At 36.6% G+C, this 72,089-nt stretch overlaps 2 protein-coding genes and 1 long non-coding RNA gene across 3 annotated transcripts; 1 reads left to right on the forward strand and 2 right to left on the reverse strand.

Annotated features, from left to right (window-relative positions):
• Positions 1-29,598: 29,598 nt before the first annotated feature.
• Positions 29,599-34,604, forward strand: LOC125498370 (uncharacterized). Its single transcript, XR_007275354.2, has 4 exons — positions 29,599-29,909; positions 30,023-30,202; positions 30,642-30,733; positions 34,273-34,604. It is a non-coding gene; the product is annotated as an uncharacterized LOC125498370 (long non-coding RNA).
• Positions 34,605-38,813: 4,209 nt separating this feature from the next.
• LOC125498668 (uncharacterized) lies at positions 38,814-39,518 on the reverse strand. The gene has a single exon (XM_048646920.1). The coding sequence runs from the start codon at positions 39,516-39,518 to the stop codon at positions 38,814-38,816; it is 705 nt and encodes a 234-aa protein (XP_048502877.1).
• A 26,912-nt stretch (positions 39,519-66,430) lies between these two features.
• Positions 66,431-71,113, reverse strand: LOC104896607 (heavy metal-associated isoprenylated plant protein 21-like). Its single transcript, XM_048646513.2, has 3 exons — positions 70,723-71,113; positions 69,855-69,934; positions 66,431-66,917 (listed from the first exon to the last, which is right to left on the reverse strand). Exons 1-3 carry the CDS (start codon positions 71,058-71,060, stop codon positions 66,616-66,618), a joined length of 720 nt encoding a protein of 239 aa, XP_048502470.2. The 5' UTR covers positions 71,061-71,113; the 3' UTR covers positions 66,431-66,615.
• Between the last annotated feature and the right edge of the window lie 976 nt (positions 71,114-72,089).

Below are 72,089 nucleotides of genomic sequence, written 5' to 3' on the forward strand. Positions count from 1 at the left end.
TCAAATCTCGTCGCCTTCGACGAGGTTAGGTTGTCGAGGCGTGCGAGAGGGTTGTGCTATAACACCCCCAAAATCCATACACGTCTACGAGTACGTCACATCGACTTTGGGAGTGTTACCGCCGTGATGAAAACGCAAGGCATAATAAGAAACTAAAGACTATCCCCCGTATGCTCGGTATCATGCAGCAGCACCAGTACACCTAGTATGCTCCCCATTGTAACATCAATAGTTCATCACAGGTCAACAAACACATGATAACACACAATCAGCTATGCTGAGTATATAATGAACCATTGAATGCATATAAACATGAACAAAGCAATAATGAACAATCCTAAACATGATAATACAATACGTTACATCCTTTACTCTTTATTTAGTTGGCATCGAACGGGCACCGTCATCTTACTAGAATCATACGAGCTACTTAATCCTTAATAGATAACTTGGTCTATTAAATGAAATGCAAATACGGCTTCATTCCTTCTCACACCCATCACCTTAGTATGCATACCCCCAAGATCTTACGCAACCTTCCGCCTACTTTAGTTATCAAAATTATAAGGACACTGCTATCGTCACAGTAGGCCTGCGTAGGAGTGTAGAACAATTCCCACACTCCCCCCATTGTTCATCACTTGTAGGGGGTCCAACTACAAGTTAATGCCATAATTCACTTTTAATATTGTCCATTCATTTCATAACATAGAATCAATTATATGTTCTCTTAGTTACAGTACTCAAATCGTTTCTCTTGCAACACTCTTGTTACACTATGGATCAGATTAATATGAATTCAATGCTCATGTTCATAATACGATAGAATTACGCATTCCAATGCAACATATTGACTTCCAATCATAAACATGTTACTAAACGATCTCACAATCTTAACGTTCCCTATTATGATTCTAGGTTCAATAGAATAAATCGCAACCTTATCATGATACTAGTACTTGCAAGTAAACTGGTATGCGTACGTACCTTGTAACGGAAAATTTTCGCTGTTTTTAGTGAAACGTTCCGCTTATGAAATTGGGATCTAAACGGTTAAGTAAATACTTTAGTGCTACGTAGTAATTCGAAATAAATGATAGCTAAACTAATTGTTCATGAACTTCCTTTTAATGAGTTTAGCGTCTTTTAGTAGTCAATGTTAGTGAGCAAATTGATTTTAGTTCATGTAATGGTCCACTACCTTTACCAAATCCAATCAAGTCATACGTACAACCTAGTCTTATGTCCGACCAAGTCTTATGTCCAATCAGGTCTTATGTCTGACCAAGTCTTATGTCCAAAAATCAGGTTCGCATAATAAGATTATACTTTCAACTAATAACAATAATATAACTTATCTACTTCCCATCTTACTTAATTACAATCCTAAACCAGATTCACAACTTTAAATCAGCTTAATAAATTAAACTAATTATACAGCCTAATTAGTTACTAATTAATTCGAATTACAAATTTATTACTTACAACTTAACTTAATTATAAAAACATAATATAATATTAAACAAATATAATATCATATACATATTAGGTTTTGTTTATACCGCTGGACTCGCCGGCGTCAAACTCCGGCAGCCCTCGCTCGCCACACAGCCACCCTCGTTTGCGATGCTGCTTCGCACGCCACCCTCAAGGCCTCGCCCTCGTACACATCGACGCCCAGCACTCACGTCGCTGTCTTTCGCTCGACCCGCCACGACCATAGCACAGCAGCGTCGCACAACCCTTGTCGTGAACGCTCGCACCACACTCCGCTTGCTCACCTTCGGATCATCGCACAACAACGACGCTCACCACACTTCGCGCACCTCGCTTGCGCTCGCCCAGCAGAACCACTCGCACCCTCGAACACCCACACACGAACTCGAGCACTCACTGGTTGCTCGCACGTCTCACACACCCCTCGCGCACAGCACGCACACTCGCCCTCACACTTCGCACCCTCGAACCGACCTTCGAACGCGACCTTGTCGCAGCACTAGAATACGACCACCGGACTTCGCACTCGCTCGCACCGAACACACACACGCTTCGCACTTCGCTCGCACGCCAACCTCGTCGAATGAGATGAAGGAGGCGACGAGAGAGAGAAGGAGAGAGAACAACGAGAGAGAGGAGAGAGAAATTGAGAGAAGAAAAACGGCTGAGGAATGGATAGGAGAGAACTAGGGTTTTTCTGATTTATTTTATTTTATTTCTTCTATTTATAGTGTGGCATATTTAGGTCTAACTAAACTCGGTTTAGTCTTTTAAAATTCCGAAATTAACTAAACCGAACCATATTATTATTATTCTATTATTATATTATGTAAATAATACAAAAATACCTTTTTAATTATATTCTTTATATTTTCTTAATTCTAAGGAATTAACTCCAAAAATACGGAGTATTACAAGCTTCCCCCCTTAAAGGAAGTTTCTTCCCGAAACATTGAGGTAGCCAGTCTTAACGATGATCTTTTGCACTTCTAAGTCCCAAATTTCACAAGCGTTTTCTAACGTTCGCACATCAGATAAGAAATCATTACACATAACTAACATAATTAACATACTTTAGGGTGAAAGCGTGAAATTCTATCGTATTCTCCCCCCTTAAATGAAAAGTTACGTCCCCGTAACTGACCTACCTCTTGAAAAAACTCAGGGTACTTAAGACGCATCGCATCTTCGGCTTCCCAGGTGGCTTCCTCGATATTTTGATTTCTCCACAACACTTTGACAATTTTGACGTCCTTATTCCTCGTATTACGCACCTGGCACTTTAGGATCTGGACAGGTTTCTCCTCATAGGACAAGGTTTCGTCTAACTCGACTGTTATTTCCCTAGGAACACTACAAGAGGGGGGGTGAATTGTAGGTGTAGAAATAAACGTAACTTTTTGCGGAAATTAAAACTTAAACGAATAAACAAGCTAAAGGAACACAAGGGATTTTTACGAGGAAAAACTTCTTGGGCCCAACAAGAAGAAACAACCTCGACCACTAGGGATTTTAAACTCAACACTTTCACTAATTAGGCCAAACAACTTGTTACAACCTAATTCTAACTCGAGCCACACCTTGAGTTCCTAAACTCAAGTTCCTGAACCACTGTTCCCTTAACAGCAGTTCCTCTCAACTTCACTCGAAGTTTTCTCACACATACAAGCTTCACTCAAAGCCTTCTCTTACAGAACTTCACTCAAAGTTCCCTTACCCCAAAAACCAAAATACAATTGATCGAAATAAGCTTAGTGGAATTAGAGTAAGAAGGCAAAGAACAAATGGCTATTATGAGAGAATGAAGGCACTGACACTTAATAAGTTAAACTCACTTAATTACTTAGTCAGACACATTTGGAACTTATCTAGACTTCTATATTTATAGTGTTAATCATGAAGAACGTGGGATTAATTAGAGTACATGTTTAATCCATTACCCATGATGTTCCTTCCCCTAAGGAACACGTTTACATCATGTCCCATGATCCCATGAACTAAAATGAACGTGGATTAAGCCATTACTCCTAAATAATAGGAGTTCCTTGAGCTTATCCGAAAATCAGTTTTATAAAACTCTTTTTATCTTTAAATCTGAATTTCTAATCTTTAAGAAAATAATATCTTTAAAAAATCTTTCTAACAACCGGATATTTATTTTCTTATTTTCCGAAAAATAAAATCTTTTCAAAACAGATTTTCTTTTTAAAACTGATTTTATCATTTGAAATTAGAAATAACTAATTTCCTATAATTAGGCATGACTTACTCATATTTTTTAACCTTAAAGTTACACGCCTAAGTCTAGTTCCTTTTATTACTAGTTCCTTTAACATATTGTATAGTGCCACTTAGTTTGTTCCTTGCAAAGGAACAAACTCTCATTCTCAAATAGTCTGCCACAGTTCCTTACCATTCTTTCTTTGTTCCTTTACATTGGAACTAGAAAATAAAACGCATAGCTTCTATTTTCTTGATCCAATGCTTGCTCCAGTATCAACATAGAAACTTCTTTACTTAGCCTTTGAAATCCTCTCTTGACTTCTTCATTGACTTCGTATTCTCCCAGTTCCTTGCATTGATACCTTAAACACCATACACTTAAATAATTCATTAGTTCACTACTTAGTTTGTTCCTTTGTTTCTTTGTCATTATCAAAACTAGGGTTCAACAATTTCCCCCTTTTTGATGATGACAACAAAGGTACAAACTAAGGAAAATAACAAATAATATAAGTGAATGAAATTAAAAACATAAAGAAGAAAATGAAAAATAAAACACAATTATGAGTAACTGAATTTTTGATTTTTCATTTACCTTAACCTATTTTTGATTTTTCATTTACCTTATCTTTTTATTTAATTTTTTCAAGTTTATGTACAGTTTGTTCCTTAAATCTTTTCCCCCTTTGTCATCCTCAAAAAGAATAGACTCTGCATGAATTGATGAATTGATTTAACACCTTAAGACCAATATGCAAGCACCATTAGTGGTTAAGTTAGAAAATCAAAGAGTAAACTTGCTCAAACATCAATCACATAATACTAGCCATTCCAAGGAAGAAATTATGCAAAACATTTAGAAACATAGACAATATAGCAAAAGTCATTGATTATATAGCACTTGTTCCATAACAAAACAAAGAAAGAAAAGAAAAAGGAAAACAAAAGTTGTGTTCCTTGATAAAGAAACAGGAACAACAAAACAACAAAAAAAACTAAGAAAGGGAAGGGGAATGGTGTTCCTCTACAACTTCTTCTTAACCACATCCTCCAATTTTTCATCACCACCCCATGTTAGTCAACCTGTTCCTTCAGCTCCTCCAAGTACGAGCCATAGAGTCCATCTTCTTTTGCTGCGCAACCAGTATCACTCAATTCTTCATAAGACTTACATTAGTATCAGTTTTGGCATCCAAAGTCCAATGAAGATGATTGTAAATTTTATCATATGTTGGCAGGAAGGCAGATTCATTAACCCAGTTAGATCATCCGGATTTCCTGTTCCTTACCCTTGGAACTGAGGCAGATGGGGGATTGTGGAAGGAACTGGGGGGTTTGAGTGGAAGGCTCATCTGTTCCAGGAATGGAAACAGAAGGTGAAGGGTGATAAATGGGAGGAAGAAATGGTGGTGTGGGTGGAAGAGTTGTGGAGGTGGAAGCAAAAGGATTTGGCCTTTTATTTCATCCTTCAACTGCTCAAAACTGAAGGAACAGAGAAGGAGAAGGTGAAATGGAGGGTATTTTGTGAAAGGAACAGAGAGTTTGGGAGATGGTGTGGAGTAGGTTCCTTGAGAGTGAGGGTCCTGTTCCTCATTATCCGAAAGGACTAAAGGAGAGTCCTCGTTGGAAGGAACAGAACAGGAGCAATTTTTACGAGTGCTCTTCTCACTCTCAGGAACAGAGGGTTTAGGCTTATGGCAATGTGTTTGCGCCTCTTAGGTTTTGGTTCCTCGGTTAGGAACAGGGTTATCCAAGATTACATCATTTCTTCTTCTAAGTCAGTTGAGGCAGTTTTCTTTTCCTGAGGAACTGGAACCATTCTCCTTGAATGAGACACCTTCTTGGACAGACAACCAAGTCCATTTAGGGTCTTCTCATTCAAGATGTTCCCTTGTTTGACTCCTATGTGGTCCAACCCGTAAGTCTTACTTCAAAGATGATGAAGTAAAGAAGTTATCAAGGCACCGTACCAATACACAATTGTTCTCAATACAGTGAGGTTAAGTGTTGAATGAAGAGGGAAGGGAAATTGATTTGTATGTGTGGTCCAAGCAAAACATGTAACACATATCCAAGAGACCCACTTCATTCCTCTTTTCAGTTCGAGGAATGAGTGCTCTCCAAACCAATTAAAAGTACTTTGTGAAGGGGAGAGAGTAGGTTATGGTTAAGTTTGTTTTGGCCAGCTGTTCCTCCAAAATATTCTAAGATTTTGTCTTGAGGAAAATTCGGAAAGGAAACAGTTCCTTTCCTTTTAAAATACAAATCAGTTCCTTTGCAAGGAACTTCCCATACTTTGCTTAAAGTTGCTTGATTAAACCTTATTTTCTTCCTCTAACTCAGTTGTGCAAGTTCCATTAGTATTAACAAATTTGCACAAAATCATCCATAGCTAGAGGAACAAGAGCATTATTAAAGGCGAATTCAAACAAGAATTCCATGCCTTGTTCCTTTAGAATGGAGGTTAATTCTGAAATTCAATTTTATTGCCCATTCTAAATCGACGCAAAACCCAAACATACCTAGATTCACTTCGTTCGACCCTTTTCTTGGAAGACGAAGAAACAGTTCCTTTGGAAGGAACAGGTGATTTCTTCTTCTTCCCCCTGAGATTGTTCCGGGGTTTCTTCTTCATGTCTTCCCCAATAATTTTCTTCTCGCATGCTCCTTCTAGGAGATTCTAATTGCTGTTCCTCTATGGGGTTTTCTTGAATTATGTCGGTTTCAAGGGTTTTAGTTGGTGATGAAGAAATTTCCATTTTTGAAGTGTCGGTTGTTTTTGATGTTGGAAAAGGGAGTTTCTTGAATTTTTGCCATGATTTTGAAGGTTTGGAGGTTTTTATGGAGTATCAAAGGGTGTGATGAGGTTTCGGATTTGGTGAAGATGAAGGTTTGAGAGGAACACGGTTTCTTTAGATGAATTAAGAAGGAAGTTTTGCATGTAATAGTAATTATGACACGCGGGAAAGAAATAAAGCAAAAAAATAAAATATAAAAGAAGAAAACAAAAAGATAAAAAGAACCAAGATTTAATTAAACTGGTTCCCCTTATTTTTGGGATTTTTCGGATTTTTCGGATTTTTATGAATTTTAATTTTTGAAAGAAAATAGATGCTAAGGAACTTGTGCTATAGGAACAACTAATGCTACATATCAATTCCTTCATACATGCATGTTTCTTGACCTTAGGAACAGTAAGGGGAGTATTATGTGACATTTGTGAGTTGTTTATTTCTTTGATTCATGTTTATGTTTTGCAACATTCCAATTTGCAATGGTCTTAGGCAATTAAACACAATTATTTTTAGCACACAAAGTCACTCAAATTGATTCAAACATGGGGGAATGACATAGGAACAATCACTTAATTTTTATTAACCTAACTCAAGCCTTAATTTTCATATCTATCTCTTTGCAAAGGCTTAGTTAGGATATCAGCAATCTGATAATCAGTTTGACAAAACTCAAGTTTAATCAAACCTTTTTCAACATTTTCTCTTAAAAAGTGATGTCTAATATGTATATGCTTTACTCTAGAATGATGCACTGGATCTTTAGATATACTTATAGCACTTGTATTGTCACAATAAATAGGAACACATTCAAAGTTTATTCCATAGTCACTAAGTTGTTGTTTTATCCAAAGCATTTGAGAGCAACATGCAGCAGCAGCTACATATTCTGCTTCAGCAGTGGATAAAGCAACTGTGTTTTGTTTCTTGGTACTCCAAGAAACTAAACTATGACCAAGGAATTGTGCCATACCTGAGGTTCTTTTCCTATTTACAAGATCTCCAGCATAATCTGCATCTGCATATCCTTTTAGTTCGAATGTATCACTTCTTGGATAGTAGAGTCCAAGATCATCTGTTCCTTTAAGATATCTAAGAATTCTCTTCACAGCAGTGAGGTGAGACTCCTTTGGATTTGCTTGAAATCTAGCACACAAACCAACACTGAAAGCTATGTCTGGACGACTAGCAGTTAGATACAAAAGTGAACCAATCATTCCTCTATATTTGTTTGATCAACACTTGTTCCTATGGAGTCTTCATCTAATCTAGTTGAAGTTCCCATAGGAGTGTGATTTATCTTTGAATTTTCGAGGCCATATTTCTTTAATAGTTCCTTTATGTATTTTTGTTGGTGAACAATTATACCTTTTTCAGTTTGTTTGATTTGTAGTCCAAGAAAGAAATTTAACTCACCCATCATACTCATTTCAAATTCATTGCTCATGAGACTTGAGAATTCTTTGCACAATGTTTCATTAGTAGCTCCGAATATGATGTCATCAACATATATTTGAACAAGCAAAATATCAGTTCCTTTAGATTTTAGGAACAAGGTTTTATCAACCTTTCCTCTTTTAAATTGTTTCTAAAAGGAACTTGATAATCTCTCATACCATGATCTAGGTGCTTGTTTTAACCCATAAAGAGCTTTATCAAGCTTGTAGACATGATTTGGGAGATTATTATTTTCAAACCAGGGGGTTGTTCAACATATACATCTTCGTTTAGATAGCCATTTAAAAATGCACACTTAACATCCATTTGATATATTTAAATCCCATGTAAGCAGCAAATGCAATTAAATTCTAATGGCTTCTAATCTAGCTACAGGAGCAAAGGTTTCTTCATAATCAATTCCTTCTTGTTGTTATAACCTTTTACTACAAGTCTAGCTTTGTTTCTTACAATGGTTCCATATTCATCTAGTTTGTTTCTAAACACCCATTTTAAGCCAATTACTTTTTGTTGTTTAGATGAAGGAACTAGATGCCATACCTTGTTTCTTTCAAACTCATTTAATTCAGCTTGCATTGCATAATCCAATCAGAGTCAGTTAAGGCTTCTTCATGATTTCTTGGTTCCATCATTGATAGGAACGCATGAAATGCACAAAAGTTCCTTAACTGAGATCTAGTTTGCGTACCTTTGGATATGTCGCTGATTATGAGTTCCACAGGATGTGATTTTGTAATCTCCAAGGTTTTGGTTGAAACTCTCTTATAGGAACATGTTGTTCCTCATGAGTTCCTTGAGTGATGAGGAACTCTGCTCAGTTGTTCCTCTGTTAGCCTCGGTGGACTCAGTTCCTTCATTTGAGGAACAGGAGCATCTTCTCCTCCTTGAGGAACAGGAACATCATTGATTCATTATTTTCAATTCCTCGTTCCTTTCCTCTTTCACTTCTTCTTCTTCTTGTGAATCTGGTTCCTTTACTGGTTGTGCTAACCCTATCTCATAGTCATCAACCTGTATGCTTGGATTATTTTGTCAGATTCATCAAAGATTACATGAATGCTTTCTTCAACACACATAGTTCTTTGTTATATACTCTATAAGCTTTACTATGTGAGGAGTATCCTAAAAATGTTGCTTCATCACTCCTTGCATCAAATTTTCCAAGATTATCTTTTCCATTATTATGCACATAACATTTGCACCAAATGTTCTAAAATAGGTGATATTTGGTTTCTTTCCAAAGTAAAGTTCATAAGGAGTTTTATTAATGATAGGTCTCATCATGGCACGATTAATTATGTGACAAGCAGTATTAACAGCTTCAGCCCAAAAGTTCCTTGGAAGTTCACTAGCAATTAACATGGTTCTAGACATTTCCTCCAAAGTTCTATTTTTCCTTTCTACAACACCATTTTGTTGTGGTGTTCTAGGGGCAGAAAAATTATGATCTAGGCCATTATCTCTGCTTAGGTCATCAAATTTATAATTTTCGAATTCCTTGCCATGATCTGATCTAATGTGCATTATTTTATGTCCACTTAGGTTTTGAACTCTTTTAGCAAAGACAAGGAACTCATCATAAGTTTCATCTTTACTAGGAGAAAAATAACCCAAGTGTACCTAGAGTAGTCATCTACAATCAAAGTACATACCTCTTTCCACTTCTGCTTTGAATTCTCATGGGTCCACATAAGTCCACATGGATTAACTCTAATGGTTTTGTGGTACTTACAATCGTTTTAGATTTGAAAGAGGATCTTACTTGTTTACCTCGTGCACATGCATCACAAACTTGATCAATATGAAATTTTATGGATGGTAATCCTAAAACAAGTCTTTTGATCTAAGTTTCTCAAGTAATGAAAAGCTAGCATGTCCTAGACGCTTGTGCCAAGAAGTGAATCATCTTCAATAACACTAAGACAAGTTAAATTGATTTGAGGAACAAGGTCTAGATCCACAATGTATGTGTTCCCTTTCCTTGTTCCTTCCAAATAACCTTCTTAGTTTTAATGTTGATGATTAAGCATTTTTCTTTATCAAATTTTACAGTATTTCCTTTGTCACAGAATTGAGAAATGCTTAATAGATTATGTTTTAGACCTTCAACTAAAAATACATTTTCAATGGAGTGTAATGGTGACTTACCGACCTTACCCATAGCAACATGTTACCTTTCTTATTATCACCAAATGTTACACTCCACCTTCATAGGTTGTGAGTGAGAGAAACTTCGTTTTGTCTCCTGTCATGTGCTTGGAACAACCACTATCGAGATACCAAGTGTTGTTCCCCCTCACTCCAACCTGCAAAAATCAACTAGTTGTTAGTTGAAGGAACCCCATCTTTCGTGGGTTCCTGTTCTTGACTAGGATTTGTTTTGACAACCCATTTTTCTTACTTATTGTCACTTTTTCCCAATCATCTCAGATTTTATTGACATTGATTTATGTAATGACCTACCTTGCCACAATACATACAGAACTTATCACTAGGTAGATCAACATATTTCTTTGTCTTGTTCCTTTTCTTGTAGTTTTCAAAACCAAGACCTTCCTTCCTTTGGTCTGTGGTTTCTCAATCCACTTAGGAACTTTCATGATTTTGCCTCTGTTCCTTGCGACAACCAGTTCCTTTTTAAGATTACAGATCTGTTCCTTTAAAATAATTTTTCTCTTTATTATTTTTTCAATCTCAGATCTGTATCCTTTCAAAGGGGTTGATCTTATATCAAAGGAACTCAGAACAGGGACAAATTCCTTCAAGTGTGAAATCTCTAAATTAATTAGATAATTTTCTTTTTCAAACTTCATAACATTCTTTGATTTTTAAGTTTTTATCAAAAAATCAAAAATCTTAGTTTCGACATCTGTTCTCATTTTCTTAAGCCATTCTATGTGTTCCTTGCAAACCTTTAAGGCTTGTTCCGTTTGTTCACTTCACGTTCATCTCTACATTCAAGAATTGCATCATAAAGAAGATCATATATTTCAGTCCTAGTTTTACCATCTAGTTCTGACTCAAGTCCATGTTGACTTACCTCAATTTTTCTTCATCTTCTTTTTCGTCAGTGTTTGCCATGAGGCAAAGGTTTGCTGTTTCTTCAGTTGGTTGTTCCTCTTCTTCTTCCGTCTCTGAATCTCCCCAAGCAGCTATCATAGCTTTGCGCACATTTGCCTTAGAGAAAGGTGCTTTTGATTCTTTGTTCCTTTCAGCAAAGCGTTCCTTGTTCCTTTCTTTGGTTTTGTATTTTCCCAAAGAGGACATTCCTTGATGAAGTGATCTGTACTCCACATTTATGACAAGCAGCTTTGTTAGAAAATTTCTTAGTTTTACCTTTGAAGTTTCCATTCTTCATGTTCCTGTACATCTTTCGAAATTTTCGAACCATGAGGGCTGCTTCTTCTTCTTCAGAGTCCGAATCATCTTCATCATCTGCTTTGAGAGCAATTGATTTTGATTTGGAGCTTTCACCATATTCAGTATCAAGGTGAAGCTCATGAGTCATAAGTGACCCTGCCAGCTGTTCTAAGTTGAACTTAGTGAAGTCTTTTGTTTCTTGAAGAGCGTGACTTTAGCCATCCATCTGTCCTTAGGAAGACTCCTAAGAACCTTTCGAACCTGTTCCTCAGATGAAATAAACTTTCCAAGAGAAGCCAACTCATTTATAATGTTAGTAAAACGAGTAAACATGTCTCGGATGCTTTCTTTGGATTTCATGCAGAACAGTTCATATTGATTCATAAGTAAATCAATTTTCGATCTTTTAACTTCATTGATTCCTTCGTGGGTTACTTCTAGTAAATCCCATATTTGCTTTGCGGATTTGCATCCCATGATCCTATTATGCTCATGGGGTCCAAGTCCACAATGCAACAATTTAATAGCCATGACATTTACTTCCATTTTTTCAAAATCAGATTTGTCATAATCAGAGAGGGGTTTTAGAGTTACCTCATTTTTGTCATTTGTAGTTGTACTTCGAAATCACCAACTTCAATGACTCTCCATACCTGATAGTTTTCAGCTTTGATGAATATCTCCATGCGGTTCTTCCAATAGTTGTAGTACTTCCCATTGAACATAAGAGGCCTTTGAGTGGAATAACCTTCTTCAAGTTTCTCGGTGGTATTCATTGTTCCTTGGATCTTTTTCTCAATAGGGTTTCCTATCTTACGTGAGTTCTAGCTCTGATACCAATTGTTATTTCCCTAGGAACACTACAAGAGGGGGGTGAATTGTAGGTGTAGAAATAAACGTAACTTTTTGCGGAAATTAAAACTTAAACGAATAAACAAGCTAAAGGAACACAAGGGATTTTTACGAGGAAAAACTTCTTGGGCCCAACAAGAAGAAACAACCTCGACCACTAGGGATTTTAAACTCAACACTTTCACTAATTAGGCTAAACAACTTTGTTACAACCTAATTTTAACTCGAGCCACACCTTGAGTTCCTAAACTCAAGCTCCTGAGCCACTTTCCCTTAACAGCAGTTCCTCTCAACTTCACTCGAAGTTTTCTCACACATACAAGCTTCACTCAAGCCTCTCTCTTACAGAACTTCACTCAAAGTTCCCTTACCCCAAAAACCAAAATACAATTGATCAAAATAAGCTTAGTGGAATTAGAGTAAGAAGGCAAAGAACAAATGGCTATTATGAGAGAATGAAGGCACTGACACTTAATTAGTTAAACTCACTTAATTACTTAGTCAGACACACTTTTGGAACTTATCTAGACTTCTATATTTATAGTGTTAATCATGAAGAACGTGGGATTAAAACTAGAGTACATGTTTAGTCCATTAACCCATGATGTTCCTTCCCCTAAGGAACACGTTTCACATTATGTCCCATGATCCCATGAACTACAAATGAACGTGGATATTTTTCAGCCATTACTCCTAAGTAATAGGAGTTCCTTGAGCTTTATCCGAAAATCAGTTTTTATAAAAACTCTTTTTTTATCTTTAAAACTGAATTTTTAATCTTTAAGAAAATAATATCTTTTAAACAAAATCTTTCTAACAACCGGATATTTATTTTCTTAATTTTCCGAAAAATAAAATCTTTTTCTTAAACAGATTTCTTTTTAAAACTGATTTTATCATTTGAAATTAGATATAACTAATTTCCTATAATTTAGGCATGACTTACTCAAATATCTTTTTAACCGTTATAATGTTGCATGCCTAAGTCTAGTTCCTTTAATTAACTAAGTTCCTTTAACATATTCGTTTAGTGCCACTTAGTTTGTTCCTTACAAAGGAACAAACTCTCATTCTCAAATAGACTGCCACAGTTCCTTACCATTCTTTCTTTGTTCCTTTACATTGGAACTAGAAAATAAAACGCCTAGCTTCTATTCTTCTTGATCCAATGCTTGCTCCAGTATCAACATAGAAACTTCTTTACTTAGCCTTTGAAATCCTCTCTTGACTTCTTCATTGACTTCGTATTCTCCCAGTTCCTTGCATTGATACCTTAAACACCATACACTTAAATAACTCATTAGTTCACTACTTAGTTTGTTCCTTTGTTTCTTTGTCATTATCAAAACTAGGGTTCAACATCGACGTTTTCCGGTTCAAGGACATGTGACTCATCAAGTACGTATCTCCGAAGTTGGGATACGAGAAATACGTTATAGACCCTTTCTAAGTCGTTGGGCAATTCCAGGTGATAAGCAACTTTGCCTACTCTCACCAGAATCTCATATGGTCTTATGAATTTAGGGCTTAACTTCCCATTTTTCCCGAATCGCATCACTCCTTTCATTGGAGACATCTTAAGCTATACGTTTTCCCCGACTTCGTAATTCTCATCTCTTCGCTTCTAATCCGCATAGGATTTTTGCCAGTCCTGTGCAACCTTAATCATTTCTTGAATGACTACCACCTGATCCACTGTCTCCTGAATCATCTCAGGTCTTAGCACCATATTCTCACTAATGTCGTTGCAACATAAAGGGCTACGACACTTTCTCCCATACAGTGCTTCGAATGGTGCCATTAATACTAGCATGGTCGTTGTTGTTGTATGAGAATTCTATGAGGTCCAAATGGTCTTCCCATGATCCCTGATATTCTAAGGCACAAGCTCGCAACATGTCCTCTAAGGTGTGAATAGTTCTTTCATGTTGACCGTCTGTAGCTGGGTGAAAGGCTGTACTCATTAACAACTCACTACCAAATGCTTCCTGGACCTTTTTTCAAGAAATTCGAAAGGAATCGCGAATCTCTATCTTATACTATACTCGTGGGTACTCCATGCAATCGAATGATATTTTTCACATAAGCCTTGGCTAAGGCTTCCATACTCCACGTATCCTTCATAGGTATGAACCTTGCTGTCTTGGTTAGTCTTTCCACTATTACCCATATGGTATTATTGCCTCCCCGGCTCCTAGGTAAGTCTACAACGAAGTCCATGGATATCGAATCCCATTTCCATGTCGGAATGTTTAAAGGTTGGATCTTTCCTTGAGGTCTCTTGTGTTCACTTTTGACTTTCTGGCACGTTAGACATTTGGAAACAAACTCAGCAATCGCTCTCTTCATCCCAGGCCATCAGAACATGTGCTTGAGGTCCTTATACAACTTATCTCCCCCTGGGTGGACGGAAAAATTCGTGTTATGACCCTCACTCATTATCTTCTGTTTCAACCCTTCACACTTTTATGGTACACACCACCTACCCTTATAACATATGCTTCCATTCTCATGGATCGCAAACCCCTCTGCTTTGCCCTCCTTAAGCTTTATTTTGACTCGCTCAAGCTTCACATCCTTAGGTTGACTCTCTCTTATTTCGTCTAGAAAGTTAGGCTCGATGCTTAAGGCACTCATCAATCTTTCTACCTCCCCTTCCTGAACAACTTCTATCTGGAGTCTAGAAAATTCGTCACAAAGTTTGTCGGCGACAACCAAGGTATTCAGGCTATGGCTAGACTTGCGACTTAACGCATTAGCAACGACGTTGGCTTTACCCTCATGGTACTGGATGTCTAAGTCATAGTCCTTGATGAGCTCTAACCATTTGTGCTGTCTCATATTAAGGTCTTTCTGGGTGAAGATGTATTTGAGGCTTTTGTGATTAGTGAAGATTCGACAGGTCACCCCGTAAAGGTTGTGTCTCCAGATTTTTAGGGCAAAAACTATGGCGGCTAATTCTAGGTCGTGTGTCGGGTAATTGACTTCATATGGCTTCAACTGATGGGACGCATAAGCTATGACCTTCGCATTTTGCATCCGAACACAACCCAACCCATTCTTGGACGGATCACTATACACATCATATCCCTCATTCCCGTTAGGCAAGGTTAGGACAGGTGCTGATGTTAACTTCTCCTTGAGCGTTTTAAAGGCTTTCTCACTGTCCTCATTCCAGTTAAACCGACAATCTTTCTTCATAAAGTTGGTCATGGGCTTTGCTATTTTGGAGTAGTATTTCACAAACCTCCTATACTAACCGGCTAAACCGAAGAAACTTCTAATATCTGTAACATTCTTTGGGGTAGGCCATTCACTCACTACTTTGATCTTTGCGGGATCTACTGACACCCCCACCTTGGAGACGAAATGACCCAAAAATAACACTCTTTCCAACTAAAATTCACACTTCGAAAACTTCGCATACAGTTGGTTATCCCTAAGTGTCTGTAAAATGACTCTCAAATGACCCTCATGTTCCTCCTTGCTCCTAGAATAGATCAGTATATCGTCTATGAACACAACGACAAATTTATCGAGGTAGGGTCAAAAGATCTTATTCATGAGGTCCATGAAAACTGCAGGTGCATTAGTTAACCCAAAAGGCATGACCGTAAACTCATAGTGACCATATCTAATCCTGAAGACAGTCTTAGGTATATCATGATCAACAATTCTCAATTGATGGTATCCTGACCTTAAGTCTATTTTGGAGAACATCCCTGCACCCTGAAGTTGGCCAAACAAGTCATCAATCCTAGGTAATGGGTACTTGTTTTTCACATGATATTCTTCAACTCACGATAGTCTATACACAACCTCAAACTACCATTCTTCTTTTTCACAAATAAGATGGGAGCTGCCCATGGTGACATGCTAGGTCTAATATACCCTTTGTCGAGTATTTCCTCCAACTGGTTTTTCAACTCGTTCATTTCTGCTGGAGCCATTTGATATGGGGCTTGCAAAATTGGTCTAGTCCGAGGTACTAGGTCAATGGTGAATTCTACATCTCTTCTTGGAGGCATACTAGGTATTTCTTCAGAAAAAACATCCTGGAACACTTGGACTATTGGCACATCTTAAGTCTCAATGGATCATCCTCAACTCTTCTCACCAAACACATGAATAGAGGCCATCCCTTGTCTACATAGTTCTTAAGTTGTAAACCATTGATTACGTTAATCCCAGGTTCTCGAGGTATTCTCCTATATGACACCCTCTTCCCTGAAGGATCCCTCAGTTCCACTTTATGCGCATCGCAGCCTATCTTAGCCATGTACTTCCCAAGCCAATCCATCCCCAAAATGACGTCTAGGTTTGATAAGTGAAACTCTATCATATCAGAAGGACAAAACCCTCCCCTATTTTCTTTGACACTTTTAGAGGACTTAACAGTCTCCCAGACGGAATAACTATAGGCATAGAAACCGACTCAGACTAGATCAATGCTAAAGTTCTAGCAGTTGAGCGGGCAACAAATGAAAATGATGCTCCGTAATCGAACAATACTTTAACAGGAGTAGAGTTGATAGAAAATGTACCCATGAAAACATCTCTACGAGCCTCTTCTTCGCTAGTCGTCATCATATACAGCTTCCCCTTGCCCTTCTCTTGGGGATTGGTTGCATGGTTCCCATTAGATATCGGATTGTTGGTGTTGGTTGAAGGATTGGAGTAATTAGAATTCCCATTATAAGTACTCCCCCCATTTCCATTTCCATTTCCATTTCCATTTCTGTTTCAGTTTCCATTTCGAGGCTTGTCCCCATAATTCCCCTTCTTTTGGCCATTGGGGTTCAGTTTATTTTTCGAGTAGCACTCATATGCTCTATGTCCCTTTTTTCCCGCATTCTCGGCATTCGACCTTATTACCCTCACAGTCTTTATCAGGATGGTTGTTAGGGCACTTTCTACACCTATACACACGCTAAGGTCTGCTATTATTGGTGTTGTTATTGCGGTTATTGTTCTTGGGGTTAGAGTTGCCGTTATTGGGTCCCTTACGAAATTCCTTTGAGGGTTTTGATGGTTTTGGTTCCCATTATGCATCTTTTCAAACTTCTGGACCTCGGGGTTTGGATTATCTTTTCGTTTCACACCCTAATTACCCCCTTCCTCTCGTTTCCTTATGGCATAAAGGTGAGCAGCTTTGCCAAACACGTGATCTAAAGAGGTGAATGTATCTCCCCCCAGTCTTCCTTGCAGGTCAAGGGTAAGTTGGAGTTCAAAACGTGAGGCTTTAGCTTCCTCAGTAGGGGAAATTTCCGGGGTAAATCTCATCAGCTCAATGAACTTCCGGTAGTACTCCTCAACAGATAGGGTCCCTTGCTCTAGCATCATAAATTCCTGGACTTTCTGCATCTTAAGTTATGGAGGGTAATATTTGTCCTTTCAGGCCTTTTTGAATGTTTCCCACCCAAAACCAGGCTGATTTAGTAGGTTGTCCTTAGCTTGGGTCTATCAGAAATGACCATCTCCCTGTAAGTAGTAGCTAGCTAAGGGAACAGTTTTCTCATCAGGGCAGAATAGGGTGAAGAAAAGTTTATCGAATTCCCCAACCCAGTTCTCTAATTCCTCGGGTCCCCCTTTCCCATTCAGTATCGGTGGGCTTCTACGGGCAACCTTCTGAGATAAATCCCCATCACGGTTGTGACATTGGGCTAGGTTGGCTGTGTCTGCACCAGGTCACGTATCGATTGTTCGATATTCAGAGAGGTTTCAGGGGTGCCTCCCGTCCAAACCATTCTACGCTGAAAATAACATAATAGCTATCTCAGTGACACACACGTCATCATTTACTTACTTAACCAATACACATTGCCCATACAACAAGTAGTTGTTGCGAACAAATATTAAGTCTCTATTGACTTGCAACACAAACATCTCAAATAAGACGTCACAACTAATAATAGAGAAAAACATATATGTATCATTAAAGGTTTTAAAACATATATTATCTATATAGGTATTTAAGAGATAAAACAACCGTTTCAAACAATTAAATAGTTTTGTCATAAAATAGGGTTTTAGTTCTGTCACACCCATCACCTTAGTATGCATACCCCCAAGATCGTACGCAACCTTCCGCCTACTTGAGTTATCAAAATTATAAGGACACTACTGTCGTCACAGTAGGCTTGCGTAGGAGTGTAGAACAAGTCCCACACTCCCCCCATTGTTCATCACTTGTAGGGAGTCCAACTACAAGTTATTGCCATAATTCACCTTTAATATTGTCCATTCAATTCATAACATATAATCAATTACATGTTCTCTTAGTTACAGTACTCAAATCGTTTCTCTTGTAACACTCTTGTTACACTATGGATCAGATTAATATGAATATAATGCTCATGTTCATAATACGATAGAATTACGCATTCCAATGCAACATATCGACTACCAATCATAAACATGTTACCAAACAATCTCACAATCAAGACGTTGCCTATTATGATTCTAGATTCCAATAGAATAAATCGCAACCTAATCATGATACTAGTACTTGCAACTAAACTGGTACACGTACGTACCATGTAACAGAGAATTTTCGCTGTTTTTAGTCAAACGTTCCGCTTATGAAATTGGGACCTAAACGGTTAAGTAAATACTTTAGTGCTACGTCCTTGATAACATTAGCAACTAATACATAACTAAAACTATAACGACCTAGTAATTCGAAATAAACGATAATTCATACACGTCTACTACTACATCGCATCGACTTTGGGAGTGTTACCGCCGCGATGAAACGCAAGGCATATTAAGAAAGAAAGTTAACTCAAATCATTGTCTCAAAAACTGAAATGCAGCGGAAATAAAATTGTAACTACAACTCAGGAATCATCAACGACCCCTTTTTATTCAAACCACAAACCACTTATGTAAGTCTTAGAAAATCTAATAGTACTTAAATTCAAATGCTAATGACTATCCCCCGTTTGCTCGATATCATGCAGTAGCACCAGTACACCTGTTCTGCTCCCCATTGTAGCATCAATGGTTCATCACAGGTCAACAAACACATAATAACACACAATCAGCTATGCTGAGTACATAATGAACCTTTGAATGCATATAAACATAAACAACGCAATCATGAACAATCCTAAGCATGATACTACAATACGTTACATCCTTTACTCTTTATTTAGTTGGCATCGAACAGGCACCGTTATCTTACTAGAATCATACGGGCTACTGAATCCTTAAAAGACAACTTGGTCTATTAGATGAAATGCAAATATGGTTTCGTTCCGTCTCACACCCATCACCTTAGTATGCATACCCCCAAGATCGTACGGAACCTTCCGCCTACTTGAGTTATCAAAATTATAAGGACACTACTGTCGTCACAGTAGGCCTGCGTAGGAGTGTAGGACAAGTCCCACACTCCCCCCATTGTTCATCACTTGTAGGGAGTCCAACTACAAGTTATTGCCATAATTCACTTTTTAGTACTCTCCATGCTTTTCATAACAACATAGAATCATTTCACATGTTTTCTTAGTTACAGTATTCTAATCTTTTCTCTTGTAACACTCTTGTTACACTATGGATCAGATTAATATAAATACAATGCTCATGTTCATAATACGATAGAATTACGCATTCCAATGCAACATATCGACTTCCAATCATAAACATGCTACCAAACAATCTCAACAAGCAAAATGTTCTCTATCATGATTCTAGGTTCCAATAGAATAAATCGCAACCTAATCATGATACTAGTACTTGCAACTAAACTGGTACGCGTACTTACCTTGTAACGGAGAATTATCGTTGTATTGACCGAACGTGCCGCTTATGAAATTGGGACCTAAACGATTAAGTAAATACTTTAGTGCTACGTCCTTGATGACTTAGTAATTCGAAATATAAACGATAACTAGACTCATTGCTTATGAACTTCATTTTCTTTTCTATTCTAATGAGTTTAGCGTCTTTTAGGAGTCAATGTTAGTGAGCAAACTAGTTTTAGTTCGTGTAATAGTCCAGTACCTTTACCAAATCCAATCAAGTCATACGTACAACCTAATCTTATGTCCAACCAAGTCTTATGTCCAATCAGGTTTTATGTCCAATCCAGTCTTATGTCCAAAATCAGGTTCGCATAACGAGATTATACTTCCAACTAATAACAACAACCTCATTTCTTTACTTCCCACCTTTACTTAATTACAATCCGAAAACCAGATTCACAACTTAAACCAGATTAATAAATTAAACTAATTATATAGCCTAATTAGTTACTAGTTAACTTGAATTACAAATTCATTAATTTCAACGTAACATAATTATAAAAATAGAATATACTATTAAATATAATATAATATATTCAATACATATTAGGTTTTAATACCGCTAAATCGCGCCAGCAACCGAACTCCGGCGTCTGACCTCCGGCAACGGCGCACAACACTCGGAATCGACTGCGCTCCCCCTTCAAATCGTCGCGCACTTACAGCAACGCACCACCACAATCTCGCACTAGCACTCCGCTCACCACACTTCGCACATGCCACGCACAACACTTCACCCGACGCCCTCTCTCGCATATCGTACCGCACTGCACTTCACTCACAATTCCTCGCACACACACCTCGTCGCTCCTCGTACGTCGCACCACACTACATGACACTCGCAATTTGTCGCACACCGCAGCGACACTCGCACACCCTCGCCCGACTCCTTCCGCCTTGCTCGCACAACCTTCGTGGAACCTCGCCTCACACTCGCTCGCAGAACACCTCGTCAAAGGAGATGAAGGAGGCGACGAGAGAGAGAGGAGGGAGAGGAGAGAGAGAATTAAGAGAGAAGAAGAGAGAAGCGACAAAGAGAGAAGAGAGATTGAGAGAGGAGGGAGAGAGACGGCTGAGGGAGGAGATAAATTAGGGTTTCCTTTCTTTTTTTCTTATTTTTTCATTCTTTTTCCTGTATTTATAGTGTGGCATAATTAGGTCTAACTAAACTCGGTTAGTCTTTTAATATCCGAAATTAACTAAACTGAATCATATTATTATTATTCTATTATTATTAGTCTTTGTAAATAATACTAAAATACCTTTTTAATTATATTCTTTATATTTTCTTAATTATAAAGAATTAACTCCAAAAATACGGAGCATTACAGGTTTCCCCCCTTAAAGGAAGTTTTGTCCCGAAACTTTGAGGTAACCAGTCTTAACGACGATCTTTTGCACTTCTAAGTCCCAAAATTTCATAAGCGTTTTCTAACTTTCACACATCAGATAAGCAATAATTACACATAACTAACATAATTAATATATTTTAGGGTGAAAGCGCGAAATTCTATCGCATTCTTCCCCCTTAAAAGAAAAGTTACGTCCCCGTAACTGACCTACCTCTTGAAAAAACTCAGAGTACTTCAAACGCATCGCATCTTCGACTTCCCAGGTGGCTTCCTCAATATTCTGATTTCTCCGCTACACTTTGAAAATTCTGACGTCCTTATTCCTCGTACTACGCACCTTGCGGTATAGGATTTGGACAAGTTTCTCCTCATAGGACAAGGTTTCGTCTAACTCGATGTTTTCCGGTTCAAGGACATGTGACTCATCGGTACGTATCTCTAGAGTTGGGATACGTGAAACACGTTATGGATTCTTTCTAAGTCGTTGGGCAATTCCAAGCGATACGCAACTTTGCCTACTCTCGCCAGAATCTCATATTGTCCTATGAATTTAGGGTTTAGCTTCCCCTTTTTCCCGAATCGCATCACTCCTTTCATTGCAGACACCTTAAGCAATACCTTTTCCCCGACTTCGTAATTCTCATCTCTTCGCTTCTGATCCACATAGGATTTTTGCTGGTCCTGTGAAATCGAATGACATTTTTCACATAAACCTTGGCTAAGTCTTCCATACTCTACGTATCCTTCATAGGTATGAACCTTGCTGTCTTGGTTAGTCTGTCCACTATTACCCATATGGTATTATTGCCTCCCCGACTCCTAGGTAAGGCTACAACGAAGTCCATGGATATCAAATCCCATTTCCATGTCGGAATGTCTAAAGGTTGAATCTTTCCTTAAGGTCTCTTGTGTTCACTTTTGACTTTCTGGCACGTTAGACATTTGGAAACAAACTCAGCTACCGCTCTCTTCATCCCAGGCCACTAGAACATCTTCTTGAGGTCCTTATACAACTTATCTCCCCTGGGTGGACGGAATAAGTCGTGTTATGACCCTAACTCATTATCTTCTGTTTCAACCCTTCACACTTTTGTGGTACACACTAACTACCCTTATATCGTATACTTTCATCCTCATAAAAAGGAAATCCCTCTGCTTTTCCCTCCTTAAGCTTTGCTTGACTCGCTCAAGTTTCACATCCCCAGGTTGACTCTCTCTTTTTTCGTCTAGAAAGTTGGGCTCGATGGTTAGGGCACTCAGCAATCTTTCTACCTCCCCTTCATGAACAACTTCTATTTGGAGTCTAGAAAATTCCTCACAAAGTTTGTCGGCGACAACCAAGGTATTCAGGCTATGGCTAGACTTGCGACTTAATGCATCAGCAACGACGTTGGCTTTACCCTCATGGTACTGGATGTCTAAGTCATAGTCCTTAATGAGTTCTAACCATCTGCGTTATCTCATATTAAGGTCTTTCTGGGTGAAGATGTATTTGAGGTTTTTGTGATCAGTGAAGATTCGACAGGTCACCCCGTAAAGGTAATGTCTCTAGATTTTTTGGGCAAAAACTATGACGACCAATTCTAGGTCGTGTGTCAGGTATTTGACTTCATATGGCTTCAACTGAAGGGACGCATAAGCTATGACCTTCCTATTTTGCATCAGAACACAACCCAACCCATTCTTGGACGCATCACTATACACATCATATCCCTCATTCCCGTTAGGCAAGGTTAGGACAGGGGCTGATGTTAACCTCTCCTTGAGCCTTTGAAAGGCGTTCTCACTGTCCTTATTCCAGTTAAACCTACAATCTTTCTTCATTAAGTTGGTCACGGGCTTTGCTATTTTGGAGAAGTCTTTCACAAACATCCTATAGTAATCGGCTAAATCCAATAAACTTCTTATATCTGTGACATTCTTTGGGGTAGGCCATTGACTCACGAATTTGATCTTTGTAGGATCTACTGACACCCCCTCCTTGGAGACGAAATGACCCAAAAATGACACTCTTTCCAACCAAAATTCATACTTTGAAAACTTTGCAGACAGTTGGTTGTCCCTAAGTGTCTGTAAAATGACTCTCAAATGACCCTCATGTTCCTCCTTGCTCTTAGATAGATCAGTATATCGTCATTGAACACAAAGACAAATGTGTCTAGGTAGGGTCGAAAAATCCTATTCACGAGGTCCATGAAAACAGCAGGTGCGTTAGTTAATCCAAAAGGCATGACCGTAAACTCATAGGGACCATATCTAGTCCTGAAGGCAGTCTTAGGTATATCATGATCAACAATCCTCAATTGATGGTAACCTGACCTTAAATCTATTTTGGAGAACATCCCTGCACCCTAAAGTTGGTCAAACAAGTCATGAATCTTAGGTAATGGGTACTTGTTTTTCACAGTGACATTTTTCAACTCATGATAGTCTATTCACAAAAACAAGCGTTGAGCGTACGAGGGACTTGTGCGACGAACCTGTGCAAGCCGTCGACGGGTCGATCCAAGCGAGTGTGAGCGTCGAGTGCGAGTGTCGAGGATGTTGTGGTTGTGCATGTTGTGGGTGTGGTACGAGTGTGTTGTGCCAAGAGTGGGAAAGGTTGTTCGGTGTTCGAACGTAGGTGGGGTTGCGCGAGGCTCGTGGCTATGTTCGAACGTGCGTGGGTTCGTCGAGTAGCACGCGAGTGCCGCGCTGTCCAACCAAACAATCGGAGGTTGCGAGTCGGAAGTCAGCGTCTTCTTATCGTCAATCTCGTTTTCGATTATATTTCCTTCTTCGATTAGGTCCCAGTTTCATAAGCGGAGCGTTTATGTAGTCAGCGAAGATTCTTCGTTACAAGGTACGTACGTGTACCAGTTCAGTTGCATATGCTAGTATCATGTTAGATTATGAATTCTTCAATTGGAACTTAGAATCATGATAGGTAACGATTGTATGATTGTGATTGCTGAGACTGTTCGGTAGCATAAAATGGATTGGAAATCGATATGTATTTCCTAATTATATAACTTGTGAATTGGATTACATTGTTATTTAAATGCGTAATTCTATTGTATCATAAGCATGAAAAGCATTGGATTTGTCTCCTTTGATCTATGGTGTAACAAGAATGTTACAAGAATTAAAGAATTGAGTATTCTATATATGAAAGAACAGTAAATAATTTCTATGATTAATGTGGTGTGACTAGACAATACTAAGAATGGATATTGGCAATAAACTTGTAGTTGGATTTCCTACAACTAATGAACAGTGAGGGGAGTGTGGACTTGTTCTACACTCCTACGCAGGCCTACTGTGACGACAATAGTGTTCTTATGAATTTTGATAACTCAAGTAGGCGAAAGGTTCCGTATGATCTTGGGAGTACGCATACTAAGGTGATGGGTGTGGGACGGAACGAAACCGTATTTGCATTTCATATAATAGATCAAGTTGTCTATTAAGGATTAAGTAGCCCGTATGATTCCAGTAAGATGATGGTGCCCATTCGCTGCCAACTAAATAAAAAGTAATGAATGTAGTACTATTATAGTATCATATTTCGGAACGATTCTCATTGTTTTGTTTATGCTTAGTATATTATCTCAATGTTTTACTATGTACTTAGCATAGCTAATTCTTTGTTATTGTATTGTTTGCTGACTTGTGATGAACCATTGATTCTACAATGGGGAGCATACTAGCACAACAATAATTACAAGCTAAAAGGGAGACTTTTAAATAACAAAAATGGTGACTAAAGAAATGATGTAATAACTATAACTAAAAGGGCGATTTAGTGTTGCCGTGTTTCTAATACATCTAAAAGGAGCGAGTATTATGGGTCGCCTTTATTACATATAATAAAGAAAGGCAACACTAGAAAATTGCGCTATTTATCAATAAGAAAAAGGGCTACACTAAGATGCTGCCCTTTCTGCTCCCCACAAAAACCGCGACATTTTCCCAAAATAATTCATTTTTCCCTCTCCCACCAATATTACCCCAGCAAAAACCTTATTCAAAGCAAATCCCACCAAATTCTATGTTCATAGCAAACCCTCCCAACAATGCTTAAAAAACTAGAGATTTTGTAGTGAATTTTCCCAACAAAAGATAGACACACCTCCAATTTTATCCAAGAAATCCATGCATCTCTAATTTTAACTAACGAAATCTCAAATTTCGACCTAAATTTCGCTAATTCAATGTTAAATTTGACCTAGCTAATCGACCCAAGAAAAATCCACGCAAGGTAAGAGGTACTCAAATAATTTTCGATAATACCTTTGGGAATTGCACTGTAAATTAATGCTAATTGCATTGTAGGTTCAACGAGGAATAAGATTGTGCAGTCCCAGCCTTTGGGAATTGCACTGTGAATTCACGCTGATTGTGTTGTATGCTCAACGAGGAAGTTTATGCCTGGTAAATTCATGAGAAAATGCGAGAAAATTGAGCATATTCTTAGATCTGCGTCGCAAGTCAGTCTTCTCTGTCTTCGTTTATTATTGCTTCGTTAGCTGCTTTCTAATACTGAATTCTTTGCATTCTATTCTTAGAAATAATATGTATAGTTGATGCTTTTAGGAAATGAAAAATTATAATTTGATATTTCTACTTCACCTTCAATCTTCTTCGTATCGCAAAACAACTCGTCTTTCAAGGAGTTGGTGGAATACTTTAGAATAATAGTGGAGTATACTAAACCAAACAACTCGTCATTCAAGGGGCCATCCAATTGTATTCCCTTTAAGTAGATGTTCAATGACTATAATTTTCTGGTCGTCGCTGGCTTGCGGGTGGCCGAAGATAACGATACAACACAAATTTTCCCAAGTAAAATACACCATCCAGGATCTTTTCTTTACTATTTTTTTTTGTGGGTTTTTCTTTCCTTGCAGCCACCGCCAAGTTCGTCCCAAAAAAATCTTGGACAGGAGGCATCAGAATGTCTAGGTTCATAGATTCTCTCTAGATAGAATTCAACAAGACCGGATCTGAGAAGAGACCGAATACTTTGGTTTGTAGATATTCTTCTTCTTTTTTTTTTACTTCCATCCATGGCCCTTCTACCATCATATGCGGAGAAGGGTTCCTTGTACTAGGAATGCAGCCATACTAAGCCGATTTTCATTAGTGAAGGCCTTTGTCCAGAGTTGAATCCTATTTCAGGACGAAGGCTTCTTGCAAAAGGAGGGTGGCCATTCCAGACCGATTTCTGGATGAAGGCTTCTTGCAAAAGGGAGACGACTATGTTAGACCGGTTTCCATTTCTGAGGGACCTTCGTCCTATGTTGAATCCTTCATCTGGACGAAGGCATCTTGCAGAAGGAAGGAGGCCATAATCGGCTGCCTTCTTTCTGCCAGATTCCTTCTTCGAGTACCTGTCGTCCAACCCACAACTAGCCCGCTTCTTTTTAACGACTTCCTTCTTCGGGAGACATTCGTCTAAGGAATGAGACTCGATTGGATGAATAGTGGGATCACCCTTCCTATGCCGGTTTCCTTCTTTGCCTAAGCATGGCCTTACCTTTTAGCCAGCTTGCTGAGTCAATCAAGGGGTGTCCTAGATTATTTTCACTGTTTTATTTTTTCTCTTTAGATGATTATATATAAATAATTAAAATATGAAAATTCAGATTAATCATATGAACATAATTTTCGTAATTCACATAAAATATATATTTTAATTAATGTTACCATTAATCGCATAAATTAATCTCTGATTCACATAAAACTTTCTTTTACATGAGTTAATTTTCATACATAAAAAAATTTATATATGAAAATTAGATTAATAATATAAATTTAACTCTCCAAATTTTTGCAAGAAAACAGGCGGCCGCCAAGAAACGACCACCAACCACTGGGGACCAACGCCCCAACCCCCCCGAAGAAATCCAAAATTTCACAACCAAAAAGAAAGGAGATCGTCCATTTGCTCAGAAGGTTTACAAACCTCTAAAGACGGTCGATTCAATGACCATCGTTCCCTTTATCGGGGATGACGCCCCAACCCATACTTATCTAGTCGCCAAGCAGTCGGACGCGGCTGATATTATGGGAGATAATCATGAACTGGCTGAGATGGCTCGGGAGGTGGCTCAAATGCTCACTGTCTTACAGATCTGCCTCTTTGTCCTTGGGTGAGTCATACTACTCAAATGTAGTTAAGAAACTGCGGGTTGGTGACGATGGGTCCGTCCAACAAACTAGCAGCAGTCATCCCCATCAGAGCCACTGACTCATCTCCTCTTCCAGATAAGGACAAGGATCCTACTGTTGCTGCACCTGTAGCTCTTCTGGCAGAATCAAATGTTGAATCTTCTTTCGCTTTCGCTGGGATGACCACGACCGACCAGGAGAAGCTCAAGCAGAAGCTTTTCAAATGCTTCCCTAAGTCGTACATTAACGGCTTGGGGGTGCATCTTTTGAGCATGTAGGCTACATGTCTCAGCTTGCTGTTGAGGTACATTTTACTTTGTTGTCTTGGTTTTGCACTGGTCACATTTTTTTTAATTTCTTTACCCGTCTATTGACTTAGTTAATCTTCATCTTATCAGCTCTTTGCTCACAACATGGTAACTGAAGACTAGTAGAAAGTGCCCAGGAAGGAGAACAAGAAACTTATCCATCAGGCTACAACGACAGAGGAAAAGGCTATGTACGATATTGAGATGGTGGAAACTCTTCACCGTCAGTCCCGTGAGGCCTGGGAGAAACGGTCGGCCGAGCTGGAGGCTCAAAACCAGAAGCATCTCGTCCCCATCAATAGCCTTTTCACAGAAAAGAATAAATTAAAGCTGAATTTGTACACAGTCTTAGTCGAGTTGAAGGACGAGAGAGATATTGCTCTTGTGACCGCTCTTTAATTTAGGAGAGAAAACATCATCCGAAGGGCCATCAACCATCCTACGAAGGAAGAGGTTGTCAAAGCCTTTAACGATACCAAAGAAGCTCTGAGGGAGGTTATTGACACCTCTAAGTCCTGGGCTGTTAAGGCCTTTGAGATGCTGGCCGAGCAAGAGGACATTCCTCGGTTTGAACGTCATATTGACTTTCAGAAGAGCCTTCATAGGGCAATGGTTGCAGCCAAAGTGCCCACCGTCTTCCAAGACTCCTCAAATAAAGAGGAATATGATGAGGATGAAGAAGAGACTCTAGTGGACGGTCAAGCTACTCCTCTAGTTGAATAGTGTACCCAACCTTAGGTTTATTTTTTGTTGTGACCGGGCCAATGGCTATTTTGTAACTTAGTTCTCCATCCCCCTAGTTTAGTTTGTATTTTTTTGAACAAATCAATATATGAATGATCTTTTGTCTAACTTTTGCTTTTAATTCCAAGTACCAAGGCAACTCGTCCCATCCTATGGATAAGTTTCAAACTTGACAATTATGGACGCCTTCTAACTCTGCTCAATCTAAGCATAAGAGCAACTCATTCTGAATTACTGGATGGCTTATGAATAGGGTTTTGATCCATGGGCGAATTTTATCTTCACTCAAATATTACGAAGTTCCAAAGTTACTTGTCCTAAAATATGGACGAGCTTCAACCCATGCATTATTTGAGTCAACAACAACTCATCCTTAATGACTAGACGACCTCTGACTGGAGTCCTGAACGGTGGACGAGTTTTATCTTCACTCAAATATTACCAAGTTCCAAAGTTAATCTGTCTAAGCTATGGACGAGCTCCAACTCATGCATTATTTGAGTAAACAACAACTCGTCCTAAATGACTGGACGACCTCTTAGTGGGGTCTTGAACTGTAATAGCCTATATTTTAAGCAGGTATAATAACGACTTTATAAATGAGATTTGATAAGTATAATAGCTGATATTTTCAGACACGTTTTAGTCAAAGTTAGCTATGTTCATATTAGTAAAGAAATTACTTTGAGAATTATTTTTATCGTCTAAAGTAAGTTCAAGCACAATAAGTTAGTATGGATTTTATGTAACAGAGACATTGTGTTAAGGATTTTAAGCTTTGAAATAAAGAGAAACCCATTTTTAATTACAAATTATGTCTCCTCACTCATGCTACCTACTCTAGATGCTAGAGCATCACTCTCTCCTCTTCATAACTTCTCAATCAAGTGCCAAAGTGTATTTTTCCCATAGATCAATTATTCTCTTCAAATTTCAGTTTAATGACCCAAGTGGTTAAGAATTGGGAGAAACCTTAAAACCAAAATAAAACCCCAAACAATAATTTCTCTCTCCTCTATTTTATCCCTCTACTGTGCATGCTCAATTTCGGCATTTTGGAGTAGGAATTTGACCAAACTTATTGAATCAAAGTTGTAGATCTCGAAACGTTATTGAACTTAGACCCAAAAATCACTTGATTTGGAGTTCGGAGCTATGAGTTATGGTCTTTGCAAATTTGGTGTTGCTACCTCATTTCTCTCTCCTCTGTTTTATTCCGACAATCTGTTGCCCCAATTATCTACAACATGCAATCCAATTTTGCTAATTGTTGCTGAATCAAAGTTGTAGATCACTTCGAGCTAATGAATTTGGGCACAAAAATCACTTGATTTGGAGTTCGAGCTATGAGTTATGGTCTTTGTAAGTTTGTGTTCCTATCTTCATTTCTCTCTCCTCTGTTTTTATTCCGACAATCTGTTTCCTCAATTATCTATAACATGAATCCAATTTTGCTCTTTGTTTCTGAATCAAAGTTGTAGATCACTTCGAGCTAATGAATTTGAGCACAAAAATCGCTCAATTTGGAGTTCGGAGCTATGAGTTACGCCTTACACAAGTTCAGCACTACTGCTGTACTTTGTGTTGCGCTGTTGCCGTGATTTGCTTGCTTGCCTTGTTGCTGCCATTATTTTGGTATTCCTTTCCATATGAAGGTATAAGCTAATTTTTCTTAATTTCTCATCTCCTTTATTCCAATTCAAGTGTGTGCAATTGGATTTTATATTCTGATTTTAGAAATAAATTGGTTCTCAATTTTGTTATTGATTAGCAAATATATATTATGATAAGATTGTTAAACTTAAAGATTGAATATTTTATCTTTCTTATTGGATTGAAGCTTCTAATATGAAGTAAGCCTCTTAAGTAAGTTTATAAAAACTGATTTTATAAATTATGTCGTTTGATAATACTCTTGTAAATCAGAATGATGTTAATTAGAGATGAATTGATGTTGTGAGTTGGATTAGTAGAATGGGTTGTATATAAAGTTGTGGTGGTTAGTTCATGGAAGAGCTTAGAAAGTATGAGTAATTCAATTTGTTTATCTAAATTGTTTGGAGGATGGTTAATGATTGTTGTTATTGTTTTGAGGTCGTTGTTGGAGTATGTATATGGAGATAATTTATGAAGTTCGAGCTATAGTTGGTTATCCAGAATGTCGAATTATTGGGAATCGTTTAAATGTACACACATGTCCTTCCACCTTTGAATCTATATTGTGCTTTATGCGATTTCATGTGCTGAGTTCAATAAGCCTTTTATATAAATACAAAATTATTCAAAGTGTTATTTGTGTTCTTACAAGAGTTGTTAACTACATATTTGGTTTTAAGCTATGAGCGAAAGCTATATATGTGTGAGTTTTACTGAGTGATATTTTATGAAGAACTGATTGGAGGTAGTTGAATCCTTCAATAATATAGATGTGTGATGTTATTAAACCTACTTGTTTCCACATCGAATTTATAATAAGTTTTTATGCTTAGTAAGTTGATCTTTTATATGAAAGTGTAGCTATGAGAATTAAAGCAAGGATCTTTAGTATATCTAACTATATAAGTGGTTTTACAACAAGTACTTCGATTTACGAACTAAGCCGGGACGTTGACTCGATATCTTTATGAACTCGCTTTCGATTTAAACTATAGTTATATTTGAAAGTTTCGAGAAAAAGAAGAATTTTGATCAAGGATGTTGGTTAAAATTTCAGGTTTAAGGCAATTGTGAAAATATTTGTGATAAAGTTTTATATGGAACTCTGAAAGTATGAAAAACTCTTTATTATGATTTGAGATTTGATTATATGATCATGAACTTTGAAAATTATGACTTGGAGTTATGAACAAATATGACTCGTGAAATTATAAATCAGAATTTTTAGTTCTATTAATGTCGGGGAGATCTTTACTCCTACTTAAATTTTATGAAGAAGTTCTCATAGGAAAAAGTCTCTCAAATTTGGGTCAATTAATGAATATTATTTTCGGATTTAAGTTTGGAAACACGTAAGTCTAGTGAAACAAGTTATATCTTTACAGAATATCATGGATGAATTATGTTATATGGAGTTTGGAATCTAAGTTAGAATGAGTTTGCTGTGAGATGGGTACTTGTGAAGTTCTATTTAATAAATACAATTGCGCTTTGAGGATATTATTAGAAGTAGTCATATCCCAAGATTTACTTATGGCGTATAAAAAGGTGAATGGTATCACCCGAAGAAATCTCCGAAAATAATATGGAGCTTGGTTATATAATAAGAATGAAGATTTGTGATGTCATAATTGAAGGATGAAGTAATTGTTGGGAGGTTCTAACTAAGAATGAAGATGTTATGTGGTGGACGTAGATTAGATAGTTAGGGAATAGTAAATTTGGATGTGAATTTCAAAGGTCAAATATTAATTTATGAGTTAATGAAGTTGTTACAAGGTTTGTGAGTTCAGAGGATGTGTAGGATTTGAGATATGAATGTCGTATCAGTGAAATAAAGGATCCAATCTTGGTGGTGGTTTAGATGAGTATCTATTAGAGAGATATAATTTACAATACTTATGTAATAAAAGATCTATCCGCAAAGGGGTCAAGTAAAAGAGTTTGGAGCATAATTTCGTTTCTTGGATGAGTATGATTATATAAATGGATGTTGGGAAAGAAAAATATAAATCTAGATAATAGAGAGCATGGTAATTAAAGTTATATAATGACAATACTAAGCATATGGTGTTAGGCTAATATGAGCTTTCAGTACAAATACATGGGGACGTATGGTTGTTGAATTATAAATTTGAGAAGGATGAGGACAACGAGTGGAGTATTGGGAAATATGGAGTGAGATATTTTGACTTGCCATAGTAATTGTAGGTGATTTATGATACTGTAATAAGATTATATTCTGGCAATGAAAGTTCATGTATTGGGAATAAGAAAACCTTTAAGGGGAAAATTCATATCTGAGAATTTTGGAATGCTATAGTTTAGATGCTATAAGTTAAAGACGGAAGTCCAAGTACAAAGAGAAACTATTATGATGAAGGGAATTGCCAAGACATGTTAGAGGATACCTTATAGTCTACAAGTAAAACATTACAGGTTAATCGCACGAGCTTAGAATTGGGTCTCCATAATAGTTATCTTATAAGTCTTTGAGAAACATATTTTACACTTTGATTATGTTATGGGTTCGACTGCGGTTTGATTTCGAATACTTTTTATGTATATTACTTCCTTTGAAAGAATATTTGAGGTAAGTGAGGTTATTTGAGATTCGAGTTTGTGTTATAATAAGATTATTGAGGTTCAGGTATTTTGGATATGTTAGTTACATTTCAACTTTGTTTTGTTTTATATTAATTTACGGACGAGAGTTTAAGTCGTTGATACACTGTGGAATTGAGTATGCGATACGAGTTAAGAACAAGAGTATAAGTTTTGAAAGACATAAGTTTGTGTTATTGAGAAATTAGCATTATGATTTAGTTATTGTTTTATGGGAAAATAAACAACATTTATGGAGCGAGATGCTCAATATGTGTTATGGAGGGGTATTGTTCCTTTGAGTAGTCATGATCCAAAAGTTATTGAGGTTAAGTTTTGGAAATTTCTAATTCGAAGTACCGAGCACGAAGTTATGTTCATTTTAAGTTCAGTACTTTTGCTGTAATTATTTTGACAAAAGTTCCAAATATTCTTGTTAACTCAACCCTTTTGGTAAAGTTTAAATGAGCACACTAAGTGCCTATACGACTTTTACAAGTAGTAAAGAATTGATTATTTCCTTATATCTTTACACGTAACTAATATGTGAAATTGTTGACGTAAAACAAAAGATTTCAAAAAGAAGATCCAAGTCTTGCAATGATTAGCAACACCATAGTAGTGGTGATTATTTTTCCTCTTTATGGATAAATATGTGTTCTTTGAAACACGTGTGGTATTTATAAACTGTGCATTTAAACTATTTATGTAAATAAACTATGGATACAAGTGGGTAAAGGCCGATACCAAATAAGGTACGGTATGACAACAACCCTTGGAGGATGGGTGATCTCCTTTCGAACCCTCGCTGGGTGGGTGAAGTCCAGCAGATAATAAAAATGGGACATGTCCTGGTTAAGGCTTGCAAGCATAAATATTTAAACGGTGGGGTGACGACCTCCATTAGCTTAGAGATAATCGGCTCCTTGTGTAAGGAGCCCCTCTCTATTCGTGTTCGCTTTACCCAAATAAATTAAATGTTATAGACCCAAGGGGTTTGAATGATCTAAGTGGTGATCTTCATGATAAAAATTCTTACTTTAATGCGATTGTGCAAGGATAGTAAATCCTAAAATTTTTAAGCAAGCACCTTACTTGTGAAACATACTGAATTCTAACATGAATTGTATATGGATGGTACTAAGCCACCAAAAATGAGGTTTTGGAATGAGCTTATGTATTCAATTGTTGTTGAACTTTGTCCTTATGGCAAGGAACTTACTATCTGTAGTATATGTATGAGTACTCTTTATCGGACTTTCTAGTTAGGGGTTGTTATTAGTGTCGTAATAAAAACATTTTTAACTATTTGATTTCAAGTATTTTTGAAGTCTGGGATTGTTCCACTTGATGAGTAATAAACCGCACAACTATATTTTAAGCCACTAAAATGAATTTCTGGTTGGACAGTGTGTGTACTCAGTATTTCTGATTTTGTTCTTCGAACCTGTCCAGGTGGGGGCAGGGTTCATTGTTAGTGATTTTGCAGGGTTGATGTCGAGGTCGTGGAATATGATTATTGATCAAGAAGAAGAGTTTTATGTTATGAAATGGTGGGCTGAGGTTAAAGTTAGATATTTTGTTTCAAAGTATTCGAAATCTATTTTTTGATTTTCAAGTTGTTATATTGTGGGCCCCTGACCCACAGATCCAGGATCATTTTTATAGGTTTTGTTTCCGCTGTAAATAAATGAAAATTCGAGGTTTGTTAAGTGTTGATTGTGTTTTGTGTATCTTAAGTGTGATTAGTTTGCAGCTCGAAAGTGCGGGCTGTTACAGGTGTGAATAAATGTAAATTCGAGGTTTGTTAAGTGTTTATTGTGTTTTGTGTATCTTAATTGTGATTAGTTAGCAGCTCGGAAGTGCGGGGTGTTACATGAACGGTGGATGAGTTTCATATTCACTCAAATATTATCAATTACTAACGTTGCTCGTCCTAAACTATTGACGAGCTTCAATCCCTGCACTATTAGAGTTAACAACAACTTGTCCTGAACGACTGAACGACTTCTGAATGGGGTCCTGAATGGTGGACGAATTTCATCTACACTAAAATATTACCAAGTACCAAAGTTACTCATCCTAAAATATTGACGAGCTTCAATCCCTACACTATTAGAGTCAACAATAACTCGTTCTAAATTACTGAACGACCTCTGAATGGGCCTTGAACGGTGACGAGTTTCATCTTGACTCAAATATTACAAATTACCAAACTTACTCATCCTAAACTATGGACGAGTTTCAATCCCTACATCTAAGCCAAGTATAAGAGCAACTTGTCCTGAATCGTTAGACGGTTACTGTACAGTGTACTAATGGAAAAGATAAGTTCAGATGTGACTCGTCTTGACCTTGGACAATGAATCACTCTATGTTTCAATTTCTCCCCCATTTTGGGACGAATTTGGTCCTAATGTTCGCAACCAACTTGGTTCCAAGAAGGAGAACAACAATAGAATGCTAAATTGTTGTAGCATTTCAGGTAGTTTGAATAAGGGGTTGACATTCAACCTTTGAGTGATGGGCAGACCATACACTTGGCTGGCTTCCCTTAAAGAGTAGTATTTAACTTGTAGTAACTTTTTTTCTTTACAAGGCTGTTACTACTTGGCTTACCTTGCAATTGAAAGTAAGATTCCTTTACTAAGGCTAAATTTCTGGTTGGCTTCCTTTAGGGCACTGATGTTTCTCTTACTAGATATTATCAATATTTGTTTAGCCAAATATGTAACTTATCTGGTAGATTTGTTACATTTTGATTGATCTCCTTGAGGAAGCAATGTTCGTAAGCCAAATAGTTGTTCCTTGTTATAATGTCCATGTCTTGATTATATTGTGGACATTTCAATGTTTCTTTATTTTCTTACTCTAAGTTAATGTTACTTTTAGACCACTAGATTGATTGGTGGTAAAATGCACCAAATTAAATAACTTTAAGTAAGAGTAACGAAATAATATAGGGAGAAAGTAGAATTGTATTATATGAATTTTGATTTGGTAAACACCAAGGTACATGTATACATATCTATATTTCTTCTTTCTGTCGTGGCACATATGTTGCAGATTACAAACTACAAAGTATTCATGTTGATTGTCTGAATCAGATGTGATATTTCTTCAATGTGTCTGAGTTTCAGGTGCGTTGCATTGGACGTTCCCTCATATCTTGGAGAAGAAAAGTGTCTCTTCCTACTCCATGTATAATTAAATAGGGCCCTTCCTTATTTAGTGTTAGCTTACCCAATTCTTCCTGAGAACTAAGTCCTCTATGTTGAGTGATCGTCTAACGACTCTCTTGTTAATGTCCCAAGCTATTCGAAGCTTGTACAATTGCATCCTTAGTAGTGCATTGCCCCTAACCTCTAGTACTTGGTCCAAGGCCGTGCGCAAAGCAGCCCAATTTGCTTCTTCTATGTACATCATGAATCCGAGGGTCGGTTCTTCAATCTCAATGGGTAAGACAACTTTAGTACCATAGCCCAACAAGAAGGGTGTGTCTCCTGTAGAGTCTTGGTCGTGGTTCTAATGGATCATAACACCAGCTGTAGTGCTTCAATCAATAATCCCTTAGCATTGTCCAACTTTCTTTTTTTGATGTCGTCTGACATGATTTTGTTGAATGACTCTACTTGCCCATTGGCTTGTGGGTGGGATACTGCAGCAAAGTGGGCTTTGATTTCTCTTTCAACCAACTAATCCTTCAGCTTTGATGTTTCAAACTGTGGTCCATTGTCAAAAAAGATGGACTACGGCATGCCAAACCGGGTTATAATGTTCTTCCAAATAAAGCCCTTGACGTGATTTGTTGTTATAACCCGCATTGCTTCAGCTTCTACCCATTTAGTGAAGTAGTCCACGGCTAGAATCACAAACGTCTTCTGACCAGTTGCCAGAGGGAAAGGTCCAAGGATATTCATTCCCCATTTGGTAAAAATAAGTGGGAACAAGATAGGAGTTAAGTAATTGGTCGGCTTCTGTACAGATTCCCATGTTTTTGACAACTATCACACTTCTTTGCATAATCAAGAGCGTCTTCCTTTAAGGTAGGCCAATAATACCCAGTCCCTAAAGCCTTTTCCCCCAATGCTCTTCCCCTAATGTGGGATGCACAAGCTCCTTCATGGAGCCCTTTCAGTACTTCCAGTCCATCTTCCCTGTTGATACAATTAAGAAGAGGATGATTGAATAACTTCTTGTAGAGTGTCTCATCCCACAATTCAAGCCACTTGTCTCGGGCTGTCACATACGTAGCCTCTATAGGGTCTGAATGTAGGCAACCGGTTTTCTTGAATTCTATAATGGGCTCCATCCAAGCTACCCCTCGATTAAGAAAGATGTCTTGATCTTGGTCAATACACTGTTATTGGTGCATCACAGTCAGCTGAACTGGCCAATTTTGAGAGATCATCTGCTTGATGATTTTCAGACCTTGGCACTTGGTCGAGAATAAATCGTTTTAAGGGCTCAATCTCATCCTTGATCAGGCGCATATACTTGCTCATTGACGCTTCCTTACATTCAAAATTTCCATTGACTTATTTAACGATGAAGAGAGAGTCCGATTTGGCCTCAGTCTCTAAAGCCCCAGCCGCCTTACACATCTCGATCCCAGTTAGAAGTGCTTCATATTCAACTTCGTTATTGGACGCTTGGAACTGGAACCTTAGTGCATATTCAAATTTGTCTCCCTCTGGAGATTGACAAATGATTCCTACCCCACATGCATTGACGGTAGATGATCCATCCACCATGAGCATCCAATGCTTCCTTCCTTTCGGTTGGATCAAATATTAGTTCTATAGTTGGCCGAGTGAGCTCAATTATAAAATCAGCAAAAGCTTGCCCCTTAATACCCTTCCTTGGTTCAAAACATATGTCAAACATGTTTAGTTCAACATCCCACTTCAGCATTCGTCCAGTGGCTTCCATCTTTTGTAAGACTTTCTTCAGAGGTTGGTCAGTGTAGACTAGTATACTAGCTCTAATCAAAATTTCTTAACCGGCGTGTATCTATCCTATGCGTCCTTAAGCACATGACTTACAAAGTATAATGGAATTCGCATTAACTCCCTTTTGGCAGTAGAACAACACCCACGGCTTGAGGAGACACGACCAAGTATACAAACAGTTTTTCCCCCTTGACTAGACTAACCAACCTGGATAACTAACGAAGGTGATCCTTCACTTGCTGAAGTGCTTGTTCAACTTCTGTTGTTCATTCAAACTTATCTTTTTTTCTTGATTGTAGTAAAAAAAAATTACATTTATCTCCTAACTTAGAAAAAAAATGTCCAGGCCAAGAGCCACTAAGCAACCCGTCAGGCGTTGCACCTCTTTGATTCTGGATGGAGACTTCATGTCTAGAATAGTGTGGATTTTTTCAAAATTGGTTTCTATTCCCCTATGATCTACCAAGAAGCCTAAGAACTTTCCAGCCAAAACAACAAAAACACATTATTTGGGATTCAACTTCAACATATACTTTTTGAGAGTTTCAAAAGTTTCTCTCAAATCACCAACATACCCATTCTCTTGCTGACTCTTTAATATAATATCATCAATATATGCTTCCATATTCTTTCCCAATTGTGGCTGGAAGATCGTATATATGAGTCTTTGAAAGGTAGCTGGCACATTCAGGAGGCAAAAAGGCATCCTCAGCCAGCCATGCAACCCCTTCTCTGTAATAAAAGATGTCTTGTTGTGGTCCTCCGGCCACATGGGAATTTGATTAAATCCAGAGTGTGCATCCATGAAGCTTAACAAAGCATGGCCAGTCGTGGAATCTACTAGTCTATCTAACTGGGACATGCTATGTTGAGATCAGTGTAGTCCACACACATCCTCCATGTGCCATTAGGCTTTGGTACCATGACCACGTTGGCTATTCTTTTTTTTTTTTTGCAATTCAAAGTTGTTATTGATAACAAAAAAAAAAAATAGGGGTTACAATTAAAAGTGAATGGAGCAACAGGCTACCTCCAAACACCAGACAAATAAAGCCTACATCAAAAGTAGCCTATATCTATCATTCTCATTACAATTACAAGCTACTTTGAACAGAACTTCCTGAATTACAGCAGGGGGACTCAGATTAGTGCCCTTAAAATGCTTACAGTTTCTCTGAAGCCAAATAGCATACAAGCACTCAGTATAGAGCATCACATACAACTTGTCTTTACTTCTCTTGCTCCTAGCTTTCTGAATAGCCCTCCTTAGTTCACCAACAGCAAAATTCACAGGAGATAGCCCAAGGTAATGAAGAGTTGTAGCCCATACAGACTTGCTATAATCACAATCAAAGAAGAGATGCTGCACACTTTCATCTTGGACTCCACATAGTTTGCATAGAGTGATGCAATCTCTGCTCCATTTACTCACTTTATCTGTAGTTGTCAGTCTACTCAGAAGCGCCAGCCATAAAATGAACTTACTTTTAGGCGTGGCTTGATTGTTACAAATGAGTCTTCTCCAGTTTACTCTCTCAAAATTCTCTTGCATCTGATTGTAAGCTTTTTTAATACTGAATTTCTGTATATTACTCACTTCCTCCCAACCACCTATATCCCTCAGCAGCTCCCTGGTGTCTAAGATTTTCCTCAATAGCCAAGAAGTGTTACTATTAATAGTAACATTCTCAATAGTGCCTCTTTTGATATAGTAAGCATGAACCCAGCGCACCCACAACTTATCTTGTTGGCTATTCATTCTAGATAATAAGTCTCTCTAATAAACTAAGATTTCAACAACTTATGTACTTCTTGGTCGACCGCCTGATTTATGGCTTGCCTTAAATGCCTCTTCTTCTAACAAACTGGATTTAAATTTAAATCAACGTTTAGCCTGTGGACGACTACTTCTGGCCAATTCCCGCCATCTCCTCAACACTATATGAAAAAACAACTTCAAATTCCTTCAACAATCTTACCAACCCATTCTTCAACTTCGGGGTAAGAGAAGACCCAATCTTCAAAGTTCTTTCTGGATGGGCTTCATCTAATCAAATGTTCTCTGGAACCTCTACAGGATCTGAACGCTCAAGTGACGTGCCCATGATGGTCATCACTTCTTATGACGAGGGTGGTTCATCTTTGACGGGCATATACCTTCTCTTCTTGCTGGGAAGGTGGCTGATGGTTTGCTTGAGGGAGCAACCTGCGTCTGAGGACTTTCAGTCGCTGCCGTCAAAGAGGCCACTTGGTCTTTCACTATCTCAGTCGTTTTTCCTTCGAATTCGCGAACGACCTTCCCCTGATCTTGCTTCTATGTTTTCCAAGATGATGGTTTTAAAGCAGTTAGGTAGCATTCTCTGGCCATCAGCTAGTCCCCATACAAGGAACCAATTTGTCACCATTACACTAAAACTTCAGGAGCATTAGATGTGTGACTATAACTGCCTTAATATGATTCAATGTTGGTCGTCCAAGTATGGCATTGGAAGTAGTTAAATCGCGGATAAGCAAGAACTTAATGAACAACGTTCGAGAGGCCTCCTTCTCTCTAACTCGGACGGGCCGAGTAACTGTTCCCATGGGGTGTATAACTCCCCTACAAAACTCAATGATTGGATGGTGTACGGGAACTAAGTTAATCTCGTCAAACTTTAGTCTGGACAAATAATTAGCACTTATGATGTCCGTAGAACTTCAAGTGTCAATCAGAATTCTTCTTAATCTCAAATTTTATATCTTCACCTCTACAACTAAGGGATCATCATGTAGGGTTTTCAACTTCGCCCGATCTTGTTCACTAACTACCACATTAGGGAAAGGATCAACCTTTGTTTGATTAGTTAGCAAGACTTGGCCGAGCTCCCTGAAGTAGTTCTTGTGACCTTTATTAGTTGATCTACCAATGGCAAATCTTTCTGAAATTACAAGGACAACATCCTCGTCAGTGCTCTCACTTTCCTTCTTCTTACTCTGACGATTGTCCTTTCTCTGGAACTTCGTTCCCCCTTGAGGAGAGTATGAATTCATCATTCCTTGTCGAGTTAAATCCTCCAAAGCTCTCTTAAGGTGCTTACACTTATTGGTCTCATGACCACAATGCTTATGAAAATGACAATACTTGCTCTTGTCTCTATTCTTGTAAGAAGTCTTCATCTCAGCTGGAGCCTTGAGCTCATATTAATCCTTCATCTCCATGAGACTGGAGTATTGATCTTTTTTTTTTGGTAATTAAGGTTTAATATTAAGCCCAAACACACATACAACCTACAATTAAGAGAAAAAACTCTTAATCCAACACTGCTACTGGACAGACCCAGAGCTTACAATCCTTCAAGCCAACATTTATCAACTTCTCTAACATTTGGCCCTATAATCTGCATAATCCTATTCTTAATAGTGAATTTGAGCTCTGTCAGAGTATGAGCAACAGTACTTATTACATTATCCCAGCAGGCTCTATTTCTTTTTTGCCAAATGAGATACACCACAGCAGCCATTGTAGCAAGACAGACCTTCCTCTTGAACTTAGGACCTGTGTATCTTCCCCTAATCCACCTACACATTTGTAAAAGAGACTTACCTCCCCATGGAATCCCTATCCATCCCATAGCCTCATTCATACATCTGCTGCTGAATTCACAAGCAAAGAACAAATGATCTCTACTCTCAGAGTGAAGCTGACATAACAGACAGCTAGCAGAGTCACTGATGTTGAGTTGCTGTAGACTGACTCTTGTTTTCAATCTATTTTGTGCTGCTAACCAAAAGATGAATCTGTGCTTGGGCATACTATATCTATTCCATACACAGTTAGCCCATTGTTGAGTGAGGGGGTTGTGAGTGATGGCTTGATAATGCTTCTTGATGCTGAATTGAGCATTAGTCATCCACTGATCACTAGATAACTTTACACTAAGAAAGTTCTTAGCTTTGCAAATATTCTTCCAGGTCCAACTTACCTGAGCAGGAGGATCATAGGACCCCCAGTTAGCTTCCTTTATGTAAATACAGTTCACCCACCTAACCCACAGGTTATCTGGCTTCTGAGCTATATTCCAGGCTAGCTTGCAGATAGCTACCATATTCCAACTCAAAATATCCCTAAAGCCAAGAGACCCCCATTTTTTTTGCTTCTACACACATCTTCCCAAGCTACAGCACCAGGCTTGCTGTCATTGAAGGTCCCAGTCCAGAGAAAACACCTACAAATACTGTTGATCTCCTTCAGCACACACCTTGGAAGGATAAAAAGTTGACCCCAGTACACATGGATACTCATGAGAACACTGTTAATCAGTTGGCAGCTAGCAGCAAAAGAAAGGTGCCTAGTACTCCAAGCTTTAATTCTACTCACCATTTTGCTTATGAGCACTTGACAATCCTTACTTTTCAACTTAGTTGTAGAAATAGAAACTCCCATGTATCTAAGAGGAAGGAAACCCCTAGTGAATCCACTAACATCCACCACTCTTTGAATATCACCATCATTCATTCCAGCAAAAAACACCTCTGACTTGTGCTTGTTCACCTCAAGCCCTGAAGCATTGGAAAACATTTGGAACCCTTGCAACAAAGTATAAACAGACCTGAAATCACCATTGCAGAATAAGAGTAGGTCATCTGCAAAGCAAAGATGTGTGAGTTCCATTTCCTTGCAGTGGACATGCTATTTAAAGCCCTCCTGCTCCTGCACAAACCTAAGAATCCTTGCTAGCGGTAGTCCATTCCAAGTGCAAATAACAAGGGGGACATGGGGTCCCCTTGTCTAAGACCCCTTTGGGCTCCAAAAAAACCATTCAATGACCCATTAAGTATGATAGAGAATGTGGGTGTAGTAACACCCACCATTATCAACTCCACAAAAAAACTAGGGCACCCAATTCCTTCAAGCATCTCCTTTATAAAATCCCAACTCACTGTGTCATAGGCTTTTTTTCAATCTATTTTCATCATGCAACTTGGCCTAGCAGATTTCCTTTTGTACCATTTAAGAAGATCCTGACAAATAAGCACATTGTGCAATATACTTCTTCCAGCAACAAAGGCACCCTGGAATATTATTGAGGATCTTATTGAGTTTTTCACTTATCAGCTTTCTAATACATTTGTATATTAATCACTCTCAGTAGCTTCCCTGTCCTAAAGAAGTTTAAGATTGCATCAGTCACCTCATTACCTACTATATCCCAGCAATGTTTGAAGAACTTGCTGTTGAAACCATCAGCCCCTAGGGCCTTCTCATCAGGGATACTAAACATCACCCTCTTCACATCATCCCTAGTAATAGCTTCATTGATAACCTGAATGTGCTGCTCATTTAAGAGCTTCCCTTTATTCATGAGCATAGGAAATACAGTCTGCTTCTGCTCTTTGCAGGAGAAAAGAACTTTGTAGTAGCCTAAGAAAGCTTGCTCAACTTGTTCATGGTTGGAACACCACTCCCCATTCATCCCTTGTATTGCGTTCACTTTGTTATGGTACTGCCTGTGCTTCAGAGCTTGATAGAAAACCTTAGTATTCTCATCCCCATTGCTGAGCCATGTAATTTTAGACTTCTGTCTAAGATAAATCTGATGATCAGTTTTAGCCCTGTGCAGATTCTCTTGGGCTAGCTTCTCTCTTGTGGCCACACTACTATCATTAACATCATGATGCAACTCCTCCTGCACCTTCAGCAACTGCTGTCTGGCATTGATCAGATTAGCTTCAACATCCCCAAAACCCTCCTTATTCATCTTTTTTAATTCCATCTTGACCCTACTGAGTCTCTTCATTACCCTATACATAGCACAACCACTGATAGGCTGTTGCCAAATCTGACTTACAATCTCACTGGTAGCTTTGTGATTACACCACATATTCATAAAACGAAAAGGTTTCTTGTGCTGGATCTCAGGGTAAACCTTTAAGACCATTGGAGTATGGTCATTGTCCCCTTCTGGTAAAAAAGAAACTTCAGCTTGCTGATATTCATCTATCCAACCCTGTCTTGCTAACACTTTGTCAATTCCAGATAACACCCTATAGTGTCCATCTTGTTTGTTGTTCCAAGTAAAATGTCTCCCTGATGCTTTCACATCCACCAATTGGCAATAAGTTAAACACTCCAGCATGGGCCTGATTTCATTTATCCTCACCATAGAACCAACTCTATCCTCAATGTTACTAAGAGCATTGAAATCACCTAGTAACACCCAAGGCCTCCCATTAGAGCTATAAATAGCTCTTATACCATCCCACAGCTCCATTCTACTACTAACATCATTAAAACCATAAACAAATGTACACCCAAATTCCACTCCATTCCTAGGTTTAACCAAACAGTGAATGAATTGGCTGTTAACCTAAATCACATTGACAGAGAATGTTGTAGGACACCAACCAACAATTATTCTACCATTTGCATGACAATGAAAATTGTGAGTAAAACACCAACCAGGGCAAAGATTTAAATAAACCTTACCAAGGTTATGAGGCTTCACTCTAGTTTCTAAGAGACTAAACAGTTTAACATTGTGATTAGCAATAAAATTCCTAATCTCAACTTGTTTTGTCTTCCTGTTTAGACCTCTTATGTTCCAGGTCATAATATTATCCATTTGGACTAGAGGGCTCCCCCTCTACTCGTTGCTCTTGTTGCTATCACCAGTCTCATAATGGGGATCATTCTGGCTTCCCGTTCCTTCACTTTCAATCACAGTAACATCACCTGTAATCTCATTTGCTGCAGTGCCATTACCTTCTACTCCATTCTCCCCTTTATCAATCTCCATTTCCTCCTCCAAAGGCAGGAATGTATTGTGAACTGGGACTTCTACTATGTTGGGTTCATTAGTCCCTCTACTAGCAGTGACCTTAAAGAAACCCTCCTGGTCTATGACCTGTGTAGCCTTTTTCACCCACCTTTTGTTCCCCTCTATCTTCTTACACTTTTCAGTTTCATGCCCAAATCCCTTGCACTTGTCACACTGAACAGGCCTCCACTCATACTCCACTTTTTGAGTCACTAAGACCCCATGTTCATTATAGATCTGGATATTATCTGGTAGTTGTCCCTGGATCCCAACCTCTATCATCACCCTTGCATAGTTAAGCCTATACTTAGACTTAGTTGCAGCATCCATTTTCACTGCCTGCCCTATCTGTCTTACTATCTTAAATAAGCTCTTCTCTCCCTAGTACTTAAAAGGTAGTCTTGGGAGTTTGACCCAAATAGGAACCAAATCAACAGCTGCTTTGTTTATTTCCATATTAGGGTCCCATAATTTCACTATCACTGGTTTTTGATCAAAAAAATGGAATCCTTCATTCATCACCTTTAAACTTGCTTCAGTCGTAGAGAATCTCACTAGAAAAACTCCTTTCCCCAATACTGCTATTTTATCAATTCCATGTTTCCCCCATATCCTTTTGAAATACCCTTCCATAACAGAGATAGGTGGATTAGCACCTAGAACGTAACACACAACAGCAGACATCCAATATTCTATTTCCTCCTGTATATCATCAAGCTCTATTGAGATTATAGAAGGGTCATTTACCTTGTTCAAATTGCTAGTCATTCCTTCCTCCGTCACTTCATTCTCCACCCTCTGAGCCCATGATAGTCTAGGCGCACTCGTTGGCTTCTCTGCACTTTTGATAACGTTTAACCATTCTGAGAGAGTACTCTTCTCTATGGATTTTGTTATTGTATCATCCACACTCGACATCAGCATCTCCTCCACATTTTCTCTCACCACATTTCCAGCTATTTTCTCATTTCCTACAGCTGGGCTAGGGATTCTAATCGCTTCAACTCCAGTAACCTCATCTACTGATTTCGTTTTATTCACCCGCGACGATGAGGGTCCAGTTTTCTTCCCCTTTCCTTTTTGAGCACTCTTCTTAGCTCGTCCTCTTGCCATGGCTACAACGAAAACGCTGAAAGGAAAAGCAATGGAACAGTGTTCCTAGAGAGAAGGGAGAGTTTCTCTCTCTAAGGCATTTTTATTGTTGAGTATTGATCTTTGCTAAATGCTATGGGGTCAGCTGAATATTTAGATTCTTTTCTCTTGCTTCGCCTTAAAGAAGTGGTTGTGAAGGCTATAGTCCAAGTCTTAGCTTTTTTGGGGTTGCTCTTCTTTGGCCGAGTTACTTCTTCAGCTGTCTTGGACTCCGGATGCTTTGCTTCAACACAAACTCCAGTGGTGTGTGTAAACGCTTCAGTGTCTGTCAAGGCTTCAGCAAGAGTAGTAATTTTCATTTTACAAGATCAAATTTAAAACTTCCTGGCCTCAACCCTCAGAGGAAAGCATCAAAGGCCACACCGGCATTGAGATCTTGAATTTGTAGAGCTTCTAGATTGAATATTTTAACGAAACTTCAAAGGGGTTCTTTTGGTCCTTAGACGACCTTTCCCAAGTGCATGCTAGTCTTATGATCTTCCCGATTGGCAACAAAATGACTAGTGAAAAGACATCTGAGTTCAATAAAATTGTAGACTGAATTAGGAGGGAGATTGTTAAACCACTTATGAGCCACTCCTTCAGTGTAGCCGAGAAATTCTTACACCAAGTAGCATTGTCTACTGCTTGCACATACGTCTGATGCTTATAAGCGGATAAGTGATCGTATGGATCAGTTGTTCCATCGAAAGTTTTTATGGTAGGAAGCTTAAAATTTTTGGAATGGGGCACCTCCATGATTCTAGGCAAGAATAGAGTTGGCCTGTTTCATCCGGAGGGCTCCGAGCTTCCCTCGGTGGGTATGAACTCCATACGATACTCATTCAATATATGATTAGATGAGGTGTTTGCAAGAACTTGATGCCTATACACCATCGGCTACAATACCGTTTTCTCTTGTCTTCGACGAATAAGAGAGGGGCCAAGAATTTTTCCTTTTGTTATGGACTTCAATCTCGAAGGAGGATCTCTCAAATATGGAGTAGACCCTGTGGCAGACCGTTCTAATGTTGCGCGTCCCCACAAGCGGTGCCAAATGTTTTGAGCTACTTGACCAACAAGTAAACTGTTATCCCTCAATATGTTCTTCCATGAGACTTGTGCAACGATATCTTAGTGAGCTAACTCCGATCCTAAGCTCCATTCCCTAACCTGCAAAAAAGGGACCTACCCTGGAAGTTTGGGTGGTGATTCCCCCTCCAAAGCTTAAGTCAGGATCAGGAGTAAAAAGGAAAAATAGAGATAGAAAGAGAAAGCGAGAGAGAATTTTCACAGATTATGGGCACACTATGCTAAAAACGTTACCTTTCTCCTTATCTCAAAGGGAGTATTTATAGTGTTTTGGATCTGTTTACTGCTTTTTGAGGTCACCCTAATTTAAGGGGACTTGATTGGCTAGGCAATCAAAGCTTAACACGTGGCAAACAATGATTAAGTGATAAACATAAACCAATCATATGCCGCTGTTTTTTTTTTTTGGATTTGGACTGAATATTCTGTCAAGCTAAAAAGGTAGGCTAGCACGCACCTTTTCTCAGTAAAAGTCAGAACTTCAGCCTTCGTTTTCTTTGCACTTCTTTGAGAGGGGACACGTGGACGCTCCTGATGGATCCACGTGTCTCTTGAGGAGCCGTTGATTTTTAGGCTACAACACAATCCATACAAAGTATTTTCATTTAATATATTACCTTGTTTAATTCCCAAGGTATGACAACCAGTGGTCTTGACTTTGAAGTGAGAAAGAAGAGAGGTGATCAAAGTACCCTAGCCAACAACACATCGATTTTCTATGCAATGAGTAAGGTGTTGGATAACAAAGAGGGGAAGTTTCTTTGGATGTGGTGGTCAAGGAAAAACATGTAACACATGTCGAGGAGACCCACTTCATTTCTCTTTTCAGTTTGAGGAATGAATGCTCTCCACACAAGGTTCAACAAAATTTTATGGACATGATAGATGAGATTGTGAGTAAGTTTTGTTTGGCCAGTAGTTCCCCCCAAAGATTTGACAATGTCATCTTGGGAGAAATTTCTGAAGTAGACAGTTCCTTTCATCTTAAAATATGGATTAGTTCCTTTGTAAGGAACTTTCATTATTTTTCCTAAAGTTTCTTGGGAAAATTTTATTTCTTCCCCCTTAACTTCGGTAGTACATACTCCAGCAGTGTTGATGAAGTTTGTACAAAACACATCCATAGCTAAAGAAACTAAGCCATTGTTAAATGTGATTTCAAAAACGTATTCAATACCTTATTCCTTTGGGTTTTATGTGGTTCGAAGAGGTGCGAAGGAGATGATTATTGGTGAAGATGAATCGATTAATGGTGAAGATGAATCGATTAAAGGAACACAATTTTTGAAGGAACGAAAGAAAAAGAAGGAAGATGCATGTAACAGTAAATGAAGAGTTACACACATAAAATTTTAAAAAGATAAAATAAAAGTAAAAGAAAATAAAAATAAAAACTGAATCAAGACTTGATAAATTTGATTCCTATATTTTTGGGATTTTCGAATTTTATGATTTTTGTGGACTTTTTAATTTATGGAAAGAAAAAGAAAAAATTAAGAAACTTGTGCTATAGGAACAATTTATGCTAATTATTAATATGCTTCAAATCATCCATGTTTCTATGAGTTAGGTAAAAAATAAGGGGAGTATTGTGTGAAATTTGTGAGTGGCTTTATTCCTTTGAATCCATGTTTATATTTTGAACATCTTACTTTGCAATGGTCTTAAGAAATTAATCATAGTCATTTAATATCATATAGAGTAAGGCAAATCAATTCGGGCATGGGGGATTGGAATAGAAACAATTACTTATTAAGTTTTATTAAACCTAACTAAAGCCTTAATTTTTCATATCTATCTCTTTGCAGAGGCTTAGTTAGTATATCAGCAATTTGATTTTCAGTTTGACAAAACTCCAGTTTAATCAAACCTTTTTCCACAATTTCTTTTAGAAAGTGATGTCTGATATGTATATTCTTAACTCTACAATGATGCATTGGATCTTTTGAAATACTAATGGCACTTATATTATCACAAAAAATAGGAGCACAATTTAAGTTTATTCCGTAGTCAGAGAATTGTTATTTTATCCAAAGCATTTGAGAGCAACATGTAACAACAACTACATATTCTGCTTCCGTAGTGGATAAAGAAATCGAGTTTTGTTTCTTGGTACTCCAAGAAACTAAACTATGACTAAGAAATTGAACCATACATGAGGTGCTTTTCCTATTTACAAGATCTCTAGCATAGTCAGCATCATCATATCCTCTTAACTCAAATGTGTCACTTCTTGGATATAAAATTCCAAGATCATCTATTCCTTTAAGATATCTAAGAATTCTCTTTACTGCTATATGATGAGAGTCCTTGGGAATTGCTTGAAATCTAGCACACAAACCAACACTAAAAGCTATGTCTGGACGACTAGCAATTAGATACAAAAGAGAACAAGTCATACCTTTATATTTTGTTTGATCAATGCTTGTTCCTATGGAATCTTCATCTAATCTAGTTGAAGTTCCGATAAAAGTGTGACATATCGTTGAGTTTTCGAGGTTGTATCTCTTTAACAATTCATTTATGTATTATTGTTGGTGAATCATTATCCCTTTTTCAGCTTGCTTAATTTGTAACCCAGGAAAGAAATTTCACTCACCTATCATACTCATCTCAAATTCATTACTCATGAGGTTTGAGAATTCTTTTCATAATGACTTATTAGTTGGTCCAAAATAATGTCATCAACATATATTTGAACAAGAAATATATATGTTCCTTTCGATTTTAGAATTATTCTCTAATAGGAACTTAGATAATCTTTCATAATGACTTTACCTCTTTTAAAATTATTCTCTAATAGGAACTTAGATAATCTTTCATACCATGACCTAGGTGCTTGCTTTAACCCATAAAGAGACTTGTCAAGCTTGTAGACATGGTTTGGAAAATCATTACTTTCAAATTCAGGGGATTGTTCAACATATACATCTTCATTTAAATAGCCATTACAAAACACACACCTAACATCCATTTGATACAGTTTGAATCCCATATATTCAACAAATGTGATTAGTATTCTAATGACCTGAAGTCTAGCTACAAGAGCAAAGGTATAGCCAATTTCTTCTTGTTGATTATAACCTTTTACTATAAGTATAGCTTTGTTCCTTACAATAGTTACATACTCATCTAGTTTGTTTCTAAACACCCATTTTAAGCCAATCACTTTTTTTTGTTTATACGAGGGAGCTAGATGACATATCTTGTTTCTTTCAAACTCATTTAACTCATCTTTCATAGAAGTGATCCAATCAGATTCAACTCAGGCTTCTTCATGATTTTTTGGTTCCATCATTGATAGGAAGGCATGAAATGCACAAAAATTCCTTAACTGAAATCTAGTTTGCGTACCTTTGGATATGTCGCTTATTCTGAGTTCCACTATATGTGATTTTTTATTTCTCCAAGGTGTAGGTTTAAACTCCCTTATAGGAACAAGTTGTTCCTCTTCAGTTTCATGAGAGGATGATGAGCCTTTTTCAATTGTTCCTTTTTCAGCAATTGTTGAATCAGTTCCTTCAACATTTTCGTTTTTATTAAAAACAAGAACAACTCCATCAACTTGAAAAATAGGAACAACATTGTTATCAATGTTTTCATCTTCTTCATTCCTTTCCTCTTTTATTCATTCTGCTTCAATTGAAACTACATCTTTTTCATTTGATCGAACCAATCATCAATCTGCTTGCTTGAATTAAAGTTGTCAGATCCATCAAAGATTAAGTGTACACTTTCTTCCAAACACATGGTTGTTTTACTATAAACCCTATAAGCCTTACTATGTGATGAATACCTAAGAAATATTGCTTCATCACTCCTTGCATCAAATTTTCCAAGATTATCTTTCCCATTATTATGAACAAAACATTTACAACCAGATGTTTTGAAACATGTAATATTGGGTTTCTTGCAAAAATAAAGCTCATAATGATTGGTCTTATTATGGCACGATTTATTATGTGACAAGCAATATTAATAGCCTCAGCCCAAAAGTTCCTTGGAAGTTCACTAGCAATTAGCATAGTCGTAGTCATTTCCTCCAAAGTTCTATTTTTTCCTTTCTACCACACCATTTTATTGTGGTGCCCTAGGGGCAGAAAAATTATGATCTAGGCCATGGTCTCTTCTTAAGAATCAAATTTATGATTTTCAAATTCTTTGCCATGATCGTATCTATTATGCATTAATTTGTGACCACTCAAAATTTGAACTCTCTTTGCAAAGATAAGGAACTCATCATAAGTATCATCCTTGTAAGAGAGAAAAATAACTCAACTGTATCTCGAGTAGTCATCAACAATAACTAACACATACCTCTTACCACTTCTACTTTGAATTCTCATGGGGCACACAAATTCATGTGAATTAATGTCAATGTTCTTTGTGGTGCTCACAACGGTTTTAGATTTGAAAGAGGATCTAATATGCTTTCCTTTGGCACATGCATCACAAACTTGATCAATATGAAATTTTATAGATGGTAATCCCAAAACAAGATCTTTTGATTGAACTTTGTCATGTAATGAAAAACTAGCATGTCCTAGACGCTTGTTCCATAAGAGTGGATCATCTTCAATAACACTAAAACATGTCTAGTCATTTTTAGGAACAAGACCAAGATCCATAATATATGTGTTCCCTTTCATTGTTCCTTCCAGGATGACATTCAGTTAATGTAAATGATTAATCATTATAACTGTTAAATTTAACAACATTTCCCTTATCACAAAATTGGGAAATACTTAAGAGATTATGCTTTAGACCTTCAACTGAAAAAACATCATCAATGGAATGTGATGGTGACTTACTAACCTTACCCATAACAACTATGTTACCTTTCTTATTGTCCCTAAATGTCACACTTCCACCTTCATAGGTTGAGAGTGAGAGAAACTTAAATTTGTCTCTTGTCATATGCTTAGAACAACAAATATCAAGATACCAAGTGTTGTTCCCCCTCGCACCAACCTGCAAAAATCAACTAGTTGTTAGTTGTAGAAACCCCTTATTTTGTGGGTTCCTCTTCTTTACTAGCCTTTGTTTTAGAAACCATTTCATGTTACTTAATTTCACATTCTTGCCAATCATTTCAATTGTTGACATTGACTTATGTAATGACCTATCTTTCCACAATACATGCAAATTTTGTCACTACGTAGGTCAACATAGTTTTTAGGTTTTTTCCTCTTCTTGTGATTTTCAAACTCGAGACCTTATTTTCTTTTAGTCAGTGGTCTCTCGATCCACTTAGGAACAATTATCACTTTGCCTTTGTTTCCTGCAATAAAAAGTTCCTTCTTGAGATTACAGATTGTTCCTTTAATGTTATTTTTTCTTTTTTAAAATTTTCGATTTCAGATTTGTAACCTTCCAAAGGGGTTGACGTTATAACAAAGGAACTTAGAACATGGACAAATTCCTTTAGGTGTGCAACTTCTAAATTGAGTAGATAATTGTCATTTTTCAAACTTTCATAGTTCCTTGATTTTAAATTTTTTATCAAATAAGCCAAAGAACCTGCGTTCAACATCCATTCTCATTTTCTTATAATATTCTATATGTTCTTTACAAACTTTAACAACTTGTTCATTTTGTTCACAATTTTCACGTTCATTTCTACATTCAAGAATTGCATCATAAAGATCATAAATTTCAGTCCTAGTTTTTCCATCTAAGTCCGATTCAAGTATATGTTGGCTTACCTCAACATTTTCTCTTCATCTTTTTTTATGTAGTGTTTGCTATATATGAGGGAAAGATTTGCAGTTTCTTCATTTTGTTACCCATCTTTCTCTTTAGTTTTTGAATCTCCCCAAGATGCTATCATTCCCTTTCGAACGTTCACTTTAGAGAAAGGTGCCTTAGCTTCCTTATTCTTTTCTTTGGTCTTGTCGTTGTCCCAAAGTGGACATTCCTTAATGAAGTGCTTTGTATTACCACATTTATGACAAGCAGCTTTGTTAGAAAACGTTTTAGTTTTACCTGTGCCTATACATCTTTCGAAATTTTCAGACCATGAGTGATGCTTTATCTTCTTCTGAGTCGAAGTCATATTCACCATCTACTTTTAGGCCAATGGATTTTGACTTAGAGCTTTCACCATACTTGGTATCAAGGTGAAGCTCATGAGTCATAAGTGATCCGGCAAGCTCTTCCAAGTTGAATTGGCGAAGTCTATTTGTTTCTTGTAAAGCAGTGACCTTAGTCATCCATCTATCATTAGTAAGACTCCTAAGAACTTTTGAACCTGTTCCTATGATGAAATAAACTTACCAAGAGAAGCTAACTCATTGATGCTTGCTTTAGTCCATAAATGGTCTTCTTAAGCTTGCATACCCTACCTAGATTTTCTGGATCTTCAAAACCTTGAGTTTGTGTCATCTACACATCCTCTTTGGAGAACCCATTCAAGAAAGCGGTTTTGGCATCCATCTGCCATATTTCATAGTCATAAAAGATAGCAATTGCAAGAAATATCCTAATGGACTTTACCATGGATTTTTTTAAAACTTTTCGCCACCAACCTTGCTTTGGAAAGACTAATGTTTCCATCATTATCCGTTTCAACTTGGAAATTCATTTGCATCTAATGGGTTTTACCCATTAGGAAAATCAACCAATTCCCATACTTGATTTTTAAACCTGGAATCCATTTTAGATTTCATGGCCTCAAGCCATCTTTCGGAGTCTTGACTCTCCAGAGCATCTTTGTAGCCAATAGGTTCTTCATAACTTTGAGACAAAAGAAAATCAATATATCTCTTTCACAGAATGATTGTCATACTAGACCTACATTGGGGAACAACAGAATAAGTCTCTACCTCATTAGGTTGAGGGACTTCACACGGAGTATCTCCAAGTCGAACGTTCGGAGGTGCGTGAATTGAATGCACCACCTCATGAGCATTTTCATGTCGAGTCGCCTCTGACGAGGTTTTAACCTCATCTATTTGTTGCTCATCTCGAATTTTTTGAGATATACATTATTCCCACTTATTTTTCTCGAAATAAACTCCTTGTCAAGAAAGACACTATTACAAGTAACAAACACTTTGTTTTCGCTTTAGTTGTAGAAGTAGTATCTCTTAGTCTCTTTGAGCTAATGGATGAAAGGAAATTTATCGTATTTGGGTGAAAGCTTATCAGAGAGTAAAACATTTTACAAAAGCTTCACAACCCTATATTCTTACAAAAGACAATTTTAATACGTTTCCATTCCACTTTTCATATGGTGTCTTTTCTATTGCTTTTAATGGTGCTCTGTTAAGTGTGAATTTTGTCGTTTCAAGCACAAATCCCAAAAATGAAATATGAAGATCAGCAAGACTCATCATAGATCGAACCAACCTAGTAGAGTTCCATTCTTTCTTTAAGAAACACCATCTAATTGTGGTGTTTCTACTGGAGTCCATTGTGAAAAGATGCCAGAATCTTTCCAATGATCACAAAACTCTTGAGATAAATATTCACCACTATGATCGGATCGCAATGCCTTATTTTTCTTCCCATGTTGATTTTGTACTTCATTATGGTATTCCTTGATTTTTTTCAAAGGATTCCGACTTATGCCACATGAGGAAAACATTTCAAATTTTGCTTACATCATCGGTAAAATTTTGAAGTAGTTGTACCCTTGTAGACACATAATCGTGTCTCCCCATCTAGGATCCTATTATGAAACATACGGAGGACTCAATCGGTACGACCCAAGGGGAGAGCAGTGCGAAAAGGCATCTTAAAACTATTTCTAAAAGTGTTAAAGTCCTGTTTTAGTGCTCAATTAATTATTCTTGATAATTAATTATATTTTGAGCCCATAAATAAGTTTTTAGCCCAATCCTTTGAAAAAGCACAATAATTTATTTATGATAATTAATTGTTTTATTTTGATAAATAAATATTTTAAAATAATTTTTCAATTAAAATCGGATTTCCGGAGTCAAAATATAAAAGAAAATCATTAAAACGCGTTTTCTGAAAGAGCTGTCAAAGTGTGTCAAAAGGCCAGGCGGTGCGCCTGGTTCACCACCATATGCTAGACGCATATTTGTCCAAATGTGTGGGGTGCACCAATATGCACCTAACACGTGGCATAATGCCTCACACAGAGTCATGCGCTTGGTGCACTCCTCTGCGTGATGCACAATTTTGTTTTCTATCTTTTTAAAGCGTGTACGACATGTAGAAACCTGATTGGGCATAATGCGTCAGACACACCAATGTGTATTTGACACATGTGACTGTGTGATGCACCAATATGCACCTAACACGTGGCATAATGCCTGATTGTGGGGTGCACCAATATGCACCTAACACGTGGCATAATGCCTCACACAGAGTCATGCGCTTGGTGCACTCCTCTGCGTGATGCACAATTTTGTTTTCTATCTTTGTAAAGCGTGTACGACATGTAGAAACCTGATTGGGCATAATGCGTCAGACACACCAATGTGTATTTGACACATGTGACTGTGTGTCATATAGGGCCTGCGCTTGGTGTACCCTCTACGTGATGCACAATTTCTGTTTTCTTATAAATAGGCGTGATTTGTGAATCAAAAATACAATTTTTCCACACTTTGACATTCTACTTTTACATTACGACTTCAATACTTACGAATCTCTCTACCAAACGTCTCTACAAAACTGATACATTTAAATGATACATACACGTTCATATCTTCAAGTTTCATGATTGCTTGTCCCGAAGGTTGTGAATCTCGCAAACCAAAGCCACGGTATAATCATGAGGTTAAGGATTTATCTATTTTCTTATTAAAGTTACTAAGTATTTATTTTATGATTTAGATCTTCAATATAAAATTGGTCTATTGTACATTCTAATCCTTTTATTCCTTTTCGCTATTTATTTTTCATATTCATATACATGAGCAAGCTTCAAGATTGTTTTGTTTTATGCTTTAATCATCACCCCATATGTTATTTTTGCTAATCAAAGACCTAATATACTGTTCTAATATTAATCAAATAATTTAAAAAATCTGCTAGGTTCCGTGTAATTTGATTGCATAATAACATGTCACTAAGAAATAGTCTATTATGTGTTTCTTGAACCTACCTAAAATAAATATTTTTTATGGTGTATAAAAATTTATGTGGTCGTTCATCTGTATAAAACTTATTGTCAATCGTATTAAGCAGAGCCCGGTAATTGTATCAAATATAGAATCAAATTTTAGGTTGGAACTTCTGCGTCCATGTTATATGACACTTGCTCGTGATTGCAATTTTTCCAGTTAATAACAATTCAACCCGTCATTGTTATGCGTCGTACCTAAAAATTACATCAATAACAAATAAAAGATCATCAGTTAGCCAAAACCTCGTGTAAATCCCAGAAATACATGTAGCGGGAGTAGTACGCCAAGCCCATTAATGTGTGTGTGGCGCACCACTGCTGTTTTAGACAAACGGATGTGTGCCACGCGTAGCTAGGGCTGTCATAACTCAACCCTACCTTACCGATTTCGAGTTGACCCGAAAGCAACCAAAAATCACTTGAAATGAAATTCAATTATACACATAAGTTATGAAAGTAGGGGTTAATGATCTGAAATAAAATTTAGGTGATCCAAGAAATGGGCTTGGCCCAATACAAATAAGAAAAACAAAATTTAGGTTGTATAAGTTATGAAAGTCTGGATTCCTTTCAAGTTGACCCGACCTGAAAATAGTCCGACTTCTAAATCAGATTATTCGGGTTTTTTCCATATTCAAAAAGTCAATCCCAACCTAAACCATTATATTTTCAAGTCGGGTCATGTCTAAAATCTCAACCCAAAACCGAAATTTTCAGGTCAGTTCCAAGTCGGGTTATTGGGTTGAGTCAACTTTTCCCAGCCCAACGCATAGTAATGTGCGCGGCACACAGTTTGTGTAAACCATGCTTTTCTTTGATTTATTCGTCTTAGTGGTCGTTCGATATTTGGTATGTCTACATTTGTGTAAAAGCATGGTCATTATAGGGGTCTCACCTAATTTAAGCATGAAAATTAGTTTTTTCATGCAAGGTCGAGTTTGTCCTAAAAATGTGCATCTAGAAAAGTTGTCGTGGTAGAGTTAGAATTGTCTCATGTACGTCTACCTTCACCCTACTATCCAACTAATCTTCAATATGAATCATGACCTATCATGCTCGATTAATTTCAAAAACTTGGATAATTCAAAATCAATAATCCTACACCCTCTTCTATTCTACTCTTTTCCAAAAGCATTTACTAAAACACCATCATACAAGATATACAAAAATATTTTAGAAATTGAATCCATCATATTTTCCTAACAAAGGATAAAAACAAGGGGTTTATTTCAAAAACAAATTTCGAAAATTCTAAGCCCAATCAAAACACCTTCAATCATCCAATCAATCCGATCCATTAGCATTCATTTTTAGGCCCATATCCATTAAAGTCCATTTTGCATTCATCCTAGGCCCGTCTAAATTTGATTCCATACATTCAATAGCATTAAAGTCGATCATAGGCCCATATAAGTCAAGTTCATGTCAAAATCTAGGCCCATTTGCATCCGTATGTGAAGTTTAGTCCTAGTATATTACTAGTTTATTACACTCTAAGTTTGAGTCTAATCCAATATAAAGCTTATGTCCATTTACGCCCAATTCATTTTCTAGGTCGAGTTTTCATCTCTTTGTAAACCCTAATCAAGTCTTTGGACTATAAAAGTTCAATTCCCTAAGTCTAATTTACATATTTATGTTCAACCCTAGTCAAGTCTTGGGACTATAAAAGTTAAGTCTTAGGACTGTTCATTCCCTAGGTGTAGTTTCCATTTCTATATATGTAAACTCTAGTCAAGTCTTTGGACTACAACAATTAAGTCTTACAACTATTAAAGGTCATTTCCCTAGATCTAGTTTGCATCTATTTGTAAACCCTATTCAAGTCTTTAGTCTATAAATGTTAAAGTCTTGGGACCTTAAAAGTTCATTCCCTAGGTCTAGTTTGCCATTCTATGTAAACCCTGGTCAAGTCTTCAAAAAATAAAAGTTAAGTCTTAGGACCATAAAAGTTCACCCCTAGGTCTAATTTGCATTTCTATGTAAATCCTAGTGAAGTATTCGGACTATAAAAGTTAAGTCTTAGGACTATAAAAGCTCACTCCCTAGGACTAGTTTGCATTTCTATGTAAACCCTAGTCAAGTCTCCAGACTATAAAAGTTAAGTCTTAGGATTATAAAAGTTTATTCCCTAGGTCTAGTTCGCATTTTTATGTAAATGTAGGCTTTTCTTTTTGGGCTTAGGAATAAGACAATTGGGTTTGAATAGGGTTTTATGATGAATAATATTGATGATTTACAACTCCTAACATCAATAGAAATCATTATCCTAATCCACTTAGAATTTAGGTTCCTCAAGCCCATTTAAACTTCTTTTCAAAATCCAATTAGTATTTCAAAAAAATTTCAAAGCATGCCTTAACAAAATATTTAACTTCCTTAAATCCTTAAAATAATTTCTTTGACTTTCAAAATGGTCAACCTTCTTTAAATTAATAAATCATTTCAAACTAAATTATGTTTAAATATAAACACATAAATACTAAAATATATTTATAAAATCCATAAATTTACGGGGGATTACAAAAAGAGATCATGAAACTGCGTCACGGGGAATCATCTACACTATCTCCGATAGCAAGTGGGTGAGCCCAATTCACGTGGTTCCTAAAAAAGGAGGCATGACTATTGGTGAGAATGAGAAAGGAGAAACAATTTCCACTAGAACTGTTACCGGATGGGGAATTTGTATTGATTATAGGAAGTTCAAAAATCCGCCCGGAAGGACTATTTCCATCTTCCCTTCAATGAACAAATGTTGGAGAGGCTTGCTCGTCATTCACACTTTCTTTCTCGATGGTTATTCCGGGTTCTTTCAAATCTCTATTCATCCGGATGACAAAGAGAAAACACTAGTTGAATAAATGCTTATTATTGCAGTCATTAAGTGGCCTATTGTGGCAGTTTTGGCCGCGCAACAATGAATGGCGCAACAATAGGTAATTAACATATTGTTGCGGTTTCTAGCAAAAATTGCAGTAGTATATTTATTTTATATTAGAAAAAATCTAGTATATTGTTGCGGTTTTTGGGGCAAACCGCAACAATATACTCTATTTTATTATAAATAATAAGCACTGTGGTTTTTACCAGAAATCGCGGCAATAGGTACATGTGTAGGTAAAAAAAATTGCATTTTGCAATTAGATTTATTAATAAAAAAATCCTATTATAAAAGCAGCATGTTTTGAGCGTAGTCTTCCAAGTATTAAACTGTTGAGCTACATAAACTATTGAAAATCAAAAAAATCCTAAACTCAAGTACGGGGGTAATAGCATGGGCATAACATTGCTTGGTTTTCAATGTCTACATTTTCAGAATTTTTTTTTTTCCCGGATACATTATGTGTGACTTTTCAAGTGACAAGTTCAATGGGTATAACATCTCAAAATGGAGGATGAAAATAAGTTTGTCTATCAGATCCTATGGTAACTTAAATTTTAGTTACAATGACTAATTACAAAAAATATATTAAAAATAAGAAACTGAAGATCAAACAAATCCTAAAACAAAAAATTTATATATCTTTAAAAAGGAAAAAAAAAATAACCGAAAAAGAAGGAAAAAAAAACATATCTCCTCTCACATTCGCCATGGTTTAGGGTTTAGGGTGGAGTCAAATAAATCATTCAAGCTGTTCTGAAGACTTAATCAAAAGAGTTATGATTTATCACTGGCATTGTTGTCTATTGCTTCTGAGTTCCACCCTTGGCAACCAACTGAAACCCATCTGCTTCTGGCAATGGCTTCTTTTTAACTACCCGAACCTTCTTCAATTTTTTTTCTCCTGGTGACATTGTGAAGAAGTATGGCCTAAACCATGAAAATGGTCACATGTAATAGGCTTCCATACATACTTCACTTCCTGCACCCTTTCCACTCCTTTTTCATTCTCAAAACATATAGAATTAGGAAAGACTTGATCCACCACCAATTCAACCACAACTCTTGCAAAATTGAAGCGATCTTTGTTCCTTGTGGCCTGATCAATTTTAACTGGTGTTCCAATCCCTGATACTACCTTGAAAAGGCATTTCTCTTGTAATATCCCCCCAATACTTCAGATCTAATTGAGGTAATTGGATACAAATTGAGACACTCTTCACCTCCTCCTTTTTCAAGTCCATATCCTGGTGCCATGCTTTCACTACAACCGGTTTTTTTATCAAAGAATTGAAATACTCCATTAAGTATAGGGTCACGTTGTTCCATCAATGTCAATCTAACAACGAATATAACCTTCCCTATTGCTACAACTTTGTCTATCCCCATTTCCCCCCAAATTCGCCTAATGAATCCCTCCATTACTAGAAAAGGTGGATTCGTGCCTATTACATAACAAATGATAGCATTCTCCCAATATTCAACTTCTTATTTCACATCATCAAATTCAATCTTAATAATGGAAGATTTGATGGAATTATATGTTATTCACAGCATTATCAGCCATTTCATTCCCATAATTAACCTTAGACTCCATAGATTGAACTTTCTCAAACTCATTGATCTACGAGATTAAATATTACCGTGCTCAATTGCCTCCATTTTGGTTTGATTCTAATAGTTGTTGCTTCTCCTTACTCTGTTGTTGCAAAGATTTCAATGAACTTTTCGGCGAAAGAGGTTCATCAAACTTTGGGGTTTCCACCATTAATGAAGCAACTCCATGTAACTTTGCTATTGACTTCTCCTTTCTACCTTTAGTATATCCCGTAGGACCTTTCTTCTTAGTCTGTTGTGGATGATTGTGTTTATTTGCTTTTGCTTTCGAAGATCCTGCCATGGGGACAACACAATCTACGTTGAGAGAAAAACGACAGCGGTCGAAAAAAATTCATCCTATTTTTCGTTAACTTTCGTACTCATGATTCTATTTTATCATCAATCCAATCGTCGTTTACCCTTTTTCTTTGTTCCCTTGTTTTTGTTTTCATCTTTCCCCAACAAATGTCAGATTTCTTTTTTTTATTATTATTATGGTTTGGTGGAGGGAGCCATTGATAAATGTTAAGGAGTTTCTTCAATTTTTGTTTCGGGAGAAGAAATGGTGGTTGAGACGATGATGTCTCAGGAGGATACAAGTGGTGCGGGTTTTGGTGGAGGACCCATGGAGGTCGAAGTCGAGGTTGCCGCCATTATTGTTGGAAGGAGATGAAAATTTTAAAGTAAACCAGGATAGATTTCTTATTTTTGTGTGTGCTTCATATATGGGTCGACCACATATAAGAACTTGTGATTTCGTAATATATTTCTCTATATGTCTTCTATCACATGACCCTTACTATTTATCTATTTTTATCTTTTTCCTCTTTACATGGGTTTCATAAAAAAAATGTGTCAATAAGTAAGTTGCAATAATTATGAAACAATGTAAGTATTAGAAAAGACTCTTCTTCTACAACCCGATTAATTGATATGTATCATACAATGAATTATGTAAGTGGTAAGTCCAATACTAGCTTATGATGATATTGGTACTAGGCAATGTGGTAAATTACAAGACGAATTTATCAATCTCAGTTAGTGAATGAATTACAAAATTCTAATACCAGGATCAAATCACTTAATTTGTCAGGCTTCAAAATTCAAATTCTACCCTTGCTAGATAGTCGGGCAAGAATCAAACAAATGAACATTTAAAGTAGTTGACTAAGCTTTACCATAGAGTAGTAAAGCTTTTTTTTTCGACATCCAACTTATGTAAAGGTTGTTTGAAAAGTTATTTTTGGCTGGCTAAAGATGGCGGGAAAAGCATGGTGGTCTCAAAATTATTCTTCCTCTTTTGAGATACCCTTGAAAAAGAGAACAAAATGAAGATGGAGACATAATATGATTACTCGCTTTTTTACTGTAGATGTGGACTTGTGGAGTATTAAGCCCATCTCGTGGCTACATTTCAGCGCCTTTGCCAATATGTCTATCGTTGAAATTCAAAAATTTTACACGGTATTTTTTAGGAAAAATAATAAATTCTAACTGTCTTCACATACAATCACAAATTCATATATACTCCCGAAATTGGTAACACCTTATTCATATTTGTCCCCATGAACTTTTTACGTATGTCATATAGGTTAAGATTATTGATTACTCTGCTTTTACTTGCATTGTCACTGATGCTTTTGGTCACCTTTTGGCAGCTCAGCTTCTTAGGCCTATTATTTTGGTCATACTTCTTTTCTGGTTGCTGAAACTTGGGTCTAGGAAATGATCTCCTCCTGGCTAAAAATCAAACCATCCAAATGCCTTGTATTGAAGGAGATAAGCAACTATTCGAATTCTCAAGGCTTGTAGCCCTGCGCACGGATTATCCATACTTGCATTGATGATATTTGCTCAATTGATCACATCTTTCGAAAAAACCAACCAAGTCGCCAATCATCTCTCCAAAAAGGTCATAGTGATTATGTTGCTATGGTTGATGTTGTTGGTATTCGTTACGCTACTCCCTTAAGAAAAGAGTGTTCTAATCTCTCATTCATGTACCTTTAAAAAATGAAAAATAAGGTGCTTAAAATGGAAATAAAATACTGCCTCCGTTTCACAATATAAGGCACGCACGAAGTTCGAGGTCGAACTTTGACCGTTAATTACTCTCAATTTATGATGATAAAAAATTTAAAAAATAATATTATTATAGTATTTTTCAAGACAAATCCAACGATATAATTTTTATAATTTTTATTTATTGTATTTGAGAAATATTTGTGGTCAAATCGAATTTTCGTAAAGCGTGAATGCCTTATGTTTGGGCTATGCTACATCTACCCGGTGGGTAGTTTTTTTTTTGATCAGTAAGCTGGCAGTTTTATTAATCAGATAGTAAAGCTGTAATAGAACATACAAGGATTTCATTTAGTCCACTACAGACTAGTACATTCGGGACACTTAGTAGGAAATTAAGAATAAGTTACTATAACCAAGCTATGAAGGCATCATTCCTCCCAAGTCCCTGCTTTGCCAGCCAATCCGCAATGCCATTAGATGCTCTTCCTCGATGACAGATAGAGACTTGAAGTCCCGAAGTGGAGATATTACGAATGAAATTCAAGATGAAGTGAATATTCCAAGGCCCGCCCGATTTTTTGTTACACCATTGTACCGCGTTTGCGGAATCAGATTCGATGATGAGATGGTAGTTTTTGAATTCTGGTTTGCTCAAAGAAATTTTCAATGCTCGATGAATAGCAAATATTTCAGCTAGGTTAATCTCCATATTGGGGATTGGAGAAGAGAATAGGCACTTGAATTTCCCTTCTGAGTTACGAAGTACCCCGCCAATTGAGGCCTTGCCTAAAGATGGATGCATTGAAGCATCAACATGCCTTATGGTAGTTAACCCACTAGAAATAGAGCATTAAAAAACTATTACAACTGATAAGTTGGATTCCACTATTTATTTATTTCTATTAGTAGTGGGTTGTTGACCCACTGGGTAGATAAAGTTTTGTCCTATTTTGAAACAAATGGAGTATTAAATTAAGCATTTATTACCTCAATTGATATAAAAATATGTCTTAAATTCTTAAACTGTTTTTATGTAAAGAAATGTATATAATGCTTAACATTACCCTTAAAAAATAAACAGTGAAGTAGTAATTAACATGAAACAAAATAATATGAAGTTGACCCTTTGGAAAAAATAATTTTGCGGCCTGGATTCAGTGACACCTCACCTTATTAGAATTATTTATATATTGGTCAATGATTGCTCGAAGCCACTACTTTCTTTGATAGCTTGAGTACTGTCTTTTAGAAAAAAAATGAGAGAGACAGACATGGAATAATGCTCCTCTTTGTTGTGGTTATATTCTTTATAATTGTATTCTTGAGGTAGTAGTAATACAAGTGGACATCCCAATTTCTTACCACGCCTCTAATCAAGTTTACTTTAATGAAGGGAAATCTAATTAATGAAGTTTACTTATGATAACAAGTTATCTTTCTAGATTCTACAATGCCCTGATAATATCAAGTTTAAATTATATTCAGTTTGCATTGATACCAATATACTAACGTTTCCTTTTTTTTTCAATAACATATATGACTCATTTGTTTTTATTTAAATAATACTAGTCTCAGATGAATGCGATGGATGCGGCAATATATTAGTATATATACTAATATTCGAAATTATAAAAACCATTAATATCAATACAAAAAATAATCATATACTGAGTAGTTAAAATTTATTTTTACAAATATTTTACGATTGAAAATGAAGATAAGATAATTTGGTCTATGCTTATTTTTTTAATCAGGTTTAACTTTTTCACTTGAATAACATCTTGACTGTGACAATTATGAAACCGAAAAATAAAAATATGAGTTGTACTCTTTTTTTCTCGGTAATTTTATGGATTTTTGATTTATGTAATTTATAGTTGTTATTGAATATTTAGGTAAAATAAAAAACTTTGTAATTTTGTGCTTACAGTTGTTGGAAATTTTCTTTAGCAACTTATTGTACTTATCGTAAGTTGTATTTTAATGGCATCTTAAACTTTTTTATGTTGGTTATCTCTTTTTACAATTTTCCTTATTCCCATAACTGTAAATCGGGAAATGAATGAGAAAATTTGAGAGATTTTTTTATGTTTCAAATTGGAGGTATATAAGTCTTTTTATAGGGGACACCATAATTTCTCCTTGGCTTATATAATATAGACATATATGAAGCATGTTAAGCTTTAAAGCATATTAAAAACCCTGGTTACTCTGATAAAAATTACATTGATCTTGTAAATTAACTAAAAAAAGTATATGCATAATTAAAATTATAGCATATAATCTTATACTAATTATATAGTGTCATTTAATGTTGTATTGTTATTATGGTGCAATGATTTTATGTAATAAATAAAAATAAAATCTGGCTAAAATCGTCATAGAAGAAAATGTCAATGATATAAGCACTTGATAACTTACTTCAACGACTAGATAAATTGTGAAACTATATGATTTGCATTGTAATTCGCAAATAAAATGTTTACTACGTCACTAAGGCCTTGTTTGGTTGTATATGGGAAGTCATACTTCCTAGAAAGTTATTTTTTCCATGTATTTGAAATTCCTAGGAACTAGTGTAAAATTGTGTTTGGTTGATAATGGGAAGTAGAATTTCTTATGGGGAGCTTTACTTACCTAGGGGGGCCTAGGTAAGTAAGTTCCTCCATTTTGAAGGAAGTAGAAATTGCACTTGTTTGGTTGATAATCTTTAATTTTAGTTAACTAGCTAAAAGATAAGGGTGGGGGGCTTCCACCAATTGATGTAACAAGTATGTGATTAAAAGTTATTTCAATTAAAGACCCGCCTCTATCCTAAACTCTAATTTTTATAGCTTTTAAGAAATACAAACTCAATCAATATTTATATAAATCTACCAAAAGATATCCATAAACAAGAAATGGTGTCACGCGGCATTAAAGTTCATATATTAAAATTTTAACCACTAGACCAAGTTGTATTTTGTGTTATCATTTTAAAGTTCAATATTAATAAATGAAATTGTTCCTTATCCGATGCATGACCCGAACCTAATAATTATTATGTAAATCAAAGCTTCACCAAAGTCACATAACGTACACCTTCACTTATGTGTTGTGCGTGCACATGATGTAGGAGAATAGGAGATAGACTAGGGCATGGGTCGGATTTGGGAAATGATAGGTCATGCCAGGCCCGAGCCCTTAAGTGGCGGGCCATGCCGTGCTCGGTCTGAAATTTCTAGATTTTGTCCATGGCCCGGCCCAGGCCCACGAGCTCGCTGGCCGAGTTCATGCCTCCTGCGGGCCTGACCTGTGTTTTATGTAGTTTTTTTGGATTTTCGACAGTTTTAGGATAAAAAACAAAGGAAAGGGGCATTCGGTCCACGGGCCATCTAAGAAGGGTCATGCTAGTGCAGGCCTGAAATAAATTTCTTGACCGTGACAGGCCCACGACCCACGTAGCGGACAACGTGCCGGACCTCGAGTTGGCTCGTCTCGGGCTAGGCCGGCCCACGCCCACCTCTAGTAGGAGAATGTGAGAGGGACTAGTGGACGTGTGTATACACTTCGGCCCAGCCCACCTCTAGTAGGAGAATGTGAGAGGGACTAGTGGACGTGTGTATACACTTCGACATATAATGAATGAATAGACGCAAGTATTATTTGAAAGAAGGATTTACAAGATGTGTATGACCAAGGAGCATTATTGATCCTCATTGAATAAAAATAAAGCATTATATATACAAGTAAATAAAAAGATGTTTCTATTAAAGGAATGATGTCAGGTGGCACTGTGCTCAAGCTTATATTACACATATTTACAATAGGATTAAATAACATAACCTTTGAAATAAAATGTGAGAGTTTAACAACTAATCTACTACAACTTCAATGCTAAATGTTTCAAAGCAAAACATAACAAAGTATTATAATTACCTGTAATCATGAAGGCATAGACAAGCTTTTTGATCTCTAACACTTTTATTAATTGATAACATATTCATTCCGTATTTCTATCGAAATTGTAATTTTTAACGCCGAGTTTTTCAGTTTTACACTAGACAAAATATTGAAAAATGCTTATAAAATCAAGTATAAGATTTATGAATAATAATATATATGATAATTGTAACTAAGACTGGACATTATAAAAGTTGATTATGTAGTGATTACGTTTTTACATCTATAACCCAATTATAAGATATCTCCCTTATTCTTTAATTTCATATACTATACCGTTTTGTTAAGTGTCAAAACTCAAAAGTCTTGCATTAGGATTTTCATCACTAAACATGGTAGTATATTTCTCATGAGGAGCATCAGGAGTAGCAAAGGCTTGAGGTGCATTCTTGACATAGCCGGAGGGTGCTTTTTTGTCATAAGCTTGAGCAACGTAAGGGTAGGACACCATATTGTATGGTACATACGGCCAAAACTCTGCTCTTTTCCCTGTGCTCTTCACTTTGTTTAACACCCTATTTGGTTCCACATTTCCGGTCACCGTTACTTTACTTTGCTTCCGGCTCACGTCCACGGATTTCACTCCTATAATTTGGTTCACCATACGCGCGCAAACATACTAATACATTATTCGTTAACAAAAGGTGTAGATAACTTAGCGGCTAGTGTTATTGTTTTCAATTTCCAATATATATGATAAATGTTAATTTTCATATTATATAAAATGGGTCTGGTAATCTAATAAAAAGAGGAGAGTTTAGGCCATTTACAAGCCCAAAGTGGTTTCATTCTAAAATCAATTGGTGATAGAAAGAGTAACTCCTAAGATTATAGAGTGATTTAGTCTCTCCTCTTTCTCTAATGTGGCACTCTCATATGGTGATCAATGGGATTCAACAATAAAAAAGAATACTGCTGCCAGATTATAATTTTGACATATCAACACGGCCGACTACATAACTCAGATCATCTAATCTTTAGAAATCATATTAGGTAGGATTCAGGATTTATACTAATATGGAAAAACCCATACCACTATACCAGCTAATTAATCATTTTACGTTGGTAAATCATACATATATAAGAGACTAGTATACAGCTATAGGAGAAAACAATTTACATTTTATATTGTGTATATTATATGAAGTAGTACTTGGTCTAGTTGTAAGGTTTATGTCTCACAATCTCAAAACTCGAGATTAAGGCTATGTTTAGTTCACCTGAAATTTTCTGATATGAACTTATCTGATCTGATCTGAACTTATTTTTTCTGATCTGATCTGATCTGATCTGAACTGAACTGATCTTATGATCTGAGTACAAGATCTTATTGTTTAGATTTTTCTCAATATATAAGAAAAAATATAGTCATGTGGGATCTTGTTTGATTCGTCGCAATGAGTACTTTATTAATAATCAATTATTATAATTTTTACTAATATGTAATGAAAGATATTTAATAGTAATAATGATTTTAAAATTTGATCTGATCTGATCTGATCTGAACTTATTTTTTTTATTTGATCAGATTAAATCTAAAATAAGCAAAAATAAGGTGAACTAAACATAGCCTAAATCTCAGTACGGACAGTTTTAGGGGTTGGATTCCCTACCCTTCCCTCGGCCGCACTCTTAGAGGTCTGCTTGTGTAGTTAGGTCAGGATTAACTTGCGAGAGGTTTCTATTTAATAGGACACTTCTCCTTACCAATTTTAAAAGAATAAAAAATAATGTATGGATATATTATACAAAAACAAGCTATAGTCATATAATTAGTAAAAATACCTTTGTAACGATAAAAAAACTAATATGAACCCGGTGCACACTAATTAGTGTGCACCCGGTCCATATCACGTGAGTTTATGATAGTGTATATTGATATGATATAGTGTATGTTAAAATGATATAGTGTATATTAAAATGATATAGTGTATGTTACAGTGATATAGTGTATGTTAAAATGATATAATGTATGTTAAAGTGATATAGTGTATGTTAAAGTGATATAGTGTATGTTATAATGATATAGTGTATGTTAAAATGATATAGTGTATGTTAAAGTGATATAGTGTATGTTACAATGATATAGTGTATGTTACAATGATATAGTGTGTGTTAAAGTGATATAGGGTGTGTTAAAGTGATATAGTGTGTGTTAAAATGATATAGTGTATGTTAAAAGTGATATAGTGTATGTTAAAGTGATATAGGGTGTGTTAAAGTGATATAGTGTATGTTAAAATGATATAGTGTGTGTTAAAGTGATATAACAGGTCGCGTGCCTGGACCTGGTCCACACTATTTTTAGTGTGAACCGGATCCACGCAAGTCGGATTGTTGTAACGAACGTGTCACCGAAGGCGAAAGCATATGAAGATAAGTTTAAAGAAAATTTTCCTATTCATTCTGTTTTTTTTTTTTCAAGAAACAATTTCATTATCTAAGTCTTAAACTTTTTAGCATTTTGCGCGTTGGAAATACATCCTATTAATAAATGTTCCGTCCAATCCCCATAATCTTTGTATTTTATAAGTTGTGTATGTATAACGTTTAGATATATAGAAATGGGAAGCCAATAGAACAGTTGGTTGGATTGTAAATATAGGCCATTTAACTCTAGTTTTAATAATTCTTCACTTTCTTCAATTTTTTTTATCAGACACTTTACTCATTCAAAAATTATTAAAGGAGACGGTCTAATTTTAATATAAAAATAGACTTAGTCACTAAATAGATTAAACTAGTCACCGAAAGAAATTAACCTAGTCACTATTGGGCTCATTCTCTTTTTAATATTGGGCTTCCCATTGTCTAATTTTAATTTAAAAGTAGGTGGTTTCTTACAAGATAAACTCTTACTCATTTTCCTTGATAAAGAGGGTAGTCTAAGATTGTTTTTTCCTTACCTTTCAAAAAAAAAAAAAAAAATGTAGAACTTTCTAATTAGAAATTAAAAAAAATCAGCTTTATTTTTGCAATGTTTGGAAATAATTATGGAACGGTGATCAGACTTTCTGTTATGTTGCGGTATACATGAGAGAATTAATGAAGTAACCGAATAAATCGTATTTTTACGGTCTGCTTAAAAAAAGGAATTCTGGAAAAAAAAATTAGAAGTTTGATATGTTGAAAATTGAAATGATTAGTAATGATGCAGATGGCGCTTATTAAACAGAGTTAGCGGTGATATCGTTGTCTCATTGATCACATCGATTCATTATTGCATGTGTTTTTACTTAATCCTTTACCAAAATGAAAACTGAACCTCGCTCTTTGCTTTCTTTCTCCATTAATAACACTTATCATATACACAAGCTAAGGGCAGAAGCTACGCCAAAGAAACATTTCCATCAATTATTTCAGTAATGTACAAAATCATTTTTGTTACTATAGTGTTGGCTTTCGTTCTAGATTACCATGTAGTTTGACTTTTGTTTACCAAAATTACAACGAAAATATTATGTCAAGTTCAGCAAAAAAAATGAAAAGACAAGAAGAAAAAGAAGTATTATGTAGTGTTACCTTTGATATGGATGACAGAGTTTCTGACTCTTCTTTCACAACCATCACAGTCCATTTTCACTTTGATCTCAACCGTCTGTTAATAAATGGAGACAACCCTTACTTCCCATCATTCCATTGTTAAGATAATTGTAGTAGAAGAGATTTAGACATTATATTACTCGGACCCAGCTACTCTCGTAGTACAAGGGAACGTAAAAAGTGAAGTACTTCCTCCGTTCTGTTTTAAATGAAACATTGGATGAAATGACACTATTCACTAATCAATTTTAACTCCAATTTATCGCTATTATATAAAGAAAAACATAGTCAAGTGGGATCTTGTTAGATTCGTCTCGATGTATACTATCAAATTATAACTTTTTTATATTTTTTACGTTTACACAACTAAAGATATCTATACTAATATATTAAAAGGCGTGCGCAAACTAGGAACGGTGCCACGTGGCGCTCTCCCTAGGGAGTTTTAGTTCATGTAATCCATGTACAATAAAAAAAATAGAAATTGCATGGTATAGGTTTTGATCCCGTGACCTCAAGTTCATGTACTAAAGTTTTAACCACTAGACCAAGTTGTAATTAGTGACATCATATCAAAGTACAATATTAATAAATGAAAATTTTCTTACCCGGAGCATAGCCCGGGCCTAATAACTAGTTAATAACTAAAGAAGCGCGTTGGATTGCGTGAAAAAGCAAACGTTTCATTTAAAACGGAACTGAGGAAGTATTTAAGTTTCGACACTCAAATATTGAGGAACCAACGAGCAGGGTTACATGAGGGGAAATGAAGAGACGGAGTAGCATTGATTATAAAGAAGAAAAAAGTTAAAAGGGGAAACATTTGAGAAGCTTACCTGTAAATTGTAATGGCTTACGTTTATTATGCTTTGGGATGGTTGCATCACAAAAGTCTACAACGTGCTCTAATATCCCCATTTCTTGTTGCTCTGCTGATGTTTTGCGTCCCTTGGTTTCTTCAGTACAAAAGCAGAGAAAATCAGAAAAAACTAGGAGGCAGGAAAAGAAAAAGAGAAGTGACAGAAGGAGAAAGAGTAGGAGAGATTGAGTATATATGGAAACCCCAAAAAAGTTGAAAAATTCACAATAATCCCAATCCCAACTATGACCACTCTTTGGAGTGATGGTAGCCCGACGGTTTGGGTTCACAAAGGTGTGCTTGGAAGGAGATTCACTATCTGTCATCTCTAGTCTATGTAGCAAACAGCTGGGTTTTGCTCCTATATTTTCTCTATTTTCGGATGTAATCACTCTTAGGCTATGTTCAGTTCACCTTATTTTTGCTTATTTCAGATCTAATCAGATCAGATCAGAAAAAATAAGTTCAGATCAGATCAGTTCAGATTATGCTTATATTTAAAAATCATTATATCTTTCATTACATATTAGTAAAAATTATAATAATTGAATATTAATAAAGTACTCATTGAAACGAATCAAACAAGACCCCACATGACTATATTTTTTCTTATATATTGAGAAAAAACTAAAAGATAAGATCTTGTAATCAGAAAAAATAAGTTCAGATCAGATCAGATCAGAAAAAATAAGTTCAGATCAGATCAGATAAGTTCAGATCAGAAAATTTCAGGCGAACTAAACATAGCCTTAGTGAAGTCTTTACTGCTGTTTCTTTTTGTCATCTTAGGAGAGCGGGAAACACTGTTGCACATCTAATGGCTAGGTGGAATGTGCAGGGTAATGCTGAAATTGTTTGTACTAACTCCTTTCCCCAAAGTATTCTAACTTTGGCGGAAATGGATTTGATTTAATAAAACGGTTTCTCGCGTTTCCTATCAAAAAAAAACTATGACCACTCTTTCCATTTTATTCCTAACTACATGGGATTCATGTATAATCCAAACTATATGAGTTGTCTTCTCAAATTGATCCATTATATATTATAACATATTGAACGAATTGTGTCCTTGACTTTAATGCAATTACTAATTATAATATGGATCGTATTACGGAGAGAATAAAATTATTAAATTGGATCGTCTATACTTCTTGTTAGAGAATATCATAGAACTTCGTCTAAGGAAATTATAAACCCGAAACCCAATTAAATGGATCTTATTAGGTCACACATAATTATTTGGATGAATAAAAGAAAACCTAGAGCCCAAAAGAGCTCTAGGGTGGCCGGCCAAGAGGAGAAAGGGAAGGGGATTGCTAACCTATATACTTATATATTTAGTTAGGCAATCATAA

This window comes from Beta vulgaris, chromosome 6, assembly GCF_026745355.1.
Source record: "Beta vulgaris subsp. vulgaris cultivar EL10 chromosome 6, EL10.2, whole genome shotgun sequence".
NCBI classification, from domain to species: domain Eukaryota; kingdom Viridiplantae; phylum Streptophyta; class Magnoliopsida; order Caryophyllales; family Amaranthaceae; genus Beta; species Beta vulgaris.

Coding starts and splice junctions, on each gene's coding strand:
- LOC125498668 (XM_048646920.1), bottom strand. CDS start 39,518: ATGAATAGCCAACAAGATAAGTTGTGGGTGCGCTGGGTTCATGCTTAC.
- LOC104896607 (XM_048646513.2), bottom strand. CDS start 71,060: ATGACAGATAGTGAATCTCCTTCCAAGCACACCTTTGTGAACCCAAAC. Junction 69,935..70,722: donor CATAATAAACGTAAGCCATT/ACAATTTACAGG, acceptor CTCCATTTATTA/ACAGACGGTTGAGATCAAAG. Junction 66,918..69,854: donor CTCTGTCATCCATATCAAAG/GTAACACTACAT, acceptor ACCAAATTATAG/GAGTGAAATCCGTGGACGTG.